Genomic DNA, 72,089 nt, shown 5'->3' with positions numbered 1-72,089 from the left:
ATATATAACAGTGCATATATATATTATATAAGTCGTTTAGCTCTGAATGCAGCAAATTTTTGCAAACGTGATGTATTATTAAAATAAAGTTAGTACTCAGCACTAAATCCAGTTCTTCAGCATCAACCTAATGAACACAAAACATGGACATGAGCAAACATGTAATGTGAAGAATGAGATTTTCACTCTGCAGCGGAGTGTGCGCTGATGTGAAACTTCATGGAAGATTAAAACTATGTGCCGGACCAGGACTCGAAGTCAGGACTATTGCCTTTTGCGGGCAAGTGCTCTACCAACTGAGCTATTCAAGCACGACTCACGACCCGTCCTCACAGCTTTACTTCCGTCAGTACCTCGTCTCCTACCTTCGAAACTTCACAGATGCTCTTCTGCGAAACTTGCAGAACAAGCCTTCCTGGAAGAAAGCATATTGCGGAGACAACTTTCATATCAGGGCACACTCCGCTGCAGAGTGATAATCTCATTCTGAAAACATCCCCCAGGCTGTGGCAAAGCCGTGTCTACGCAGTATCCTTTCTTCCAGGAGTGCTAGTTCTTCAAGTTTCGCAGGAGAGCTCCTGTGAAGTTTCGAAGGTGTGAGTTGTACTGGCGGAAGTAAAGCTGTGTGGACGGGTCTTGAGTCGTGCTTGAATAGCTCAGTTGGTCCTCTTCATGGCGGCGACACGTATGGGGTTACCATTACTTTTAGTCGATGCAATTCGCCGCGTACTACTTCCCGCGGTCTCAGTGGTAGATGTCAATAGGAGGCTTGTAGGACTGATTCCTATACGCCGCTCTGTGCGTCAAGGATGGACAATGTCTACTTTACTATATGCCATTGCACTTGAGCCTCTCATCACTGGTCTTACCTCTAGACTGCCGTGTCTCATTGTACGTGATTGCACCATTTACTGCAGGGCTTATGAGGACGACCTCCCCTTTCTCACCTGCTCCTCCACGGAACTCAACGACGCCATCCGATGGATCCACCAGTATGGACGTCTTTCTGGTAGCATTTTAATGTCCGTAAATCGACTATTGGGCGCGGCGTCCCGGCTATAGTGCCGATCCCACTCTCAGTCAGCACCACCCTTCGTTACTTAGGGATCGAGTTTACGAGCTCCACACACAGCACAGTGGCCCTCGCTATGCGGCGGCTTTTGCAGTCAATTCAGCACCATGTCCGCGGTCAAGTGCACCATGACTTAAACCAACTCCAACGTGTGTCCTATGTCAATATACACTCCTGGAAATTGAAATAAGAACACCGTGAATTCATTGTCCCAGGAAGGGGAAACTTTATTGACACATTCCTGAGGTCAGATACATCACATGATCACACTGACAGAACGACAGGCACATTGACACAGGCAACAGAGCATGCACAATGTCGGCACTAGTACAGTGTATGTCCACCTTTCGCAGCAATGCAGGCTGCTATTCTCCCATGGAGACGATCGTAGAGATGCTGGATGTAGTCCTGTGGAACGGCTTGCCATGCCATTTCCACCTGGCGCCTCAGTTGGACCAGCGTTCGTGCTGGACGTGCAGACCGCGTGAGACGACGCTTCATCCAGTCCCAAACATGTTCAATGGGGGACAGATCCGGAGATCTTGCTGGCCAGGGTAGTTGACTTACACCTTCTAGAGCGCGTTGGGTGGCTCGGGATACATGCGGACGTGCATTGTCCTGTTGGAACAGCAAGTTCCCTTGCCGGTCTAGGAATGGTAGAACGATGGGTTCGATGACGGTTTGGATGTACCGTGCACTATTCAGTGTCCCCTCGACGATCACCAGTGGTGTACGGCCAGTGTAGGAGATCGCTCCCCACACCATGATGCCGGGTGTTGGCCCTGTGTGCCTCGGTCGTATGCAGTCCTGATTGTGGCGCTCACCTGCACGGCGCCAAACACGCATACGACCATCATTGGCACCAAGGCAGAAGCGACTGTCATCGCTGAAGACGACACGTCTCCATTCGTCCCTCCATTCACGCCTGTCGCGACACCACTGGAGGCGGGCTGCACGATGTTGGGGCGTGAGCGGAAGACGGCCTAACGGTGTGCGGGACCGTAGCCCAGCTTCATGGAGACGGTTGCGAATGGTCCTCGCCGATACCCCAGGAGCAACAGTGTCCCTAATTTGCTGGGAAGTGGCGGTGCGGTCCCCTACGGCACTGCGTAGGATCCTACGGTCTTGGCGTGCATCCGTGCGTCGCTGCGGTCCGGTCCCAGGTCAACGGGCACGTGCACCTTCCGCCGACCACTGGCGACAACATTGATGTACTGTGGAGACCTCACGCACCACGTGTTGAGCAATTCGGCGGTACGTCCACCCGGCCTCCCGCATGCCCACTATACGCCCTCGCTCAAAGTCCGTCAACTGCACATGCGGTTCACGTCCACGCTGTCGCGGCATGCTACCAGTGTTAAAGACTGCGATGGAGCTCCGTATGCCACAGCGAACTGGCTGACACTGACGGCGGCGGTGCACAAATGCTGCGCAGCTAGCGCCATTCGACGGCCAACACCGCGGTTCCTGGTGTGTCCACTGTGCCGTGCGTGTGATCATTGCTTGTACAGCCCTCTCGCAGTGTCCGGAGCAAGTATGGTGGGTCTGACACACCGGTGTCAATGTGTTCTTTTTTCCATTTCCAGGAGTGTATATATGTACCGTTAGTTTGTTCGATTAAGATTATTGCACGGGAAAAAAAGGTGGTAGAACACTTGCTTGCAAAAGGCAAAGGTCCCGAATTCGAGTCCCGGTCCGGCACATAGTTTTAATCGGCCACGAAGTTTCATGTAATGTGAAAGTTTTTCCACTGTGCAACAACGTTTTTCTAAACGTACAGCTATAATGTTAACCACAGTTTTCAACTTAGTCTGCGTTCGTTGCGACGGCCGTACAGTAGGTTACTGGGAGGGCATGTACGACCGCGTGGTACCACTGTACTAGCCGACTTCGATACCAACGTCTTGCTGCATCAATGCATCAAACCTTCCCCATCATCTACGTATTGCTTTCCACGGAGCCATGACATTACCGACCAAGGGAGAGCGAGGGTATGTCTTTGAACTTTTCTCCGCAGGAGACGTGTTGTGATGTCACTCCATGGATTGCCATCTTGTGTCCCATTAGAAGTGATGAACCTATGTTTCATCGCCTTTGACGATTCCGAAAAAAAAACTGTCACGATTAGCCCCGCAATACGCAAGAGTTACGCACAGATGGCCCCTCGTTACTTTTTATGGACTTTAGTCAGGCGCGAGGAACTCAGCTGCGACAGACTCTGAGTACCCCAACTGGTAGACGAGTGGGTCAACACTGAAAAACGAGACATCCAGTTCCACACAGAGATGACTGATTGTGATCCGTCGATAACCTCGAAAGAGAGTGTCCGCTCGTTCGAACATTTCGAGAGTTACAGCAGTGTGTGGCTGGCCGACGCGTTAGAGATCGGACAGGTATGCCCTACCTTGTAGCGATGATAACAGACACCTCACCCTACGACACATTGCGCTTTTGTTCACTGCGAAGTCTCCAAAGACATTCTGCAAGCATCTATGAATATCTGTTTTCCGCTAAAACAAACTCAATGTCATCTCTGGTTGGAACGCACATCCGTTACAGGCGTTGAAGGCTACGCATGAAATATTCCACGGTGCACCAAAACAAATTCTGGCTTTCCTTTCAACCGAAATTCCGAGCGAAAAAAAAAGTGTTACTTTACTGAAAATGCGGGTGGCCACTCTATCGTATCATGTAAGTGCAACGTCATCCGTACAGAATGATTGTGTAAGCTAAGCAATTTCAATATTTAATACGAAGTCAAGGGCCTTCAGCCCAGTACTTGTTGACACTGAATGTGAGCCGTACTATTTAATGTTAAGGATTCCTGCTCTCACCCGGTATTTTTTAAAATCTAATTTGGTAATTGCGCGAATTATTTGGAAGAGCAGACATTTGTTACAGGTTTTGTAAAGGGCCTATTCCGTGTATTGTTATCCATGGCGCCGCTTCATTCCGCAGTTTCACAAAGTTAGAGAGGCAATAAAAGATTTCGATTACAGGCTTTGAAAGAGACTAAGCATATTACGATTTGATCAATTTTCGCTGCCATTTGATATAACTAACTCCCGCAAGATGCGTATTGTAATAACATTACGATGAATAAAATACCGTGAGACGGTTCAAAGGAAGAATTAATAATTTTCATTCAATTATTAAATTACTAACTACTGATTTTCTGTTTGATAATTGCTATGGTTCTGGTTTGTTCGCCAGCTGATGGTCAAACGCAACTACAATTGTAATCTCCTGCCTTGTAATGAAAATTTCCATTCGTGAAGTAAAAATACAATTCAATTTATCGTTGACTATTAGATCCGCAAAAATATATCGCATTTTACTTGCGCGATATGTTTCAAGTCAACAGTTAAAGAGATAAGTGAGAGAACTGTCGCAGAATCATCGTAATATTTCACGCTTACAAATTGCTGGCAAAAATAAGTTGCTGTTAGTTGCACTCAAAATACAAACTTTATTCAGCAACACACAGTATTACAACAAGGACGCAAAACACTTCAAACCTTAATCGACCTCCTTTGATCATCTTTAGATCTGCTGAAGACCACACTCAAAATTCAGGACACAAGGCCTAAGCAAGAAATTGAAATCCAAGTTTCTTCTGGAGGTTTTACCCAAGAATGTGTTCTAAATCTTCAATCTAAACAGGATGAAGGCCTTAGCAATTGAATTTTAATGGAACTTTGCTGTAGGCCGCATATTAAGCAATAAGAAGAGTTTCAATCAAAAGGCAGAAGGCCTTATATTAAAACATTTCATGCAAAATTCGGCTGAAAGCCCCTCAAAAGAATAACAGTCTCATGCCTTAAGGGCAAGACAAGAACATTAATTTAAGAGATATTGATATTCGGCTGAAAGCCACACATCAATCAAATAACTAAAACCCAAACAGTGAGATTACTGTAACACACAAGGAACGGCGCTCAGAAGTTTGCAAGGGTCGGCCTGGGATTGTAACACTCACGCCCGTTTAGGTGAGACAAGCAGCAGCCTGTCCAACGACTTCTTAATCTGAAGGCAATCCAACCGACAGACAGCCGACCGACCAATCAACAAAATCAGTTCCACTCCACGCAACCAGCAAAACGACCACAAGATTTCAATACAACGACACACAGAATATTGGCGCCTACAACGACCAACAACAACTGAGCTGTCGAACTACACTCCGCGCTGGACAGCAAAAATACGAGGAAAATACACTGCCGAAAATTACGTCAACGACCAGGGCAGGTAACCGCAACGTCAACCGCCACAAGACAGAAGATACCGCTGGTCAACATCAATAATAAACAGTTGCCACTCGATAGTAGGTTAAGTGAGGACTCAACTTTCATGTCGAAGATCGGTGGGCGACGAACTTCGTAGCACTCGCAAGCAGCACCTCACATTCCAACCGAGCGTGCACACTGCCAGCGGCTCCGGCCAGAGTACGCGCGTCGGAGACTTCCTTGCTGCTCCACGCCAACCGACCGACTAGTCACACTTCCCCCAGCCGGAAACAATATCCGCCACACCAAAGATACCACAGCAGTATCAGTATCGATACACGCTGCTGCTGCCACTCACGGAGAGGACAGCAACTTTATAGCGATAACCGCAGAAGAAATAAAACCACAGGACTGCAACCAAGGCTTAACCCAAGACAAGCATGACTCGAGCCAGCCACGGCTCAGACACCATTGCGAGGTTTCGCATATTGAGCTTTGTAATGGAGGCAGCACTCAAGCAAATTCAAAAGACGTAGAGACATTCACAGTGCTGTATGTCTCAGCCGAGGACAAGCACCTGTCAATGTGAAATAGTGCATGATGTTTGTAACCCACAGAGAATAGGTAATGCTATAGGAAAATACGAGTGATCTGAAAAAGTGGAAGACTTAAGGGGAACATGAAGAATGAAAGACGGAAAGGTAAGGGCTTGGACTCAAAAATAAGGCCTGGAGCAGGGTTGTAAAGTTTCTTCTCTACTGTGAAATCGGTACATCGAATTGACGTAGTTAAGTGGCACAGTGGTAAGATGTTGGACTTATATTCTGCACAATGGCGATTCAAATTTTCCACGCACAGGTTTTCCTTTATTTACCTACCTCGCTCAAGGTGAATTCTTCGATTATTGCTATGAAGAGATATCGACAATTTTCTTACCTCCCCCCCTCCCCCCCTCCCACCATGCAGGAATATATGTTACCACGTCTTCGCCGGGACGTTGAACTCCAACTTACTCTTTTTGCAAATGTGAGAAGAAATGAAGAAGGAAATAAAACAACATCTCAGTAATGAATTGGAATAAAATTCAGGCTGCGGTGGTATATAGAGCAGGATTAGTTGATGACAGTGCTACACCCAGCGAAAGCGAGCGAGCAAGAATTACGGGAACTTCAGAATGAAATGAAGTCTAATGAGCACAGTAGATAGTCTGAGAGGAAACCAGGGAAATGGGGACTCACCTGGGAGCAGCACAAATAATGTTAGCTGTAACTTAAGATCAAAATTTAGGACCAAGTGACCGGATTTGTCTATCTTGGAAGAAAACAACAAACACAAACGGAAAAAGAAGATTAAAATTAGACTAGGACAGGCAGATAGGGCATTACTCATTGCAAGCAGCCTGCTAGATCCTGGAGCCTGATATATGGCTGAATAAGCCATAAATATTACGTAATACAACCATATGCCTTAATCTAGGAAAATTCGTCTACAACACAGATATATGGAAGTGAGTCAGCGACTACAGGAAAACAGAAAAAGATGAGTATAAACTCTTTAAGAAGTGGAATTATAGAAGAACGCTGAAAATCGGCTGAACTCGTAAGAAAGGCTGAGGTCCTTCAAAGAATAATCGAATAAAATGGGAGAAGATTATAGGGCAACATCCAGGAATAGTTTCTATTGTGCGACAGGTTGCCATAGAGAGAGAAACTGTAGGGGACGTCACAGATAGGCGCATTTCCGTCAAATTAATCACGACTCTTGGTTTAAATGCTACTCTGATACGAAGAAGTTGGTACCGCAAAGGAAATTACAGGACTACTGATTTCGAAAAGAACTGGAGAAGCCTCAGCTCAGCTAGAAGGGAGACAGACGTCACATTGACTACAGATTTATTTGTAAGTAACTCTGGGGTTTCCGACGACGGCTGCACGAAAACTACAAGACATACATAGAAATACGTATCAATGGTTAGAAAACATCTCTCTACGTTTTAACTAACATTACAGTTGCTCAATTTGGGCATCGTTTGTGGTGACATGGGAGACTAGTTACATAAGAAGACACGGCAGTCCCCTGCGTTGTAAGTCTGTTCATTAGGTTGCCTACGTGCAGGCACGAACTAATTCGATCTGACGATATAGAAAGGGTGTTTTGTCTGTACATTCTAACACACCTACCATCTAGAGCAACTACGCCATGGTGAATATTACGAATCGAAACTTGGAGAAAGTACCATTTCTCTTCATCCTTCGTAGTTTTCGCGCTATCGTCTTCTGAAAGCCCGGAGGTAGTTGTGAACAGCTTACCCAAATTTTACTTAGTGCAGACACTGTATTAACAGCCGTTGTGTGTGATCGCGCTAGGACCTCCCGTCGGGTAGGCCGGTAACCTGAAGCCTATCTTTTTAGTTAATGCCACTTTGGTGACTTACGTGTCCATGAGGATAACACGATGATCAAAACAACACCACGCCCACTCCCCGAGCAGCCAAAAATCTCCGCCCTAGCCGCGAATCGAACCGGGGACCCCTGCACGGCGTTCTGCCCAGCTGACCACTTTTTTCCCGTTGTATTTCGTCGTAGCGGATGTCACATGATATCCGTTGAAGTTCGTTGTTCATCCCTTCCATCAGTTTTTTAGGTCAGCGACCAGCCAGCTCTCTGACCGAACACACTGAGCTACCGTGCCGGGGACCACTCTTCTATGGAGGCGGACAAACGACGGAGGGTACGTGCAGCTGCGAAAAGTGCCCTGTTTGCGTATATACTCCTATACACTGTAATAACGCCAGTGGTAAGTAAATAACTAAAATAATTTTTATAGAGAGTAGCTTGGACATGGTGATAACTCCACTAGGTAACAGCGACATATGATAATAAAGAAACTTTCACTCAGTGATAGTAGTAGATTATGGTCACAACATGTTAACGGCTGAAGCACCTAGGTTGAGAAGAATAGCATTGTTATATTGCGAATATCCCCTCGCAATGAAGACGATCATTTTCCTTTTGAATTATGGGATTTCAATAATTTGTTTATATTTCTTGTTCTTATAACAAAGCTAAAATATAGAAGATGAATCGTTTCGTGACTATTTAGAACTTTCCCCTGGGCCAGTGTTGAAGACATGGATATAACAATAACAAAACCATAGTAATCTCCAACGTATCCTTAATTAATTTTTTATGCTTGTTGAAAATTCAAATCGATGCTGCAGTTTGTCGAGAGGGGATTGCAGTTCTACTTTAAGCTTGCCTTTTATTTACAAAGGAACATTAAAATTAAGACGAGATACAGATAAAAAGCAGGGTTCCGGAATTACGAACGAGGCATTCCTTCTTTAAAAATAATTTTTTGCTACGTTGTCGGTATTTGCTCAGTTTTCTCATTGGTATTCTCAGAATTTCCTCTCGGAAAGAGATTTTCTACATCGCTTTTTGTAGGAAAGTCAAGGGCTGTTTACATGCAGCATCTTTTGTTTTAAGGTACAAAGGGCACCGTCGCAATATCATAAATCCAATAAATCTGTAATTACGTGGAACGACAAGCTGCCTGATATTAAATTTCGATATCCTGAGAACATATAAACTTACAAATTTAAATTTGGTTAATGATCCCAATTCCAGTGCTTTTAGCATCAATTTTTACTGTTACGTCTCGCTCTACAAAGAATTAATCTGATACTAAAGACACATAAAATCCTTAATTACACTGAATACATTTGATTTATTCAATTTTCGTACGTGAATAACAATTTCTTGGTGTCATACTAAGAGATACAGGTGAAGCTACGTCGTTTCCAATTTCGATGAACGATCGCAGCACCACATGTGTTCATTCACACAAATGTGTTACGTACTGAAAGACAGTGTCCTAGTTTCATATACTGTTGTGAATATATTAAACTGGCTTCATTCCAGGCAAAATCGTGGGGAATGTGACTATTACATAAATGAATGGGACATACTGCTGAAGCCTTCACAAGGTGACTTAATTTTAGAAAGATATTTCATTTTTAATTTAGATAATAATGTCTTCACTCAAAAAACTATGACATGTTTATAGCTCACATTAGCGTTTGTAGTAGTGATTATTAGAAGTAAGAAAGAACTACAATAAGAAAGTGAATCGGATGACTTAAAAAGAGATACATACATTTCTTACATGATCTTATCACACATAAGGTGAGTGAAACACGTAACACTTTAAAAAAATTGTTGAGTGATAACAACAGCACACTTTAAGACTTTTGTCAATTATGTAGCACGCAAATTATCAGTAGCTTTATAATAGCTATGTTTCATTAGTTGCGTTCTATAGTGCTTAAGAACTACAGTGCTCTGAACTGCTGCTATTTATCATCAAATGAATACTTCTCAAGAAGGTGAACTCAGTCGGTCACAAACCTGTAAGCTTAATATTAGTGCAATATCAATCAATTTAAACAGGAAGCGAAAGAAAGTACTTAAGAGATACTACTTAACACAATACAATTATTTCGTTGTCTGTCCTGTTGCAAGAACAATTCACAACAGCTGTAGTAAATGCCGAGTTATAGCTTCTTCGGGTCTACTTTTTTTTTATAGTGCCCTCTAGATTCTTGGCAAATACCTCTGCATTCTCCTCGTTATCGACAGGACCATACTTACTCAATCATCTGTCGGAGCGAACGTGACAGCTATTTCTACAGCTAGATGCTCCTCCTAACAACACAGTTTTTTTAAGCGAGTTACTCGCGGAGGGGAAGCGAGATATTGACATAAGGGGAGCGGTAGTGAATGACAACTGCCGTGATCTTTGTTTTAACGTTTTCGTATTTCCAATGGTTTCGCGCATCAGAGATGTAAATTCGTATCTTCCATGGAAATCACCTACCAAGTGTCACTCCTTACCATTCAGCCACACATTCGTCTTGCTCCTCCACTCTCTTCTTCTACTCTTTCGAGTTTCAAAAGGATTAAATGAAATTTAAAGGAAATGGAGATCAGAATTAATTTGTCTATCGATTGCAGTGACATGTTGTTGTTGTAAGACACGCTTTAAAATAACGGGCTGCAGCATATGCAAGCAGAACTCTCCATTTTCGCCACATGTTTATCACATTCTCTGCCTGACGCCAGAATAAAACTGGAATTATCCTCCTAGTTAACCTACCATAGATGGTAAAGAACATGATGTCACTGATACCAATATCAACAGTGGAAAGACAATGAAAAGTGCTTCGAAGCTAACACTGTGGAAACAACGTTAGAGATTAATGGCTGTACGGGTTCAGAACGTTACCTGAAATGCTAGTGCAGATATGTCAATTTCCAATTCATAGAACCCGTTGCCGTTTCCAATTTGACTGGCCACCAACAAACACATCTCGCACTAAATAGCTTTGGCTTTTATTTTGAACTAAGGATGACTTCTGAGTAAAGTATGGAAGTAAAATCATTCAAGTAATGCTCTGTAAGTAACTCTGTGACAAAGATGTAGAGCATCTAGGGTAGCCGTGCTGTCTACGGCGTCTTGTCACGGTTCGCACGGCTCCCACCGTCGGAGGTTCGAGTCCTCCCTCGGGCATGGGTGTGTATGTTGTCCTTATCGTAAGTTAGTTTAAGTTAGATTAAGCAGTGCGTAAGCCTAGGGACCTTTGACCTCAGCAGTTCGGTCCCACAGTCCTTACCACAAATTAAAAAAAATTAAGAAAGACATAGAAATTAATTACAGTTCGATGTCTAGCGCTCAGACAAACAGTACACCCTGGCCTGCCACAACAACTGAGTACTTTCTGACAGTAATGTACTGTAAGAAGTGAGAAAAAGAGATTTGCGGTAATGCTGTGGCCGATATCTCCATTAGAGCAAAATCATTAAATTGCGACTTTAGCTATAACAGTGCGCTGTGCTTTTACGAGGTCGCGGTGCAAATTAATGCGTCCCGTTGTTTATTTATATGAAAAGTCTTAAAGTTCATTGAAGAAAAACGATCATTATTAACATGATACATATTTATTGTTTATGTCTACATATTTATTTCCGAACACCGTAACCCCGACGACGAATACATTTCTCTCAACGAGAGACCAGTTTGTTGATACGTCTTTGTAGAATGTTTAAATTTGTGGACGGAGGCACGACCTCGTCGCTGCTTGCACCGCTTCATCACTATCCATGTGGACTCCTCAAGAGAGTTCCTTGAGTTTAGGAAACAGATGAAAATCGGATGGGGTGAAGCCGGGAATGTATGGAGGATGACTGATGACAGGGAACCCAAGGCATCGGATTGTTGCAGACATCGCAGCGACCGTCCGTGGTCTGGCATTGTCAAGCTGACGGAGAGGTTTTCCATGTATGGACCTACTCTTCGAATTCGAAACTCGAATCCAAAATGCTGTTATTTAAAAAGTCCTAAGAGTTTTCAAATAAGAAAATTCGAAGGCACTGCTTTTCAGCATGCCCTCGTAGTTACAATTTGTCCTTGTAAACAGTTTTTCTTGTTATCATGACTTCCACCTACTCTATATGTAGTGCACTAAGTTTTGTTGTAGACACTGTTGGAAAAATGCACGCCCTCAGATTCTCGGTTCACTCGCGTTTTTCCTGGATTCTGAAAATAACAGGCATTTCTTTACGCAGGGCTATAAGGAAAGCGCTTGAGGGGTACCCTCAGTCTGTGAGTTGTATAAATTTTGTTCTATGTTTTTCCATGTTAGTTTGTCGTTTCAGAAACAGTACAGTAACGTATTATCATGTATATACTGTAGATTCCCAACAACGAAATTTTGCCAAAAAATAAGATTCATGTGAAACAGGCTGCACTTTTTCATAGAGACTGGAATTGGCATCAGTTGAAGTTGATGCAGAAACTTAAAAAAAGAAAAACTATCAACAGCCAATGTCGCATTAGTATTTCCATAACCGGTTTCCATAGGCTTTGTTATCATTTTCGTGTCCGTAACGCAATGCATGTACATATAAATTATCTCCTATCATGATTTATGACGTAACATTTGAGAAAAAAGTATGGCTCACAGAACAGGCAACAACGTAAGCTTAGACATTTAACACTTCACATAATACATCCATGTTTACATTTATGTTCCAAGTCACTTCAAAAGGTGTAACATATGTATATAATAAGTAATACTTCTCGTGATTCTTTTATAAACATTACATCTTGAATTCAGCTATCTAACCGGACACAACTGCCATATAATCTTATTACTGTGGGAACTGGTGGGAAGTACGATCTCTAAAAGACAGAGTAATTTGACTTACCGACAGTATCTTTATCCTTGCAAAACCCCATGTCACAAGGATTGCCGTAATAGAATATGGCGTTATAATTGTATATTCTTCATTAAATGTCAGAAGATCCCAACTCATTATCATGATGTGAGCAGTGTGTGTTCGTCTTCTCAATTTTGTTTCGTCCACTCAATTTGTTTATGTTAGGTTTTGCCATACGAACCTCCACAAGTGATGTGTTGTTGTAAATGCATTGGTTTTTGTTTTTTACCATGTTATATTTCATAAACTTCGTGCAGTGTCCAACTCCTTGCCTTCTACGTTAACACATAGTTTGCACTTGTGCTTTTAGCGTTTTACTTCATGATAATCTACTTATGTCGTTCTCATTTGAGCATGAAGTTACCTTATTTGTATTGCGATATAATAAGTACTTAACAGAGCTTTCTATTGAAAGGTATGTTTATATACTTGTGTGATTTTATAATTTCTTTCAGACGCTACTATGCCATGTCATAAAATTTTTTATTCACATATATGTAGACGAGCCATGTCATCATGTTCTGTCATACTCCACCCGACTGTGTTCTATACTATTGTTATGGCTGTTATAATATTACAGTTAGCCCACATATTTCCAACTGTAAGGACCTGCTGCGATTTGTTGTCTCAAATAACTGCACTTTTGTGTTTTTAATATGTCAAGACATTTTGGTATTGAATTATGCCCCTCGTAGACTGGTACTTTTAATTGCTCTCCAACAGTTACCTGTTGGAAAAATAATATGCATTCCAAGTTGTCACTTTGCTGAGATTTTTATCCCCTACCTGGGATACCCGGTTTTGTTCATCGAGTTGATCTGAGATTTTGTGGTAGTTGGAATAAAAACTGTCAAAATATTTTTATTGAAAACATAATCCAATTGTATACAGTACATGTTCTGGTGTAGGAGGTAGAAAGTTTTTATTGAAAAAATATTCTACTTATTTACAATACCTGTCGATAAAAGAAATTTTCCATTTTGTTTTCCGGCGTATAGAAAGTTTTAGAATTTCTTGCTCGAGAGCAAACTACGTTTAGTTGGCCGTGAGGGAAGCAGGTGCTTTTGAGGCTGATACCGCAGTAATTTAAAGATAGTCCTTGCCGTTTGTTAACGGTAAACCTGTAATCTCATTGATTGGAAATTTCCGTCTTTTAAATTTGAATGGCAGTTCATTAGAGATCAGTGGTATTCTGGGGACAAATAGGGTGACTCCTTTGTACTTTTTCAGTCTTAATTTCGGCTTCAATTATGTTATTCGAAAACTGTTTGATGATCATCATTGTTCCATTGCTTAGGTTTGGTGAGTTGAGATTCCTGAGTAGTATGATCGGAGATCCAGGCAGCGTGCAAACATTCTTCGCTACTTGCAAGGAGTTTATAAATTCTGTAAGGAAGTTGACACTTTCTTCAACGTTTACCATTGCGTCGATCGATTTGTGCATTCTCTCTTCACCGGGAATTTTCTTTTTATTATTAAATTTGATATCGTCGCTAACAATACTTTTAGTTCCCGGAATTGCCCTTTCAAATAGCTAGTCCGGATCGGTATAGTTGTGAACAATGTTTGAAATAAGTTTGGTCATGACTTTGTTTTCAGCAGTGGCTATGTTTCAGAAAACAGTGTTGAGTTTAATGATGCTGGTCGTCTGGTCAATAGGTTATGTGCCTTCGCCTACTCGTAAAATTTGTTGAACAAAATGTGCTGTTGCGTTTTCTTTCGATAATTCAACTCTCACATTTTTTTGTTAGTCGCAGTATCTGATAGCATCTTTTTGTGGTGTTTGTTTCCCAAACTGTACAGGGTGTGATTGTTTATTGCTATACATTAAGTTCTAGACGAATCAGTGTTTCATTGAAGATGTCGTCGTTGAATTCGATGGTCAGTTCAGGATGAGTTTGTCAGACTTGGTACAGTATGTCATAACTCATACTCTCTTTGAAGGAGTCCCATAGCTGTTTTGGAATTCTATGGGTTACATGATGTAAAAACTATGGCAAATAAATCTCTCGTTTGTTCAGCTGAGGTTCTAAGGAAGGCTTCTTGTAGTGTTAATACCCAGAGGTTTTAGTTTTCCCGTGGACCTAAGCGCTGGCATGCTTACCTGTACATCTGGCATAGGTAACCGTCAACGGCCTTGAGATCTGTGAGAAGTTGAGTGTATGTTTGATTATCTTTGATCAATAAGCGGTAAGCATAGAATTCCTTCTAACGGACTTTTTTGTTTGTTTCTACGCCTGTTTCAGGTTGGATTTTATCCACATTAAAATGATATCCGTCCTCAGCGTGGAGAAATATGAATCGATATTCGAGGGTATCACATGAACTGTGTGCCTCTGAAATGCGTTGTAGTCCTTCTCTTTTTCGTTGTACAATTATGTCACGGCTTATGTTTTCACTGTCCCCAAAACGGACGGCCACTTAGTCTGTCTGAGGTGTGTTAAATCGACGTTCGTGTTCTCAATGTGGTGTTTTGTTGGTTAGAATTATAACTTTATAGTCATCAGAAATCATTCGGTGTAATGCTGTTTTGAATATTTGAAGCACCTGATTATATTCGTGTAAGGTGCTCTGTATGTCTCGGACTACTACTCGCCTCAACCCACTGATATTTGTGCATTTTTGATCAATTTCTGTATCTTCATTTGCAATGAAATATGCTTACGGAAACTTACTGTCTTTGTTGGGTAGTGGTAGTAACGATCCCATATTTTGATAGCTTAGTCTTTGGATAGAAGAAAAATAATCGATTTCTTCTCTGTCAGTGTCGATCGCATTGACACCAAAAGAAGTCATTTGTAAGCAGGCGCTGTACGCTTTTATATTTTGAAGAAAGTGTTTTGATTCTGAAGCTCTTCCTGGTCCTCTAATGTAAGAATTTCTGCGGAGGTGCTTCCATTGGTGATAATCGAGTTTTTCTATCTCTGCAACAGAATCCTGCTGATTCTCTACTGAATTTCTTCGCATTGCAGAATTGGCAGATGTTATCCATTTTCCAATTATGGTTCGGTTTGCTATATTATTTTGTCAGCTCTTAGCGGAATGTTTCATTTGGTTAGGTGGTACTATTTACTTGTCCTCGTCCGCGCTTCTTTCGTGGCTGGTTTGAGTTCACAGTCTTTTATTATAAGATTATGTCGCAATTCTTGATTTTCATTCGGTTCATTTCGTTTGCTTTCTCTGTTTCGCATTCTCATTCGTTGGGAACTTAAAGAGCTTCGGGCTCTTCGCCTGTTTCGATTTTTCGCTATTCTTTTTGTTTTCACCGTTTTGCTTCAGATTTGGCCGGACCTCCTCCTCTTTTACAATCTCCTCCTCTTTTACGTTTGGACATTGTCTAAAATAAACACATAAAAAAGATATCCATCACCTCAGTTCCGAGACTTCCGGAACCTGTACAGAAAATTGGAATAGAGATAAACATATCATTTGCGCCCTTTTTTATTGCGCATGAAAACCACACATTGCATTTCGTGCCACCATACAGCGAGACTTTCAGAGGTGGTGGTCGCGATTGATGTACACACCGGTACCTCCAATACTCACTGGTACGTCCTCTGGCATTGATGCATTCCTGTATTCGTCGTGGCATACTATCTACAAGTTCATTAAGGCGCTGTTGGTCCAGATTGTCACACTCCTTCGGCGTGGATCCCTCAGAGTGGTTGGTGGGTCACGTCGTCCATAAACAGCCCTTTTCGGTCTATCCCAGGCATGTTGGATAGGGTTCTTGTCTGGAGAACATGCTGGCCACTCTAGGCGAGCGATGTCATTACCCTGAAGGAAGCCATTCACAAGATGTGCACGATGGGGCGCTAATTGCCGTCCATCAAGACGCGTGCCTCGCCAGTATGCTGCCAATATGGTTGCACTATAGGACGGAGAACAGCATTCACGTGTCGCACAGCCTTTACGGCGCCTTCCATGACCACCAGCGGCGTACGTCGGCCCAACATAATGCCACCTCAAAACAGCACGGAACCTCCACCTTGCTACACTCGCTGCACAGTGTGTCTAAAGCATTCAGCCTGACCGGGTTGCCCCCAAACACGTCTCCGACAATTGTCTGGTTGAAGGCATACGCGACACATAAAGGTGAAGAGAACGTGATGCCAATCCTGAGCGGTCCATTCAACATGTTGCTGAGCCCATCTGTACCGCGCTGCATGGTGTCGGGGTTGCAAAGATGAACCTCGCCATGGACGTCGGGAGTAAAGTTGCGCATCATGCAGCCTATTTCGCTCAGTTTGAGTCGCAACACGACGTCCCATGGCTGCACGAAAAGCATCATTCAACATGGTGGCGTTGCTGTCAAGGATCCTGGTAGCCATAATCCGTAGGTAGCGGTCATTCACTGCAATAGTAGCCCTTGCGCGGCCTGAGCGAGGCATGTCATCGATAGTTCCTGTCTCTCTGTATCTCCTTCATATCCGAACAACATCGCCTTGTTCACTCCGATACACCTGGACACTTCCCTTGTTGAGAGCCCTTCCTGGTACAAAGTAACAAAGCGTACGCGATCGAACCGCGGTATTGACCGTCTAGGCATGGCTGAACTACATACAACACGATCTGCGTACCTCCTTCCTGGTGCATTGACTGGAACTGATTGACTGTCGGACCCCCTTCGTCCAATAGTCGCTGCTAATGCATGGTTGTTTACATCTTGGGGAGGGTTTAGTGACATCTCTGAACAGTCAAAAGGACTGTGTCTGTGATACAATATCCACAGTCAATACCGATCTTCAGGAGTTCTGGACATTGGGGTGGTCAAAACTTTTTTTGATGTATGTATAAATCAGATCAATTTTTTACTACCAAACACACTAATTACACTTGACACACTTTATTTTCGATTCACATTTGATCACTGTGTCACTTGGACCACTCACATTTCACTGTTTGTCTTTATTCAGTCACTGTACTACTTTTTCGGTTTCTCTAGTTGTCACTGATAAGAAACTGACATTCTAACCCAAGAGGGGTCTTGCTTTATATGCCACTACCAATTGGTAGCCCCACCACTGGCGAGTTTCCGCGCATACCAAAAGGGCTTCGAGTGGTCCACGATGTTTCAGAATATTCCATAACATTCTAGAGTGTTCAGCACTATGTTCCATAGTGATCTAGGATATTCCGGGATGTTCCCGAACATTCTGGAATCATTCCGAATGTTCCAGACTACTCAAGGACATTCCACAACATCCTGGATCATTGTGGAACCGGAACACCCGGGACTGCTATTGAATGCTCTCGAATACGCTCGAATGTTCTGGAATGTTCTCAAATACTCTAGAATGTTCTGGATTGTTCTAGAAATCTCCAGACGGTGTAACTTCCCAGCCCTTATATCTTCAAAAGCACACCCTTCAGGTGCAAACGGGAACCTTCTTCATGGATGTGGGACACGGGGATACCACAGCATATAACTCCCTTGATCGTACCGGGACTCGTGTCTGAGTTCTAGCTGCAAGAACATTGTACACTTAATTTTATAATATATATTGAGTTCTGCGCCTACATATTCTTACCCTAAAAAGCAGCGCAGCTGCCACCTGCATTACATAAAGTCGTCACCTTGCTGAGACCCTTATTCTTACATTTTTGTTCCTATATGCTCGTAGCTTAAAAAGCAGCTCTCCAGCCACTTACATTAAATAAGTGATATGTACTCATTGTCTTTTTGTTATAGGTCACATATTCCTACTTAAGTGGTAATTACTGTGATATGCTTGTGTATATATTATACCAAAAACAGTCTTCATCACAATTTATTTATTACGGTGACCGGTTTCGACCAGTACTGTAATCATCTTCAGACCAATGAGTAAGAACTTCCTTCTGCAGGAGAATCACTACTCCACTTTGAATAGTGATTCTCCAGCAGAAGTAGGTTCTTACTCATTGGTCTCAAGATGATCACAATTGTGGTCGAAACAGGTCACCGTAATAAATAAATTGTGATCAACCCTGATTTCGATGGTAACTATTTGTAATGCATTGATCACTGTCACTTCCATAATTTATTCAAAAGTAATTGTGTATACAGGGTGTTACAAAAAGGTACCGCCAAACTTTCAGGAAACATTCCTCACACACAAATAAAGAAAAGATGTTATGTGGACATGTGTCCAGAAACGCTTAATTTCCATGCTAGAGCTCATTTTAGTTTCGTCAGTATGTACTGTACTTCCTCGATCCACCGCCATGATTTCATACGGGATACTCAACCTGTGCTGCTAGAACATGTGCCTTTACAAATACGACACAACATGTGGTTCATCCACGTTGGAGCTCCTGCACATTTCAGTCGAAGTGTTCGTACGCTTCTCAACAACAGATTCGGTGACCGACGGTTTGGTAGAGGCAGACCAATTCCATGGCCTCCACGCTCTCCTGACCTCAACCCTCTTGACTTTCATTTATGGGGGCATTTGAAAGCTCTTGTCTACGCAACCCCGGTACCAAATGTAGAGACTCTTCGTGCTCGTATTGTGGACGGCTGTGATACAATACGCCATTCTCCAGGGCTGCATCAGCGCATCAGGGATTCCATGCGACGGTGGGTGGATGCATGTATCCTCGCTAACAGAGGACATTTTGAACATTTCCTGTAACAAAGTGTTTGAAGTCACGCTAGTACGTTCTGTTGCTGTGTGTTTCCATTGCATGATTAATGTGATTTGAAGAGAAGTAATAAAATGAGCTCTAACATGGAAAGTAAGCGTTTCGGGACACATGTCCACGTAACACATTTTCTTTCTTTGTGTGTGAGGAATGTTTCCTGAAAGTTTGGCCGTACCTTTTTGTAACACCCTGTATATGTTCATACGATGAGGTCCAACTTGCTTAACACCTATGTATGCACAGCAGAAAAGAAACTGCATCTTTCTGTAGCAATTTTTTTTGACTTCATATCTGTCCAAGGAAGGGGCACATTTTACTTCCAATGTTGAAATGCACGTCTTTGCAGCTTCACCACGATCGCTATGTAATGTATTCGTTCTGAGCTATTGTTCATTACCTTCGTGAATACTTATACCTCAATGCTTTAATATTCTATGAAGGATGGAATAGACTTACTATGCAGATTGTTGGTACCTACCGAATATACGCACTGCAAGTTCTTCACTGTCTATGGTATAACTACACAAGGTGCATTATGACTGTAAATGTTTTATTTCCGATAAACCTTTGGATAAATTGCTACATTTTACCAGCTAATAAGACAACTTGGCGTGAAACTTCAACACGTTTCCTAACAAGGGTTTTTGGAGGTATGTAAACGTACCGTTTACTTTTCCGTTTCTTGTAGCGTAGAAAAAAAAATTTTTTCTCAGATATTACGTCACGTATCATGATAGCAGATAATTTCCTAGTACACGCACTACGTTGCAGAGTAAAAAATGACAGCGAAGCCTGTCGAAACTGGCTGTAGATAACAAATAAGTATATATGTGATCTTGGCTATAGAAAGCATTTTACCAAGTAAAGCAAATCGCTCCTTCTCTCTTCTCAACATGAGAAATATCAATCTCAATGTAGAAATATTTGTAGATTTTGTTACGGTATCACGAAATATCGAGAATCTGTTTCGAGCCAGAGTTTCGCCTTGTAAATAGATAGTTACTTAGTGATTTTTTTCACGTCTTACTGCCATTCTGTTGTGAAAAATGGTCGATACTGTTCCGTAAGTCCACATCTCAGGATCATGAACATCTGCTTATGCGTACTCATACGATAAAGTACTGTGACCGCTGATGGTGTCTTAAGGAAACAATGACTGGTTGTTTGTTGCTCTCTTTTGTTCTTCGTGACAAAGCTAATATTAATTCTTCAGCTTGCAAAATTTGTGATACGATATCAGAATTAAGTTCAACCCCTGCTCCCCTGGCCACTGAATGCCTTAGGACCACTTTATTCACCATGTGTTTCAAGGTTCCACTCCTAACAAGTTCTTACTCACAACTTTGAGGAGTGTGTAGGTACATATTTTCTCAGCGCCTAAATTTTGAGAAGTATCATTCCTTTATCTGATGCAGTAATGCTACAATTATTGAGAGGAGCAGCTGAACTAATTTTTCGAGTAGGTTACTCTACTTCTATTGAACTAGTCGTTATCCACTTGTATTTATCTGTTGACGTCAAGCTGTCGTGTGACACTATATTATCGTGCATTCTGCCCAGTGAGGTTGTATGTCCCAAGCCTCGTAACTGAAGTGCACCACCCTCCTGCTTGCACGTGCTCAATCTCCTTTATGTAGGTGATATAACGCCCCGTACCCCACGGACAATGAGAAAGGGACTTGCATTGTTCGGGAACAAATAACGGTCTACTGTGCATGTTTGAGGATTAATCATTGCACCACGTTACAATTTACAATGGGCGATACCATGGTAACACGTTAGTACATCGAAGTAGCAATGAATGTCATTTCACTGATGGATACAAAACAAATAATACGTACCAGATGCTATTAAACAGTAACAAGTCAGTATTTCTACGATATCTGTTACACAACCACTTTTTGTCATATGTGCCATGTAACACTTATTAATAAGTCCCAACGGATGCTTGCTTGGACTCTCGTAGCTAAACACGGAAACGAATATGTTAATTATAAATCGTGTCCAATAACTTTTGTTTCCTCTTCGATTTTAGAGAAAGTTTTTGCTATCTTTTCACAAGACTACCGTAACAGAATGACCATGTAAAACAGCGTACCTACCTTTAAAAATTTAGTTTTGCTTATCAAGGAGTTAACCAATATGTTACAGGAAAGTAATTTTGAAAATCAAGTCTCATTACAAGTTAAAAATTACTATTCTTGTGTGTGTGCAGTTTCCTGTTACTTCATTTATGGAACAATTCTTGCGTCATTCTGCTTAAAAAGGAAATTTCTGGCCATTACAGAGGCAGTGATAAGCCAATCAGATACTGGTGCTGTATTTAACTAGGCGCGGCTTTTGTAACGGAAGAATAACAGCATTTCATGAAATGATTTAACCGAAAGATAGAAAAGCAAGTGTCTTAACACCTCGTTATGACCTAACTAGATATTTTTCCTCTGTCTTTGCTACAACATATTCTCCTATCTACAAGCACTATCGAAGAGTGTCATTCATGTGAAAGTGTCGAAGAAGACTTTATCCAGCAGTTCCAGTAAAGCTTACGATGTTTATGCCAAGTTACTCAATGACACGACAAACAGCAACGAAGGCTGCTACACATCATTCTTCTGTGGTAACGGTTGTTTTACTGAAATCGAATCACAATATCCTAGATACTCTGAGATGAAAAAATTCATGGGATAGTGATATACACATATACAGACGGCAATAGCATCACGTACACAAGGCGTAGACGGACAGTGCATTGGCTGGATTGTACCCACGTGATTCACGTGAACAACTTTCCACCGTGAATATGGCCTCACGACGGGAACTAACAGACTTTCAGTGCGGGATGGAAGTGGGAGCTATAAACATGGTACAGTCTGTTTCGGAAAACGTTAGGAAATTCAATATTTCGAGATCCTCAGTTTTAAGATTGTGCAGAGAATTCCAAATTTCAGTCATTACCTCTCACCACGGACAACGCAGTAGCCGACAGAATTCACTCAACGGCCGACAGCAGCGGCGTTTGCACAGAATTGTCATTGTTAACAGACAAGCAGCACTGCGTGAAATAACAGCACAAATCAATGTGGGACGTACGACGAACGTATCCGTTATTGCAGTGCTGCGAAATCTGGCATTAATGGGCTATGGCAGCAGACGACTGACGCGAGTACCTTTCCCTAACAGCGTGACACCATTTGCAGTTTCTTTCCTGGTTCGTGACCATCTCGGTATGATCCCAGACGACTGGAAAACCGTGGCCTGGTCAGATAGGTCCCTATTTAAGTTAGTAAGAGCTGACGGTAGGGTTCGAGTGTGACGCAGACCACACGAAGCTACGGACCCAGGTTGTCAACTTGACTGTGGAAGCTTGTGAGCGGTCCATAATGGCGTGGACTGAGTTTACATTGATTGAACTGGGTCCTCCGGTCTTCCTAAATCGGTAAGCGACTGTCATAGTTTATGTGCAACTACTTGGAGACCATTTGCAACCATTCATTACCAAACGAAGATAGAATTTTTATGGATGACAATGCACCATGGCACCGGGTCATAATTGTTCGCGACTGGTCTGAAGAACGTTCTGGACAATTCGACTGACAGATGTGGCCACCCACATCGCCCGTCATGAAGCTGATCTAACATTTATGGGACGTAATCGAGAGGTCAGCTTGTGCACAAAATCTTGCACCAGCAACACTTTCATAATTATGGACAGCTGTTGAACTTGGTTCCATATTTCTGTAGGGAACTTCCAGTGAATCGTTGAGTCCACGCCACGTCGTGCTGTCGTACTGTGCCAGGCTAAATGAAGGCTGGCACGTTAATATTACTTTTTTCACCTCATGTATATATGGGACAAGTCGAAAGATAAAGAAATTTTTTTGAAAATAAACATTATATTGGGAAGATAACAGTGGAAGTTACATCATTTCTCAACATGGAAAGCTTTGTGGTATCGCGCACAACCGTTCCTACTCCGCTTGCACGACCTTGTTATCCGCTGAAAGCGTAGTTTCATTCAGGCGCCCTTAATTGAGCCTAAAACTTGAAAATTACTTGGAGCTAGGTCTTGACCCTGACATCGTTGCTCAAGCAGCGCAAAACCAATGTTATGAACGCACTGCATTTTCTCCTCAACTGGATGGTTGTGACCATTAGCCTTAAGCAAGTTCACACTCTACGAAAGCTTGTCTCTCGTCATCGTTTTCATTTTGATATTTCTCAATAGCTCACAGTACTTGTCTCGTTTCATTAGATCCTTTAAAGTCTAATGACACATATAAAAAACACTGCCCTCATTGACTTTGTTGCAGAAAGGTCTTAAATTTTTACCGTAGGTGATAATGGATTTTTTCACACAGTGCTCTGTCGCTTACTGTGTGATACTTAGTGACAGTCCCACGCCTGTTGAACATTTACTACGTGACTGAGAATGTCAAATCCTTCCACTTCAGAACTCATTAAACGTGATTCTGATATTTTCAAACGTTTCTGTTCGCGTTCGTTAGTTGACGTGCACACAAGTTTAGAGATTCATGGGTGATTAGATATATTGAAACATTGTAGTGTCTATTGAAGTCATGTGCAATATCACTAATTCTGGTACGATAATGGTCACTAATCATTCGCTTGGCTGTCTCTACGTTCGCCTTCGCTGTCTAAGTGGATTGCCTAACAGAAGGCTTTTATTCCAATCAGATAAACAGTCAGGTGACTATATAAACTTTTCCACAAAATTAATTCATTTTATGCTTCTATGGTCCGCAGACGGATCATACAGTCATCTTGACAATATTTCAGCGGTTCATCGGAGTGCTGTTCTCAGGTGACAACGCTGTTTTTTAACCAATAATTTTTTAACGTAAGGGTAGTATTCGACTTTTAAAGTGACTTATCGGTTCATAAATTTTTCTTTCATTAAGATAACCATCACTGCTGTAGCTACATTCCTCGAATAATCTTCGTATCTTTAGTCTCTTCTGAGTACTGAACACGAATCACTCGCTTCATATCTTCCTTGTGCATGTGGAAAACGAGGTATCACTTTCGAAATGGCGACGAACTTTGCTATTCACTGTATCAACACGGCCACAGCACAAGAACAACAGTGACATTAAAGCTGTCACTGCAGAATCAGTGCTTTCATCCTGTGCAACACAAAATAATTGTCACTTGACTTTTCGTGTACATTGGTGAGGTAATTTCGTTGATAAGATGTCCATCTCCAGGTGTTCGCGGAGCATAACTGATCTACCAAATTTCTGGAGCACAGCAGCATAAAGTTAATTCCGTCTTCTGTTACACCGTATACCATTCACCTTTCGGCGGCCTTCAGAGTAAGCCGACTCAAGCTATTGTACTCATTCTATCCTTTTATTCAACAGATATACAATCATCTGAGATGTTGATCGACGGCAAACAGTTTGCTTAGGTTGTACCTGTGACTAAGTTCTCCTGCCATATGTGAGAAACTGCTCATTAGAAGTACGTCGGGTTCTCACCAAACACAAAGTTAGTGACTTTTCAACCTCTGACATAGACGCCAGCGCTTTTGGATTCCGGCAAAGATTGCTTGGTGTTTTACAAGACTGAGGCTTACTAGTTTCCTGGTGAGCGTGGCTTATCGTACATCGGACAGATGACTCTTGGAGTCAATGAAAGATGCATGGAACATTGCAGGTACACCTGGATCATACAGCATAATAAATCGGCCGTGTATCGGATGTGCATTGACACCTGTTATTCGGCGTGCTACGAAAATGTCGAAGTTCTAGGTTCAACTTCACATTTTTGGAACTAGATGGTGTAACAATGAGTTGAAATTCTAGACCTGAGTTTCTTTCGGCGTACGCAGCGTTCAAATAACTTACGGGAATTCAGTCGGGTAACTTCGCCGATATTTCTATAGGTTTTCAGGCTAAACTGCAGCACGTAAACGCTATGCAAGTGAATTTGAAACCTCTGTTTGCAAGCTTGCAAGCAGTTCCGGAAAGACAAAACACACGCAAGCACACACACACACACACACACACACACACACACACACACACACACACGCGCGCGCGCGCACCGTAAACACTAGCACCACCACAGAACCAAAGATGATCGACGCTTGAAAATAGAGATAGTGAAAACTACTAAACAACGGATGACGTAGCACTAACTCTGACTTCTTTCTTTGACAAGGCAGAGAGCAGGTTACCACAGAGAATTTAAGCAAAGAATAGATCTCGGGCTTTTGCTTAACCTCTGGCTACAATCGTCTACATTAAATATTACTCTGCCCTAGCTACAACAGGTGTATTTTTCCTCAATTGAAACCCGAGGTACACGTTTGCGAATGTTCAACATTTTCATCAAGCACAAGTGCTGCCAACTGTTGGGCATCAGTATGAAAAAATCAACAAATCAAAGCAATAGCAGCAGTGCACAGCAGTTCGTGGCTACCAGTACACAGGGATGTGATTGGTTCGCGATATTCCACTGTATTACTGGATACTGTTATCGTTATTTTACATGATAATTATTGAATGAGCATGTTACCATTCACCACAATAGAGAATTTTCCTTAATCAGTTGTTACAGTCCATAAAATGAAGCCAAATGTACAAACTATATTTTGAAAAAGGGTACAAATTTTTCTATAAATCTTGCATGTAAAGTCATTAAATATCACCTAAGAGTATTACCACATAAACAAAAATTTTCCTTCCTGTAGAAAAAATTTCTGGTCTCAAAGGGTTAAACTCTTCGTGGAATCCTGCTGTCTCCCTTGTCGAAGAACGGAGGGACAGAGCTGTTAGGTAATTTTCACTATTTATTATCTCTGGCGTCGGTCATCTCTGGTTGCGTAGTAGCGCTAATATTTGCAGTGTGTGTGTGTGTGTGTGTGTGTGTGTGTGTGTGTTTTATCTTCCTGGAATTGCTTGCAAACTGAAATTCTGTATTCACTTGCACAGCGCTTAGTTGTTGCAGCGTTGCCTTGGATGTAACTGAGGGTCACCTGTCGAAATATCGGCGGTTGTCGACGTCGTCACCCCGCTTCATTCCCGTAAGTTATTTGAACCCTTCATGAAGAATTTAATTAACAGATGCAGCGCTTTCTCAATTGGACAAAGTAAGAAATGCGGCGCTTTCTTTGATAAACTGTCAAAGACGTCGTAGTACAGCTATTAATGATATTTCGATATCCCAGCATGGGTCGACCGGGAAGCCAAAGATTCGACGTTATTTGTCTGTTTTCCATCTTTCAGTGTCTTTGGCGCTTGTGTATATGAGGTTAAAACAGGGAAATGAATGCTGTAGCTACAGCTTGTCGAGTCACACTGAAGCTGGCGGGAAGGCATATAGCCGAAACTTTAGTAGTAGAAGAAATAGAGCCTATGCGGCTTCATTCCTGATATTTACTAGATCATCAGCAGTTTAAGTTTGAAAACAAATAGGTCTTCACATATTTTTATATTTACTGCTATCGTGCTCAGAACGAACGATAACGGAAGCAAACCGCGCTTAGCGAAACCAGTCTTATCTCACAGGGCCTTGTGAACTGATCCTAGACAACTATTGTACTTCCGTTTGATTTCCCCTAGACAGGTGTAAAATACGTATCCTCCACAAGTACGCATTAGTTCATCACACCAACTGGTGACTTCCGCTGCCGCATCAGATTATCTGAGACGAGTGGAACCGCGGCCACTGGATGCGACTGCAGCGGTGTGCGATTAGGCGCGGGGTGGTGGTGGCGAGGACAGCCGAGCAACGCCGGCCGGAGCGTGGCCTCCGCCGTAGCAGTGGACCTAAGCCGGCTCCCCCGTGTTTCCGTAAACCACATAATCGGATGCCGAAGCCCTACCGGACCCTGGGCCTAGAGCGCGGCTCGCTTCCACTAACAGTTCCAGTCCTGTCTTAAGGCGGCCCATAAAATGTGTCAAGGGATTATGTAACCTGTTGAGTTACTGACGATGACATAACACAAAAACGCGTAGTCACATACAAAATATTCCATTGAAGTAACACAAAAATGCATAGCCAGATACAAAATAACCCGAATAGTTGTTGAAAATACTATAGACGGCAGAATACATTCACGTAACAAATACTCAAATACGAGAAGTTTGTGAAAACAGGACTAACTCACGTGCAGTTATCTTCAGACACTGTGCTAAATTATTCCGTGTAACGATGTTCATCTGCCACTGATGTCCTCGAAAGAAAATAAGGGCATGTTTGGCTGTAAAAATGCAGCTGGTGCTGTGGAAGAAGATATTTGGAATAATCATAGGGGAATGGACGCATGACATGAGTTCCTGTGTGAACTAGCCCTGCCAATGGCCCTTAGATTACGGTTCCTAATTAGAGGTAATCGGGTTCCACGCAATGGAAAATATAGAACAGCGAACCCACCCCAACTGCCCTGAGCGCAAGCAACAGAATTATAATATCATCGAGTATAGTGGGATACAGGTTTTCGTACAGCTAACTGGGATCGACCACTTGCGAGATTTAAGGAGACAATTTCGGTGTCCATGTCAACACAAGGCCGTACATGACTGAACGACCTTCGAACGAAATACACTATGTGTGTGTGTGTGTGTGTGTTTGTGTTTGGTGGAGGGGAAAGGGTGTTATTTGATTCTCTGGGTTATGGCGCTAGAGTTGTCGATGTGGAACGTCAAAATCTTATCTGATATCCGACTTGTCTACAGAGTGGTATTATTTCCTCCCTTCTCAGAGTCCGGGGAGCTTAGGCAGCAGCCGGATTGTCGGCTTGACCGGCAGGAGATTGTTGTCCCTTAGTTCCATGTGGATTCCTCTCAGTGACACATAACTGGGCTTCGTAGGTTTCTGTAGGTTCCTGTAGGTCATTTTCGGTGATCTGTACTTACTTCTAAGCTAGCTCCGAATAGAGCGAAGGACGCTTAGAGAGTCAGAGCATCTCCTAGTGGTGAAATAAATGAAGACTACGCTGACCCCTAAAATGCGTAGTTAGATCACACAGGAGGCAAGAAACCTGCTGAAAAGAAATTCGGTGTACAATATCTTGTGCAACACCACATCTTATCATCGACTACATGAACCGTCCACAGATCCCGCTAACAAATGGAAATCCAGTGAAGATCATGCTACACTATATGTCGTTGGAAACATCTGATCAAATACTACTTGCAGTTGTGGATCGAGTAGTCACGTTCAACATCGATTAATCAAAGATGATCATAGAGATGTTGACGAGCCGGAAGAGTAGAACGAAAGGAGTCTGTTATAGCAATTATCATGTCTTGCTGTCTTATTAATATGTATTATTGATGCTGTTACGTTGTATTTGTAGAAAGAATACATTGGAGCGGCAATTTTTTTTATTTCATCTTGATACCATAAATCTCTTTCATTTCTTCCAGTTCCTTGAATAATTTGTTTAATGTGTGGAGGCGTAGATGAGAGAATTTGAATGCACGGCCAGTGGCCAGAATAGTTTCGCTACCTCAAACTCACCTTTCGCCAAGGAGTGTTTCTGATGGAGAGAATTTACATTCGATACAAAAACTGTATGTCTGTTGGTATTTACAATGATCTGAATCTAACTACTTCAATGAATTTTCGAAAGACGACTCTGGACCTAACTTCCATCTGCTTTAGCTTTCTACTTCCACATAGTGAGGATCTATTACCCTCGGGTTGTGAATATAAGTTTCAACTAATTATTTTCGTAGCCCTCTTTTCGTACATCGTGAAAGAGCTTTGGTCCTCTTACAGAAGTTCCTGGAGCATGAGTTTCATTAATTTTGTTTATAAATAGATTTAGTCTTAGATCAACGAAAGTTACGCACGAACTATATCACTCACGAAAAGATCATGCACAGGAAGGAACTGATGAACGGAAAGGAGTAAGGCCGTGAAAAACCAGTATTTGGATATGTGGGAGATGCCCTCCAAGTTGCTTGTAGACAAAACGTACACTTCCACAATGCTCAATATTTTTCCCGTATGTGTTACGAGTTAAATGGAGCGAGAAAGCATAATTGCAACGTATCCCGACTGTACATCAGTGTAGGTTCGTATATTTTTTTAAATCTTGTTTACTTTTTTACTGCAGGCTGCAGAGACTTCATAATCTCATGTTGGTTATGTATCTGCTAGCATACAACCCTGTTTATAATACGAACCATATTTTTGTCAACTTACTTTGTGTTCCCTGACTGTGTATTGTAACAGTAGATTTCCCAAGGTTATCCTCTAATACCTGCCTTAATTTCCTTCATCTGCACCCACCAGTACAAACGTAAAGTGACGATCTTTTTCTTTTTCTTCCCGTGGTATCTATATGTTAGAGATAAGAACTTTCGATATCATAAACTTGTTGCTATTATTAGGTTTCAAAATTTGTCAGTGTTTTTGGGTTCTGCACTTAAATTGGTGAAATCGAGACCATTATAGGCGCACGTTGTTGTGTTCGTGAATCTGTTGACAACCCCTTTTCTTAAGAACGGATAGAGGTAAAAAAAAAAATATATATATATATATATATATATATATATATATATATGTGCGAAATCTTATGGGACTTAACTGCTAAGGTCATCAGTCCCTAGGCTTACACACTACTGAACCTAAATTATCCTAAGGACAAACACACACACCCATGCCCGAGGGAGGACTCGAACCTCAGCCGGGACACGGGTAGATGTATTGAGTAAAATTTTACATCACATAACAAGGCCTACGGTCCCTCGGCAGTGTACACAACCGAAGCTTTAAGTCGCTGCAGTCAAAAGATACGGTCATTTATGTCACATATTTTGATAACGGCAAACTCACTCATTAAAGCCCGCATCTCGTGGTCGTGCGGTAGCGTTCTCGCTTCCCACGCCCAGATTCCCGGGTTCGATTCCCGGCGGGGTCAGGGATTTTCTGTGCCTCGTGATGGCTGGGTGTTTTGTGCTGTCCTTAGGTTAGTTAGGTTTAAGTAGTTCTAAGTTCTAGGGGACTGATGTCCATAGATGTTATGTCCCATAGTGCTCAGAGCCATTTGAACCAATCACTCATTAAAACCTACGGGGTACTTCCCTTTGTCATAGAATCATGACATTTGGCAAGAAGAAAGCCTCCACCATACAAACAAAGGGAAAAATCCTAAAATTGACAATATTTTATTTTATCACACGACTTTGTTTCATTTGTTATCCGATTGTCTGTATCTTCTGCCTGTTCAGACCCCTTTTCCTCAGGAGAGGGTACGCGTAAGAAGTTGATGTGACATACTAAATTCCGTGGTTACTTGGCAATGAAAGAACATAAGATTCTAAGATAATGCAGTCAAAAGATACGTCAGTTTGTGTCAAATATTTCGATACTCGTAAACTCGTTTAAAACTGCAGGGTACTTCTCGTTGACATAAAATCATAAAATGTGCCAGTAATGAAGATTCCAGAACAGGGGTAATTGGTAATTGTATAACTTGAAAAACATATATCCTTTGTCATTTGTTACCCTACGTCTACCTTAAAACTGAAACGTTCTTGACAGTTTTGTAATTCCCGGGCACACCACCCTGGAAGTCATTGTCCATAACAGTCAAATATCGTCGAGATTCTCGATTCCTGGGAGGAATAACCAATCTTTATACCCTCACAGCACACGTCCTACTCCTACCTAGCAAGTATTCCTTAATATTTCTTGATACAGTAGTTTTTGTATTAGAAAAAAATGTTCCGCTTACATTATCTGATTTTTGGAATTTAAGCAATACAGTTTGAAAGATGCTACCTCGAGCTGCATAGCTATTGCTCATATTTGTGATCTGCTAAAGGTGAATCAATCGATTGACAGATCGCTCGACATGAATCCCAATGCGTATCGGAAACTGTCACACTACATAACGCATGAGAAGGAAAGAGTGGCCCACGCAAATGAATGATGGGTTGCAGCTCTTACATAGATCAGTGATAATTCATCCTGGGCGGAGGTAATGTAACTACCAAACTCATGGTCCAGATTAACCCCTATTTTATTACTCTTTGGGAGCAAACACGTAAAAAGACATTCATTATTGCATATTAGCTAAAAAAACACTTAAGCACAAGATATCTCTGATCACATACACTGATATCACTCAGTTGAAACTGAATGAGCTTGAAACGTCTGTAGGAATGCTTTAGCCCAGAAAGACAAATTCCTCTGAGATATATAAATCGTTGGGTGTAAATGAGTGCTCAGATCATGTGTGTGAAGTAAGTAAAGTCCCCCATGCTAAATATACTAGTGATCAGAAATATGTGAGCCCACGCTCACAAACCCTAACATTCAATTTTATGAATCAGTAAGTTCTTAATCTCCTTCCTGTCATGATACCCGAAGCTGAAGCTTATATAGAAATCTGCAGTACACTTAATTACAGGAAGAATGCAGCTAGATAGAAACCAGTATCAACGGGGCGGCTCGACAAATCTTTACTTGCAACAGCATGGTGGCAGCCGCCGCCCATCAGAGGATGGGGATGTTGTTTCCCAAAACGCAAGTCTGTGATCATTGTCGCCATCTCGGCACAAATATTAAATTCCTCTTCACCTAATTTTACTTATGACCCTGCCTGAATGTCCTCAAAACAATCCCTCTATTCCTCTCTGCTCCAGCACTTCCAGAGGAAAATTTTGCAGCAAGTGGGAAGGCTCACTTAAAGGTGGCGAATCAAATTTTTGAAGCAATGCTTCATCCTCCCAGCTAGTAGATGAGGTACTTAAATGTTCTGGCGTAACCACAAGACCCGGAACGGAGAACGCAAGAGAAGAGAAGGCGGTGAAACGACGTCGGCCAATGGTGCGCTGATTAGGACCGCACCACGACAGGAGCGGCCTCTACAAGAGGAGAATATAAGCGCCGCTCCTGCCAGCCTCGGCTGCTCGGTATTCGGACAGTATTAGCACGGCCTAGCAGAGAGTGCTATGATAGCAGTAACGTGTGATCCATATGAACTGCTTGCATGGACATTGTATATAGTAAAGGACACTTATTTGCATGTCGCCCATCGCTTGCGACCACTTGTTGCAAATACAAGTTAAGTATCGTCAGTCTTCTTGTTTGTAATAAGAACTATTAATGTGAGTTTGCTTGAATTATTGTATAGCATTCCGAGAACGCAACATCCTTTAGTCACCCTGTACGGGACGAGTGGGCAGGGCCCCACATTTAAAATGTAGCTTGAGAAGGAATTTGTTGTTTTGAATGTTTTCGTATCTGGATGACACCAGAGCAGTGGCAACTTGGGGGATGGGGAGTGTTTGTCCTACCACCCTGACATGACGCAGATGTATTGTTCCCTACCTGAGCTTGTTTGGAGAGCCATCGCCCGGGCCAATGCGGACCAACTATCCAATCTGTCTATGCCGAGGGTCACGTAAATCTTATATAGAAACGTGCAGTACACCTAATTACAGGAAGAATGCAGCTAGATAGAAACGAATCTATATAAGGCGTGCGTCATTGGCGTGATCCATGCAGTGATTAAAATTCTCACGATATTAGGACTCATATCTCGATTAATAAAATGGGCCCATTAATAGAGATCTCCACAAATCATGTAGAAGGAATAAAAATATGGAATGTGTCAGCCCACCCCGAGGCTGACACCTTTTATCAGCTCCGAACCAGGTTGAAAAAAACTGTGCAGGTGATGGGAGGTAGACTGTACTTTAACGTCATTTGGAAAACGATTACACCTCTTCAATTTTGCTCTCGGTACTGAACATATACTTTCTGAGACTTCAACAGCATTTCCCATTTCCTGCACGGTTATTTCAAGGTTACTAATCTATATTTTAACCATACCATAAAGGAAATTTTTATATCGGGATCAGCGCTTGTCGAAGTATCATTCCCCAAGCTAAATTTCACTCAATGAACTGTCGAACCACCAATACACATTCATGCTCTATGCTGGTTTGTGTCCGTAGCAACTTCATTTGCGTCGAATGAGGAAAGCAGTTGGGCCATCATGAATGCGTATCGAAGAGTGACTGTGGATTATTATACAAGACTGTAAAAAAGAAAAATACTTTCAATAGTGACTGTGAGTGCAAAACAACAACTTTTGTAACGTCTTTAAAATGAGATAATTTACAAAAGTAGTTTCTTTACACTCACAGTCACTCTTGAAAGCTTTTTTTTTCTTTTTACGATATTGTATAACGTTCCTGTACAGTCCTTTGTGTGTAAGGAACTCCCGTTATACCTGAAGACTGGGAATTACTACTTGGAGAGAAAGTGTAGTCGATGGAATCATCTTCATGTGGCCTTGTTCGAGAGTCGGATGTTAAACGCTGCACCTCTCCAGTCTTGTGCGAGGCAGAATGAAAGCCCCGTTCACAGTTCATTTCCAGACTAGTATATCCTGCATCATGCACACACTCATCGAAGATCCACATGCAGTTACATGTCCCACTTGCAAACTCTTGCTAGCCTAATACCGGTGTAACCTTCTCCTCGAAAACACCACAATCGTTCAACAGAGCCTCACCCCTCTGGAGATATCTTTTACCTCTTCTTGGTTGGGAGACACGATTGCACCTCTGTTATTTTGCTCTCAGTACTGACCATATACTGTCTGACACTTACGGCCAATAAGGAAGAATGAATTGATTGTTGGTGTTAATAACGATCATCCCCCTCTACCTCCTCTGCATTACTGCAAATGACGTGCCACTGAGCACATTTATTCTGTGCATGCAGTACACGTGAGGCGCCTAGTTATTTCCACTGCACTGTGTGGAATACGAAGGTTCTGTTACAGTTCACTAACCTGCTGTCTTCAAGTTGATGTCCCAGCGCAGAAAACAGCACGCAGGTCGTCGGTTCTGTATCTTGAGGCTGAAACTGACTTTTAGTGAGGTTCTATTCTGAAATAATGTATCACTTCTTTGGGATGCCACTCGCATATTTTAATATAGCTTCACGAGAAGACTACACGATCTTTATACAACACCTTCTGATACAGCAAAGTACATGATCAAACACAATGCTTACGGAAATGTATCTTTACACTATTTGTGGCACGTGTCTGTACCTCATGATTACCGGAGTGAATCTTTTAAAACTGAATACTGGCAATCACATCCTGCCACAAACAACATGACTGTACATCTCGACTGCCTAATCCAGAGTGACGAACAGCCCGAAACACTTCGAGCGCCATACCAGAAAAGGCGTGATCCGAATGCTTCCGAAGTGCTTCGTCTGCAATTTCGTCAGTCTTTTGTTGTTGATTTAAATTGTTTTTAATTATTCTAAAATGACTGATTAATAGTCAGCTGTTGAGAGATATTTATATTAAAAGGTGAAGTCATTCTAATGAGTAGTATAACTAATAATAATAACTATAGTTTAACGTTTTGGCGCCCTTGCTCCGAACACAGCAGCCAATCACAGAGCAGTAGCATTATGCAGGCGGTCTTTCTCACGGGAATGGTACTGAATCTAACATCTGTCACAGGTACCTCAGACCACATTTCGTAACTATACTTTGTGCATCTCCAGTGCTCTGGGAACAGCTTCTTGGAGCCTAATATGATGGCTGACTAAGCAAGAAATATTACATACTTCAACAGCATTTCTCATATCCTGTACGTTTATTTCAAGGTTACTAATCCTTAGATGTTCTGTGGCCTCACATAGCTTATTCTTAATCTGCCTTGATCTCACTTATCCTATTTCTTTACTACCTCAACACAACTCTGTTGTTCCCGTTACTGATTTTCTACTCCACTGCCCTGCTGCTGCATTATCAAAATCATTACCAGTTGAAACACAGTTTCTACCAACCGTGCCAACTGGCTGGCCAACATCCCTTTTGTCTCTTCCCTCTGCACCTCCACCTTACCCAACAGCTCATTATTCTACTTTATAACTTCTTGACTAATTTTTAAAGTAGTATTGAGGAATACATCGAACTTAAATCGCCCCCCTCCCCTCCACTCAAATGGTTTTGCTGATGACACAATAGACTGGCTGAGTACAGCATCTGAAGTAACGTCATGACACTCACTGAAAAACTGAGCAATGACATGGGTGTCTACACTCAGTGGCCCCACCACGTTTTCATTCTCGTAGTCCTTGGATCTCCTTTCTGCAACTTCCCATACGAGAAGCATCCTCTTGCTCGCTCACGTCTACACATTCTACAACACAGTATCGTTGATCCTTGGCCATCACCATTTCTTTTATGCCTTATGCTTCCATATATCTCAAATGAATATTACTCTAGAGCGATCATTCGGCTATGTTTTGACTGCTTGTTTTCATCTGATGACAAACTGAGCACTAGAAAATATTCGTTTCCGCAGATCTAACGAAACATGATGTAACAGTCCTGAATTGTTACTGCATCAGACACTGAAAATCATAATTTTCAGTGCTGAAACTACAAGAAGAAAGGAGAAAAAAGGAACAGCCCACACAGTGCGTGAGAAAAAAGTTGAAAAATAAAACAGTTTAAATGAATTGGGCCAGCAAATTAAACTGTACTTTTCCCCTTTATTTCAACTAAAGAGAGCATATTTTTAAGTTTTGCATTTCTTATTGAAACTTCCACAAAAGTTATATCATGGCAATGAATTTATAGACGTGACCTTCTATGAAAAGTTTCCGATGAAACTGGAAGTCCTGACAGCGGATCAGAATGTCACAAGCAGACGAATCCTGGCACGAGAAAGCCATTGTTATGCAAGATTCCAGTACGAGCTGTACACACTCCCCATAAACCCAACTGCGTATCGGAAGTTGTCATGTAGTGGAACGCGTGAGAATGTAAGAATGGAAGTCTGCCACCATCTCAGTTGAGCCACCCAATTATTTCTGTCACGACCTCTACCCGAATGCTCTCAAAAATCTCTCCTTATCACTCTGCTCCAACGCTCCCAGATGAAAATTTTCCATTCAGTGGGAAGGATCTCTTAAGTATCGCACAATCAAATTTTGGTGCAGCGTTCCTGAGGTAGTAGATAATTTTTAAGTCCCACAATGAAGTACTTTCTCATGTTATGCACGAGAAATAATGTTTTTTCACGTTTCCTGCATCTGGGTGACATCATTCCGCCCCCACAAAGAGATGGAGAGTGGCTGAAGCTGCTGCGTGGCACTCGCACATGAACGGCTGAGAATGCTGTCTTTTGCACGAATGCCTCCCTACAGTTATTCCCAGAAGGACTATCCCCAATTGGAGAAAAACTTCATCTCAAGCTGTAGCGAATCGTTGCTACGTGGACGACTATGTTTGCCGTCTTTTTTACAGACGCAACGTATTGTTCCCCACTGAGCTTTTTCCGAAAGTCGTCGCTGACGACACAGATCTCCAGACAATTGGCCTAGAGCGGCGTGTGCCAGCTAAGTGACTTTACCGGACAATACAGAGTTATCGACGGAGACTACTTCTCGCAGTGACCATGACATTGCCTGCTGCGGGCCTTAACCTATTTCGCGCTGATAAGATAGAAACGTATTGTTCTCCAGAGCACTAAGTGGTTCAAATGGCTCTGAGCACTATGGGACTTAACATCTATGGTCATCAGTCCCCTAGAACTTAGAACTACTTAAACCTAACTAACCTAAGGACAGCACACAACACCCAGCCATCACGAGGCAGAGAAAATCCCTGACCCCGCCGGGAATCGAACCCGGGAACCCGAGCGTGGGAAGCGAGAACGCTACCGCACGACCACGAGATGCGGGAGAGCACTAAGTACTAGCATAATATAGACACCCTTACGGTGTAATACTAGTAGCTTAAAATACAGTACGAATAAAACTCCTGTTCTAGGAAAGTAGCCCATTTTATTATCTCAACATGTATCAAAATATGTACGCAGAATGCCTTTCGAATATGGTTCAAATGACTCTGCGCACTATAAGACTTAACGTCTGAGGTTATCAGTCCCCTAGAACGCAGAACTACTTAAACCTATCTAAGCTAAGGACATCACACACTCCAAGCCCGAGGCAGGATTCGAACCCGCGACCGGAGCGGTCGCGCGGTTCCAGACTGAAGCGCCTAGAACCGCTCGGCCACACCTTTCGAATATGGTGAAGCAGGACAAACGTAAATTAGCTTCTGCATCATTGATACCTAGTACTCTGTAGATAACTGTTACTAATGGTTTTCTTTACATTGTCTTAGAATTTCTCGTTTGAAAACCAGAAAACAGAGAATTCCGCAATTTTATTGACGTTGTGCTTAGGGATAGTTTCACGGGGAGGTCACAGGCAATTCGCAGCAAATCAACCAGAGAAGTGCCATAGAACAGTTCTGCCAGTGTAGTCACATGGTTGAGTTGCCCCATCACCCTGTTGTCCACCTGTTGCTACCTCTGTGTACGAAGCCGTACAGAACACATACGGCAGTAACTGGCCACTCTTTGCACTGCTGTGTCCGGAAGCAACATCTAGCCGTTGCAGATAACCTGCCAATTACAGCCGACATAGAAAACCTCAGATGCGTACCTTTACACGATGTATAGTCTCGGCTGAAATCCCCATAAAATATTATCGAAATCTTAATTTGTTAACCATTACATGTAACAGAAGGCGCACGTTAAACAGTCATTGGGCACTGTTGTCTGGGAAGTCAGCGCAACCTGATATCTTCATACAGATTTTTGTAGCCACGTGTTTCCTATAACATACGCTGTGAGGATGATACACCCAAACCAAATTCTCGTCGACACTTAACGTCGTGGTACAATAATTCTGTTACCAACGCAGTGAAACGAAGATGGGTTTACTGACTTCCGCTCCATAATTCATATTGCTAATTACATGTCGTCACCTCATAAGCAGCTTAGTTTGCTTCACTGAACCTAAGCATCTGAGACAGGCAACTGTATTCGTCCACCGTCTTTGCTGTGAGTACTCAACGATATGCAAACATTAGCAGCGTTTTGTATGAGAGTGTCTCATACGAAATGATTACACTATTACTAGATTGGCATGTCTTCCAAAGCACCAGTCAAAGTAGTGCGTATTTTGAATACTATGGGGACGTTTCATTCAGCAAAGGATCGGATATGAAATGAAGACTCGATTAGAAATTTGTGTATCTAGATTCAAAATGAGAAAAGAAGGATAACTGATGTCATTCTACGACATCACAACGCGCTCTCGAGCTACTCATTACAAGAGAAGATACGGAGAGCGACAGTTGTATATCGCTTGCAATTGTTTTGCTGCTCTTGCCAGCAGGTAAATAATAGAAATGTAAACAGCCTCTGGTCAGGTAATACTAAGTCGCTAGTGTGTCACAATAGCGTGAAATATCGATAAAGTTTTGCAGGGAATTTATTATTGATCACAGCCCAAGTTTCAGCTAAAAATACTCCTTGGACGGTAAAGTTGTCAAATGCCGTGCAAAATTTTCCACTTGGGAAATTTTCAAGTTTCATTATGATGAGCGTCGATGAAGCTGACGCAGAAACAAAGGATTTTCTTATAAAACGAAATTAATCAGAATATTGGGCTCTTTAACAATTACAAAGGTTTACTGTGCCTGTATGAAGTTCGCTAATGGGACATAAAACGATGTATTTGGGACGAAATGTATTTTTCGACATTACGAAATATGTAGTTAATTTTCTGGCGTTGACAATTCCAGCGCATATGCCTTTTTTTCGTCCTTTGTTCACTTTGCTCCTAAGCTTTTGTGGGAAGTTACCCGTTTCACCGCTGTTCATTAAGCCTAATGAAGCGACCAGAATAACGGCGAGAGGCCACTTTTTGTCTGAGAATACAACAGCCATTTGACGCACCGGTTTCGACTGGATTAACAACAAAGAAACGACAAACTCTTTTGCTGCCATTTAAGACAATTAACTCAGTGAAGCGATATGAATAGCTGCTTCATCAAACAGAAATAACTTCTTCCTCCCGTGCTATTAGTGTAACGACTCAGGCCCTAGGCGCACAATGCAGCTGTTACTGTTGCTCTAAGCACAGCGATTCCTATTCAAGGTATTTCATTTTTTTCTCTTTAGTCCTCTCTTGAAAGATAAGCCCCTTCCTTACTGCGTGCACAATTCCATGCCGTCTACTTCTTCTCATTTCCTCGGCTGTGGCCGAGATGTTGATCGACTGAAAATCCTCAACCCAACAACCACGAAAGTCTTCACTATAATTTCGAATCCCGTTGTTGGCATTTGTTAATTGTAAAGTAAAATATTACCCAGATATTTTCAGTAAGTAAATGTCACTTAACACTGCATAACGGAAGTGCTGTATCACGATTTACTTCCGTGTCATCGACTGATTGGTTACCGGCCTTACAAAAATTTCTACATCCTGTTCACTTATCAGTGACATTGTTTTAAGTAAAGATTATCACAGAGTGTGAAGAGTTATAGAATTAAGCAGCACTAGGCAGCTCTAATACTTCATTATAAAGAAACGTACTCATTTTACCCTTCCGATCAACGAATACACGAGATTAGTTCCATTCATTATTTCTCTCTGTCTCTATTACTTTCAATTTGAGCAGTAACAGCAACTTGGAATCACAGTTTGACTAACTTTTCGCAGTGGACCGTGGTAATCATGTAGAAAAAAGTAGATTGTCAGTGTGTATTGCACCTCCAGTGTCATGGTATACACTTCTGCGACTTATATTCAGGGTCAACTCCCTCCACTCCCCTATCCTTGTACAGCCACTGGGGATACATGAAAGTCACCCAGAGAGAAACCCTACCCCTCGTCTCGTCTCGTCTCGTCTCGTCTCCTCTCCTCTCCTCTCCTCTCCTCTCCATCCCCCTCCTCCCGAGCCAATGATGATCGAGCACCCCTTCCTGACACTCATGTTTCATAACTGGGGCACTTGCGTGGGTGGGGTTCACTCTGGAGTTAACCAGCTCACGGAGAGGATGTGGCTGTTCTAATCTGTAATAACAAGTTACGTTGAACCATGTCAGTTAAGGTCTATTTCTTAATTACAATTTAACATTACGTGATTTTCGTCATTCGAGGCACCAGCAAGTGACTGCTCCCTGGCAGATACGTAAGTATTCTCATTTTTCCCAAATTAAACGTATTTTTTCAGTCATTTTCGTATTTTTCCATATTTCGGACGATTTATTTATATTTTCACAATTTGCAGTATTTGTCAAAACGGTTCTTACACGACTTCTGTTCTGCTGCTTTCAACATCATGTCAACTTAGAGTCATGTCACATAGCATTGCTTCGACATCATCATGCCGTCAACCAATCATAATGCATCCTGTACGGGGATTATTTATCGTTCCTAGCCTACCACTTCATTACGAATGTGTATGGCGTCGTAGTATATGAGTTAGAAACAAACACGTAGGTGGAAAGACATCATTTCGAATTCTATAAGCACTGCAGATTTACTGATTTCCAACGAAAGACACATTATGTGTAGGGAATATCACACCATGACAGGTACACCCCTAATACACCACTACATTAGTACATTGTGTGATGCCATTGCGACATCTCTTCCCTCCAACCAACAATGCTATGTGTGTGTACACAGCACTACAAAATATGCTTCTAGAGAGGATGATTTTGTTTCTGAATTTCATTGCTGTGAGTTCGCACGTTATTTGCAAAATGTTAGTCTATCAAAACATATAGGTGAATTGTGCACGGCCATCACCACAGTGAGCCTAGCCTGATGGAAATAGCTAACATACCCCAGCGCGACATACAAACCCATGGAAGCCCACCCCAACAGCACTGGGGTGTGTTAAAGCGAGCTCTTTCTCTTACTGGTGGAAATAATGATGTCATAACCAAACTATGATGCCTCCATCCAGAGATACTATGTATATAAGAACAGCACAGTGCTACAGAAAACACACACCTAGACACGTGAACAATGTCTCGAACAACACCCTTCGAACTTCGACATGTAGCATATAGCTGCGAACGGTGCTACAACCTAGCAACGGCCGAGAAAGTGATGTTGTCATAGATGTAATCTCTAACGTGGCTTCAGCATAAAAGGCACTGCCACAGAATATGGAATTCAAGGAGGGAGTATCCCACCACAGCAACCCAGTCGTAACTTACTGATACCTACATGTATGAAGCCCTATATCTCCTTTGGTATGTCCATTTTAATTTATGTTGTTCTAAACCAGTATCAGTTTTTCACTTTGTTAATTACTTCAGAAAAATCTTTGTTCCTCATGACTTTTGTAACCTAGGAACCCAAAACGTGTCGTGTAGTTGAGTTTATGAACGTCAAGTGACCATACCATCATTGTATAAAATAAACTCAATGTCTAGAAAAAGTTCGCATGCCTCTTGTGACTATATGTTACACTTCAAATGCCTACACGTTCTCCATGTCTTTGCGGATAAGCGTTTCCGACAATTTAACTTCCAAACACTCCCTCCTCAAAAACCTTCTAACCCCTCCTCTCCCAATTCCTTTCTGGACTAGTCAGAATGAAGCTTCCACTACTAGCTATTATACATACGTGGCGTCAGTCTCGCTCAGCCATTGTTCCCAGGTGGAATGCACACATATAAAACGATGTAAATTATGGCGTAACTACTAGAGAGTGTGTGACATTGCTTTAACAGGCGTAAAAAGTGTAAGAAGAGAGCCACCAATCCTTCTGTCAGCATTTGTAAGTTTAGTCTGGAGTTTCCTTCAAATGCTATATTCCCCAGCGCTACATGCGAAACATACTGGAAACATCGGGAATTATTTAGCGAGAAAATACGATTCCTTGAAGAGCACTGTTGAAGGAATAGATACACTCCTGGAAATGGAAAAAAGAACACATTGACACCGGTGTGTCAGACCCACCATACTTGCTCCGGACACTGCGAGAGGGCTGTACAAGCAATGATCACACGCACGGCACAGCGGACACACCAGGAACCGCGGTGTTGGCCGTCGAATGGCGCTAGCTGCGCAGCATTTGTGCACCGCCGCCGTCAGTGTCAGCCAGTTTGCCGTGGCATAAGAGATCCATCGCAGTCTTTAACACTGGTAGCATGCCGCGACAGCGTGGACGTGAACCGTATGTGCAGTTGACGGACTTTGAGCGAGGGCGTATAGTGGGCATGCGGGAGGCCGGGTGGACGTACCGCCGAATTGCTCAACACGTGGTGCGTGAGGTCTCCACAGTACATCAATGTTGTCGCCAGTGGTCGGCGGAAGGTGCACGTGCCCGTCGACCTGGGACCGGACCGCAGCGACGCACGGATGCACGCCAAGACCGTAGGATCCTAGGCAGTGCCGTAGGGGACCGCACCGCCACTTCCCAGCAAATTAGGGACACTGTTGCTCCTGGGGTATCGGCGAGGACCATTCGCAACCGTCTCCATGAAGCTGGGCTACGGTCCCGCACACCGTTAGGCCGTCTTCCGCTCACGCCCCAACATCGTGCAACCCGCCTCCAGCGGTGTCGCGACCGGCGTGAATGGAGGGACGAATGGAGACGTGTCGTCTTCAGCGATGAGAGTCGCTTCTGCCTTGGTGCCAATCATGGTCGTATGCGTGTTTGGCGCCGTGCAGGTGAGCGCCACAATCAGGACTGCATACGACCGAGGCACACAGGGCCAACACCCGGCATCATGGTGTAGGGAGCAATCTCCTACACTGGCCGTACACCACTGGTGATCGTCGAGGGGACACTGAATAGTGCACGGTACATCCAAACCGTCATCGAACCCATCTTTCTACCATTCCTAGACCGGCAAGGGAACTTGCTGTTCCAACAGGACAATGCACGTCCGCATGTATCCCGTGCCACCCAACGTGCTCTAGAAGGTGTAAGTCAACTACCCTGGCCAGCAAGATCTCCGGATCTGTCCCCCATTGAGCATGTTTGGGACTGGATGAAGCGTCGTCTCACGCGGTCTGCACGTCCAGCACGAACGCTGGTCCAACTGAGGCGCCAGGTGGAAATGGCATGGCAAGCCGTTCCACAGGACTACATCCAGCATCGCTACGATCGTCTCCATGGGAGAATAGCAGCCTGCATTGCTGCGAAAGGTGGATATACACTGTACTAGTGCCGACATTGTGCATGCTCTGTTGCCTGTGTCTATGTGCCTGTGGTTCTGTCAGTGTGATCATGTGATGTATCTGACCCCAGGAATGTGTCAATAAAGTTTCCCCTTCCTGGGACAATGAATTCACGGTGTTCTTATTTCAATTTCCAGGAGTGTATTTGCCAGCTCTCCCAGGCAGAATGAAAAGGCATGTGACTCTCGCAGTATTAGTGTGCGATGTCACCATTACACTTGTAAATAGATATGCATTACATATACACGTCACCACCACCAAAATGACACTAAGCAATTGGCACAGTGCAGCAAAATAATGAACTATTTCCATTTAGCTAGCCTTCGACTCACAGGGATGACACTACAGCCGCTATAACTTAAAATGCAGTCATAGAGACGTGCAGTGAACACCCGCAGTCTATCGATGTCTCCGAATAAGGTCTTATATTTTTCCGAGTATGCATACATGTTGCAGAAGACCTTAGTTTTAATGTATTATTCAGTAATGGCAGGATCCAATATCATACGTCGTTTTACTACTTCAGAAAAATGACAGTCATGACCTGTAATTGTTTATAAGGCTATGCACTGTATACCTATAGTTTTAACGAGTGAACTAGTTGAACAAAACAGCGGTACTGGCAGGTGTTCTGTAGACAATCTGATGGTGGAACTCAAAGTCACTGCAGCTGGTAATCGGAATCTGTTCGCACGTCTCATTATTTCCCTTAGAATGAAGACAGGAAAACATTCCAGATTCGTTATGCATCCGCCACGCATCGCTTATGTCAGTATGTTGTATATAAATACCTGCGATTTTCTATCGATATGTAAGTAATTTTGACATGAACAACATGTTGAGGATTTTTGTGGTGTGCTACGATGAAATATGAGGCAGGCAGCAGTATCCGACCGAGACACAAGCAGAAACAGGGAAGAAACCGATATTGTGACTTTTATGAGTTCTTAACCAGGAGCGAATTTTACAATATCATCTGTGTGCTTTAATAGTTAAGTTTCTTGAGTTTCTGCGCGTTTATTTAATATCTAATAGCCACAGTTCTAGCGGTTTCGCTTGCTTCGGAAAGTAAACCGATTTTGTGACATATTACAAGTTCCTAATCAGGGGCAAATTATTTAGTTTCACCTGAGTGCTTCGGTAGTTAGGTTTCTGAATCTTTGCGTATCACTCTAATTTATTAGACACAGTTTCTGCGTTTTTGGTCAGGGTCTATAGTAGAGCTGCGCAGCACGTGCCGATAGTCCGCTTATCTGCATAGTTTAGTTTTCCACGGCCTTTAGTACGGACAGGGACTGCGGACGCTTTGTGGGATGCGAGCCGAGTTGGTGACCCTCCGCTCTCAGCTTCAGGCTGTGATGGCTTCGGTTACACAGCTTGAGGCTGCAGTGGATGGGAACCACTGTTGTAGCCCGGCCGTGGGGATCCAACAGACGTCCAGCACGTCCAAGTCCTCCGATCGGTCCTCACTGGTGGTCAGCCCAGTTACTACTCGCACTGAGGTTGACCCCTCACATGTGGTAGAGTGAGAGGTCGCCCCAGGGCGTAGCAGGCGGCGAAAGACTTGCCAGGCGGCCGCAAGTAAGGTTCAAATGGTTCAAATGGCTCTGACCACTATGGGACTTAACATCTGAGTTCATCAGTGCCCTAGAACTTAGAACTACTTTAATCTAACTAACCTAAGGACATCACACACATCCATGCCCGAGGCAGGATTCGAACCTGCGACCGTAGTAGCAACGCCGTTCCGTACTGAAGCGTCTAGAACCGCACGACCACCGCGGCCGGCCACACGTAAGGCCTCCCCAGTTTGCTGTCTGTGGCTGACACTGTCGCTGAGCCAGATGCTGTCGCCTGTCCAGTTTCAGAGGAAACCTATCAGCCTGCAAGATCTGGATAATCTCAGAGGGTGGTACTATTGATCCTTTGGGCCCCTTCGCAACATGGCTGCCAAGAAGGAAAAGATAACCAATGCGCACTCCGTGTGCATGCTGGGTGGATCATTCCAGATTTGGAACGGGTCCTAACAGATGTTGTGAAGAGCACAGGGTGCAGCCAACTGCAGATGGTTGCTCACGTCAGTACCAATGATGTGTGTCGCTCTGGATTAGAAGAGATTCTCTCTGGTTTCGAGCGACTAACAAAAGTGATAAAGGCTGCCAGTCTTGCTTGCAACTTGCAAGATGAAAGCAGAGCTTACCATTTGCAGCATAGTCGATTGCCGGCCTTTGGTTCAGAGCCGCTTGGAGGGTCTGAATCAGAGGGTCAGACGGTTCTGCCACCGTGTAGGCTGCAAATTCCTCGACTTGGGCCAAAGGGTGGTTGGGTTTCGGGTTCCGCTGGATAGGTCAGGTGTCCACTATGCGCAGGAGGCGGCTACACGGGTTGCAGGGGCTGCTTTTAGGCTAGAGGGTCTCGGGAAAACACAAGAAGGGCTTCAGTCACAAAGGGTGCTGGCCAAACACAGGAAGAACGTAGGCACAGGAACCATCGGTATAACAGTTGTAAATTGTCGTAGCTGTATCGGGAAACCACCAGAGCTTCAAGCGCTAATAGAAACCACTGATGCTCAAATAGTCATAGGCACTGAAAGCTGGCAAAGCTGGATATAAGCTCATCCGAAATTTTTGCGAAGAACCTGACGGTGTTCCGAAAGGCTAAATACGGTTGGCGGTAGCATGTTTGTTGCTGCTAGAATTAGTTTATCTTCTTGTGAAATTGAAGTAGTTGCTGCAGGTTAGTATCGGTAGAGGCAACCGGAAAAAATAATAATTGGATCCTTTTACCGACCTCCCAATTCAGATGATACAGTTGTTGAAAGTGAGGAAACTTGAGTTTCATTTCAAACACGTGCATGACTTATACGATTATTGTTGGTGGTGACTTAATTTACCCTCGATATGTTGGCGAAAATACATGTTTAATTCAGGAGGTACGCATAACACATCATTCGAAATTGTCCTAAACGCATTCTCCGAAAATTATCTCGAGCAGTTAGTTCATGCGCCCAAGCGAATACTAAACATTTGTGAAAACACACTTGACCTCTTAGCAAACTAATAATACACAGTCATTAACGAGCATCAAAACAGATACACGGATTAGTGAACACAGGGTTGTTGTAGCGAGGTTGAATGTTGTTACCCCCAAATCCTCCAAAAGTAAACGAAAAATATACTTATTCACAAAAGCATACAAAAATTCGCTTGACGCCTTCCTGAGAGACAATCTCCACTGCTTCAAAACTAAAAATATAAGTGTAGACCAGATGTGGTTTGAATTCGAAGAAATAGTATCTGCAGCAATTGAGAGATTTACACCAAGTAAATTAACAAACGACGGAGCTGATCCTCGTTGGTACAGAAAACGTTTCAGAACACTGTTGCAGGAACTACGAAACAAACATGCCAAATTTAAACAGACGCAAAGATACTAGTCGTATGTAAAGTATGTTAGAGGCAAGAAACAGTCGATGCCTTCTCTGCGCGATAGCAATGGAGATACTATCGAAGACAATGCTGCCAAAGCAGAGTTACTAAACACAGCCTTCCGAAATGCCTTCACAAAAGAAGACGTAGTAAATGCTCCAGAATTCGAATCAAGAGTAGCTGCCAACATGAGTAACGTAGAAGTAAATATCATCGGAGTAGTGAAGCAACTTTAATCACTTAATAAAAGGAAGTCTTCTGGTCTGTACTGTATAGTAATTAGGTTCCTTTCAGAGTATGTTCATGCATTAACTCGATACTTAACAATCATAAACAACCGTTCGCTCGACGAAAGATCCGTACCAAAACACTGGAAAGCTGTACAGATCACACCAATATTCAAGAAGGGTTGTAGGAGTAATCTACTTAATTAGAGGCCCATATCATTAACGTCGATATGCAGCAGGATTTTGGAACATATACTGTGTTCGAACATTGTGAATTATCTCGAAGAAAACGGTCTGTTGACACAGTCAACATGGGTTTACAAAACATCGTTCTTATTAAACAGAACTAGCTCTTTATTCGCATGAAGTGTTGAGTGCTATTAACAAGGGATTTCTGATCGATTCCGTATTTCAGGATTTCCGGAAGGCTTTTGACACTGTACCATACAATCGGCTTGTAGTGAAATTGCGTGCTTATGGCATATCGTCTCTGTTATGTGACTGGATTTGTTATTTCCTGTTAGAGATATCACAGTTCGTAGCAATTGACGGAAAGTCATGGAGTAAAATGGAAGTGATTTCAGGCATTCCTGAAGGTAGTGTTACTGGCCCTTGGCTGTTCCTTATCTATACAAACGATTCTGGAGACAAACTGAGCAGCTGTCTTAGGTTGTTTGCAGATGACGCTGTCGTTCATCGACTAATAAACTCATCCGAAGATCAAAACAAATTTCGAAACGATTTAGAAAAGGTATCTGAATGATGCGAAAATTGGCAGTTGACTCCAAATAACGAAAAGTGTGAGGTCATCCACATGAATGCTAAAAAGAATTCGTTAAACTTCTGTTACACGGCAAATCAGTCAAATCCAAAGGCCGTAAATTCAACCAAATACCTAGGAATTACAATTACGAACAATTTCAATTGGAAGGAACACACAGAAAATGTTGTGGGGAAGGCTAACAAATGTTGTGGGGAAGGCTAACCAAGGACTGCGTTTTATTGCCAGGACAGTTAGAAAATGTAACAGATCTACTAAGTAGACTGGCTACACTACACTTGTCCGTCCTCTTTTAAAATACTGCTGCGCGGTGTGGGATCCTAACCATATAGAACTGATGGAGTATATCGAAAGTTCAAAGAAGGGCACCACGTTCTGTATTATCGCAATATATGGGAGAGAGTGTCACTGAAATGATAGAGGATTTGGGCTGGAAATCATTAAAAGGAAGGCATATTTCGTTGCGACGCAATCTCCTCACGAAATTCCAGTCACCAACTTTCTCCTCCAAATGCAAAAATATTTTGTTGACAGCAAACTACCCCAAAAAATAAGGAAAATCGGAGCTCGTAGGGAAATATCTAGGCACGCTATACGTGATTCGACTGGTAGAGAAGTGTGAAGGTGGTTCGATGAACCCTCTGTCAGGCAGATGGGATTTGTTCGTCATTCTAAGACACTTACCACGTTGGCTTAATAGGTACGCGATATAACTGCCTCCAGAACTGCACACATAAAAAAAAAGTTTTGCATTACTTCGGTTCCCAGAAGTCCTGAAGATAGATGTTGACTGTGAATATTGTGTCACAGACACAGTCCCTTTGACTGTTCAGAGATGTCACTAAACCCTCCCAAAGATGTAAACAACCACGCATGAGCAGCGTCTATTAGACGGAGGGGTTCCGATCAGTTCCAAGCATTTCACCAGGAAGGAAGTACACTGCTCGGGTTGTCCGTTGTTCAACCATGCCTTGACGGTCAATGCCACGATTCGATGGCGTCCGCATTGTTATTTTGTGCCAGGAAGGGGTCTCAACAAGGGAAATGTCCAGGGGTCTTGGAGTGAACCAAAGCTATGTTGTTCGGACATGGAGGAGATACAGAGAGACAGGAACTGTCGATGACACACCTCGCTCAGGCCTCTCGAGGGCTACTACTGCAGTGCATGATCGCTACCTACGGATTATGGCTCGGAGGAACCCTGACAGCAGTGCCACCATGCTGAATAATGCTTTTCGTGCAGCCACAGGACGTCGTGTTACGACTCAAAATGTGCGCAGTAGGCTACACGCTGCAGCAAGGTGAAGGTTCCCTCCTGTTCTGGGGTGGCATTATGGAAGGCCAACGTATGCCGCTGGTAGTCAAGGAAGGCGCCGTAACGGCTGTATGATACGTGAATACCAACCTCCCACCGATAGTGCAACCATATCGGCAGCATATTGGCGAGGCATTCGTCTTCATGGACGACAATTTGCGCCCCAATCGGGCACATGTTGCGAATTTCCTTCAGGGTAACGACGCTGCTCGACTGGAGTGGCCAGCATGTTCTCCAGTCATGATCCCCAGCGAACATGCCTGGAATAGACTGAAAAGGGCTGTTGATGAACCACGTGTCCCACCAACCGCTCTGAGGGATTCACAAGGAATCGCCGTTGAGGAGGGAGACAATCTGGACCAACAGTGCCTTTATGAACTTGGGCATAGTATGCTACGACGAATACAGCCATGCACCAATCTAAGACGACGTGCCACTGGGTATTAGAGTTACCAGTTGGTACAGCAATCTGGACCACCATCTCTGAAGGTCTCGCTGTATGGTGGTACGACATGGAATGTGAGGTTATCATGAGCAATAAAAAGGCGGAAATAATACTTATATTTATCTCTATTCCAATTTTTTCTACAGGTTCCGGAGTTCTCGGAACCGAGGAGATGCAAAACTTTTTTGATGTGTGTGTATTGTAGCCTATATTACTGTCAGTCCAGTGCCTACATATGCATTTTTTTGAACAAGAAATAGACGTATGGTTGAGCACATATTCATAGTGTTTGTAATGCTTGTCCAAGCAATAGGTCGCTTGTAAAAGAATTAAGTGATCATGACATATGTTATACTAAACTTTTGTGGAACACACACGTACACATATTCCGTATGATAAAATGTGCCTCTGTCAAAACGAAGCTAGAGAGGAAGAGAGAGGAAAGAGAGAGAAGATAGAAAGAGAAGCGTCTATCTCTATGAGTTCAAATTCATCTTATCTTACATATCCTTCTAACATGGGTTCTCATTTGTGTTATAACAAGAAGAATGTATCGACTGGACCTACCAGTAACAATTCCAGAATAACTTCTTTGGTTTGGGGAAATGTCTTTTACTTAGTAAGAGGTATGTTACAGAACATCTACAAGCAGCAACAGATTCTCTGCTACGAAGTGTGGTCAGCAACCTTATGAAACACGTGGACTGATCATAGCTCGTTTTCTCTTCTTTGCTGCAAGCACTGTGTGGGCCTGTAATTTACCAAGCCATATATACAAAATTTAATGACACAACTTACTGTGTATTTGTGTAAGAGAGTATTTTTAGTGGAATCTACTTAATAAATGCTAGCCGGGCACGTAAACTCCGCTACAATTAGTAAGACGTCACTACTGGATTTCTCGTCAGTACTTAGAGAGATGTAAATTAAGAAAATTATTTACAATGTTTTTATTAACACACAATCGGCTCTCTGGAGAGCGTAGTGTGTTAGGTAGGCTGTGCAAAGCTTCTGTGGGAGTTTACCAGTCGCCGAGTTAATGGACGCTTAACGCTAGTGACACACACACACACACACACACACACACACACACATACAGAACAGGGATTCTCTGAAGTGTAGAGAACAGAGATTCTCTGAAGAGTAGGATGTTTTCCCACAGGTACATGGACCAAATGACATGTGGTACTAGCCTCGGCTAGCGGCTGCCTGTGTGGGGCTGTACTGGACGGTCGTATTAAGCGAGTATCCCCGGGGCTGGCTGCGCCAGAATTCGCCCCTAGGTTCACTGCTGTGGTGATGGCATCGGCAGCTCCTAGAAGGAGACGCACGGAATCTTGTCCAAACATTTTTCGGAGGCCTGTTAACATACGGCACATAAACGGCGCTGCTCTATACGAGTGCACATTATCGTATAGAGGCAGTGGTGACGTGACCTCTGCGGTCCTTGGTATGTAGAAATAGTGTTTTTTTTTCTTTTTTTTGTGCACTGTTACAATTACTCAGTCTGATTTTGTTGGCATATACCACGAATCTGCTTGTGAATCTTACAATGACATGACATACTAATACTGCAAGAGTTATATGTATTTTTATTTTTCCTGGTGGCCCAGGCAGATCTCTTGACATCGTTATTGTGCTTGCAGGAGTTGCTTTTTGTCACAATATTTATTTCCTCTATACCTAGTATGGTTAACGTGTAGCGTTAGTAAATAAAGCAGTTGTGCCAGTCATTTCCAGACTAATCGTACCAATGGTGTAGTAAAAGAAAGGTTTTTGGTGAATCGCCTAATCGAATTTTTTATGTGTTTCTAGAAATAACACATACTCTCTGACATTTAAGCAATAGTCTATATCGTGTTACGTGTCGTCATTCCACGTGTGAACTCTAGCTAATCCACTCTGGCACCACCCATGCGTAATTGATACTTCAGAAAGCTTCATTCTAATTCGACGAGAAGAGAAGGGAATTATTCCGGCTTAAACTGAAGCCAACGCTTGTCTTCAAAGGCATTTTTAGATTTTTGCTAGTGAACTTGTAGGCATCTGTACGTTGTGAATGAGTTGTTGTGGAGGGATGCATCGGCCCTGAATGCCAGATGTTGTATCAGTGCCTTTGGTCCAGCCATCAGCATGTTCGCGTCGGCGATAATTGCACGTATTTGTTATATATATTCCTGGGGAGATGGTGTGTCTTGGGATTCGGCAAATATTTGGACCTCCCTCGTTTGCGAGGAGGGATTTTGTAGCGGACTGCGGCCATTTGAGGAGTTCCGTACCCTAACGGCTTCTTACTTGGCTTGTTGGACAAGCATTACCCCGCGAATGCAGGGGGGAGAGTTCCTCCTAATCTAGGTGCGTATTTGTAGCAGACTTTGATATTTCCGCGGATTTGTTGGGTGTCTTGGCCGTTATTATCGTAGGCGGAAGGCCCCACAGCCAGAACTGGTGTAGCAGCTACTGCTTTTCTACCAGCTACCAGGTTAGAGAGGTTAGACCCATAATAACGTATCTTTCTCGACCATTGCTGGGTTGGAGCAATGTTCCCCGCAGCTGTACACCAAACGTCCAAGTTTGAAAGTTGTCCTTTCCAGTAGTACACTCGGGGTGTTGTTTGCGATCCAGCTCTCCTAACTAGGTCCGTATTTTTTGTAGCACTTGCTATGGCGCGGTCCAACAGTAAACAATTCCGCTCACCTTTCTGTGATCTCTACTTCTACAGTACGGTCCAAACACTTCCCGTGTTAAAACGAAAGATGTTCTTGTGCTGGAAAAACTGTAGTAGAACCAATAGCATTATACGAGTCCAGCTTGTGCAACAGATGTTTTTCAGTATCAGGTTAACGAGAGATTAATTGAAAGGTAGTCTGTGAGTGAACGTTTCGATATATTGGCACTTGGTTGATACGAAAACACTGCGAAGCCTGTGATAAGCTTAAGGTCTAGTTTCAAGACTCACACGCAAACATAGTCACTAGTTATAGCGAGCTGATGGTAATCAACCAAACCCGTAACCAGTGACAGAATGCTCTCTCAAATACAACAGTGTGACCACTGCAAATGCTTAGTTTGCCATCACACCTGCACGAAGCAGTTCTCTTTCCCCACAAAATACGCGCGAATGTACTGTCCTCTGATCAGTCCAAGATTACTGTAAAACCAGGCAATCCCGTGTCTTTTACTTTTGACCAATCACAAGTTAATAGCTTTTATTAACAGTTTATCAAAAGAACAAGTTTATAAAATCCAAGTATATCAAAATAAATCCCTAATTAAACAACAGAATTATCAATAAATGTATCTTGGTCTCTCAGACTCGTAAAATCGCTTGTTGCACTTCACAATTTTCCCTGAATACGATTTACTCTGTTAGTACAGAATTCTCACACTAACGTTTATTCAGGTACAGTAATAGATATAAAAATATTCATTTATTGCCTTATTTTCCATTCACACGATCATTAACACTAATAAACAAATTAAATTACAATGAAAGTCGTAATAGTCACAGTACGTCAGTTTTGTTTCCAAATTATGTTTTACTACGTAAGATGCTGACATCTTTCAGCCACAGTCGTAACGTTTTGCCGATAGCCAATAAATCAGACTGTCATGCGATAACCATTACGCGTTGTATCTACAGGTATCCGCTCACTTCCGTCTCTTACGTAGGCGCGATGCAAGGCGCTACGCCTCACACTCCGACATTTTTTTATACACATTGTATCTTTGATAGGAGCATCAGAATTTTAATAAGACTGTATTATTTCTACCAGTATGAGGCAAAGCTAGTTTAAACATATCCTAGCACTGTGTATATGGCTTTACATGAATTTATACCGGGCGGTCAAAATGTCAGTATAAATTTGAAAACCACGGAATAATGTAGATAGAGAGGTAAAAATTGACACACATGCTTGGAATGACATGGGGTTGTATCCCCAGAATTATCAGATTTGGCATCTCCTTCTGACTTGAATCTATATCAAAATATCAAGAAATCTGTATAAAAAGTTCTGAGTCCCATGTACACCCTTGCAGCTGGAAAATCTTAAACAAACGAACTTAGGCGATGGAATTAACTCATTGCGAAAATGCTGGGCTAACTTAAAAGGTACAGCATCGAGAAAAAAAGTGCAACTTTTGACCGTGGCAGTGGAATCATTGATTACGCTCGTGCTGAAATCACACCACCAACTGGAGAACATTTCTATTCACGAGCATTGGAATCACCTGCGTGCAGCTGATTCCACAAAAAAAAATTGTCTCACTCCATTTCCATTTCTAATTTTTTGCATGAACTTCCGGAATTTTAGCACGAATGAATACTGTAATGGTGACTTACGCTTCAGTTTCGATGTGATTTCTACAGCTCGGGCACCAGAGGCCGGTTTGCGGCCACCCACTCCATGGGGCAAAATAAAACCAGAGAGAGGAAAAACGTGAAGTAAAACCCTGGCGAGTTGCCGTGCCGCAAATGGGCGCAGTTTCCGGTGCGGCTGTCAAAGCGCTGAGCGCCGTGGGTGGTACAGCGGCAGCCGCCAGGTTCCCACTTTGTTTATCTGCGCACCGCGCCGCGCGCCGCGCACCGCGCGCCGCGCGCCACCCCAAGAGGGAGAGGTCGCGCAGCGCTATTCTCTCAGGGCAGCATGCATGTGCTAAACTCGCTACCCTTTTGCACTGCCCCGTTCCATTCAAATGTTTCCCCTCTTCCGTATTTTCTCAGGCGTTGCCTTGATCTTTCCTTGTCGTAAAAATCTCGCTTGTTTCACAAAAGACGTGTTCGAGGTGGATAAGTAGGCGACATTGTTACAGAGCTACGTTTCTTTGCACCACGACGTAACGACAATGAGTCTTTTAATTTAGTTGCTCCACATTACATGCGTTATCATGGTTTGATGGAGGAATTCCTGTGACATAGTGGATAAGTTTTGAAACTCTATGCATCGACCTTTCCAAGTCAGTGTCATATCTCAATCAATAATTTAGGACGTTAAGGGGCATGTTGGTCAAACAACAATATTAATCCCGTGCCCGCCATCTTGTTCACCGCATTACCTAATCCGTTGAGCCTCCTATTTCATCACGAAGATTATTAATGGCCGTACCTTTACGATCGCATTAGGAACATAGGTCATATGGATGCTGTTTTCGTCACCGTTCTCTTCGTCTCCCTTCGTGGATTAGGTGATTTAACCTGTTGTGGTCAACAAAGTCGAGCCATCTGTTTCATTGTCTGCACCTGTGTTTTGTCGCTCTAGATTTGTAGTCAAAATTTTGTTTTGAAATCGTATTTTCATGCAGTCTATCTACGTGATCCCATCATTTGTTTCTGCTTAGATGTACTTTCTTGCATATTGAATCAACTTGCTACTGAATTCTGATGCATCAATTTCTGAAGCGATCTTCTCTGCCACAATCTTGAGGACAACAGAGTTGGGTTATTTGGGGCGAAGAGACCAAACAGCGAGGTCATCGGTCTCGTCGTACTTGGGAAGGATGGGGAAGGAAGTCAGCCGTGCCCTTGCAAAGGAACCATCCTGGCATTTGCCTGGAGCGATTTAGGAAAATAACGGAAAACCTAAATCAGGATGGCCGGACGCGGGATTGAACCGTCGTCCTCCCGAATACGAGTCCACTGGGCACAAATGACGTAGTCTGTATCCTCCTCAAATCCGTTTAAATGGGAGAGAGGTGGTGCAGTGGTTAGCACACTGGACTCGCATTCGGGAGGACGACGGTTTAAAGCCGTGTCCGTCCATCTTGATTTAGGTTTTTCTTGATTTCCCTAAATCGTTTCAGGCAAATGCCAGGATGGTTCCTTTGAAAGGACACGGTCGATTTCCTTCACCATCCCTCCCTAATCCCATGGGACCAATGACTTTTCTGTTTGGTCCCCTCCCCCAAACCAACCAAACAACCAACCACCCGTTTCAATGGAAACTCAGCTTTCAAATCCGTGGAGCATACCATGTATTGCCTTAACAATACGTAACTCCAACTTATAATTGTTCGAAAGATCCACCAAAACGCAACGAGACTGAGTCTAGTACTGGTTACATTCCATCAATGCTTGTCCGCTACAGCAGTCACTCATAACATTTCCTGAATAAAGGCAGTCCCCGCTCAAAAACTGTTTTTATTGTGTTTCACGTTTGTCAGTCATCATCAGACTTTCTGAAAAGAATATAACAAAAAAAAAATTCATTTAATGAACGGTAACGTAATGAAGCATGATTCTGAAGTGTATAACCAGGCATACTAGGTTATACTCATAGCAAAACGCAGTTTACTTTAAATAAGCCAACTCTTTGTGTATGGATAACTGGCTTAACGGAAGTTCGCATATACGTTGTCTGATGGATTTAAGGAAGACAATTTTACGTCGGTAAGGGTGACAGGAGGAAGAGTGTGTGATCGAACCATCAGTGCTGAATTTGCGGGAAATGTGAAATTGAATTCTACCCCTTCAATGTGCAATTTTAGGACCAAATAATTAAGACTTTTGTTCTTGTTCATTACTTCAAGAGTGAAAGTCATACTTAGGTGTAACGACTTAAAGTCATCCATCGACAGAGGAATGTCGCCTGCAGAACTGTTGAAGACAACGTGACGCCTATAGGAAGTATTGCTACGACCGGTTTAGGTTTTGCTGAAACAACTTCCCCTAGCCTAACCCATCAGTTTGCTTGTAATATTAAATGAAAATTAATGATAAAAAGTTATCGATCTAAAATGGAAATGGTTTCATTTTCATCTATAGTTAATCAACTATGAAGAAGGAGATATAGACATATGACAAGATACTGACAGGTGGGAAGCTTACGGCAATAAGCTGATGGACCAGTTCTTTCCTGTTGAGGAACATTAAATTTTCTTCAAATACAAATACTTGCTGCAGAAGTTCCAGTAAATATCTGTAAAGCAGTTCCCTCGGATTATTTATTCTTTTAGTGACTGGGAGTACTAGGTGGTATGGCTTGTGTGTCTTGATCTGGGCACATGGTGCTGGGTAATGAGGGTTCATAACTTTCACCTTGTTGGCGAGTTCTGGGCTTAAAGTACTGTTCAGTCTTCAATACGAACTTTCAGTTCTCTATTGTTTGTTTCAGAAGGGTCGGAATCCATCCTCAATTGTTTACTGAACTTGTTCCAATATCTGTCATCCTCCACAGTTTTTTTTTCCTTCTACGGCTCCCCCTAGTACCATGGAAGTCATTTCCAGATGTTTTAACAGATGTCCTATCATCTTAACCCTTCTTCTCACTAGCCCATCTAATTTCAACGTTCGACTGTAGCGCACATTTCAAATGTTCCGTTTCTCTATTGTTCCGGTTTCCCCACAGTCCATGTTTCTCTACTATACAACGATGTGCTCCAGAAGTACATTCTCAGAAATTTCTTCCTCAAATTAAGGCCTAGGATTGATATTAGCAGACTTCTCTTGGCCAGCAGTGCCCTATCTGCCTGTGCTTGTCTGCTTATTATGTCCTCCTTTCTCCGTCCGTCAATGATTATTTTGCCGACTAGGTAGTAGAATTCTTTAACTTCATTTGCTTCGTAACCGTCAAACCTGATGTTAATTTTCTTGCTGTTCCGATTTCTGCTACTTCTCATTACTTCCGTTTCCCTTCGATTTAATCTCACTCCATATCCTGTAATCATTAGACTGTTCATTCCATTCAGCACTCACGTAATGCTTCTTCGCTTTCACTCAGGATCGCAATGATATCAGCGAATCTATCAATGATATCTTTTCACGTCGTATTTTAATCCCACTACTGAACCTTTCTTTTATTTCCATCATTGCTTCTTCGTTGTACAGTTTGAACAGTAGGAGCGAAAGGCTACATCCCTGTCTTATATCATTTTTAATCCCAGCGCTTTGTTCTTGGTCGGTCACTCTTATTATTCTCTGTTGGCTCTTGTGCATGTTGTGTATCACCAGTCTCTCCTAATAGCGCACCCCTACTTTTCTCAGAATTTCAAACGTCTTAAACCATTTTACATTGTCGAACGCTTTTTCCAGATCGGAGTATCCAATTTTTCTTCGGTTTAGCTTCCATTATCAACCGCAACGTCGGAATTCTCTCTCTGGTGCCTTTACCTTTCCTAAAGCTAAACTGATCATCATGTAACACATCCTAAATTTTGTTTTCATTCTCCGGTATATTATTCTTCAAAGTAACTTGGATACATGAGCTGATAAGATGAGACGGAAGGCAATTTTTATCCCTATTCCTCCAACACTATTTTACCCTTTGAATATGTACGCTATTCAAAAGAACTACAAGTGATAAAACAATGAAATTTTTACCGAATGTATGTAACATATACGCCTCAATTACAAGTAAAATGAACGTTATACCTCTTATCGTTTTGAATAAAAAAAGGTTACTCTTTCACTAGTGAAATTTAACTTTTTTTCTGCATTAATTGTTATAAAACAGTTTCTGATTGTTTGATGGTTCTCAATTTGTTTGTAATAACTTATTACCATCTGCAGTACAAATTGACCAAATTTCATGGTATCTGAAATAGAAAAGAATTTAAACTTTAATATTGCAATTCTTGTATAGTTATTGATGAGAATTACTTACCACTAATATTTTCCTGCACCATACTGAGCATCATCTGAATCGTACTGATCTTTTCTTCTCTTGGTCCCTCTTCGTTTACAAACTTCAGCAACAGCAGTTCCAGTAACATTATTTTAAGTAATAAATTTTGCAGGAGGATTTGGAATGGCAAGTAATGCACATAAGAGATTGCCTGTCTCCATGCCATTACCAATAGATTTGAGACCATAAACTAGCCTTCTGTTGTTCTCATATAAATTATTATTTGCCATTTCTGATGTCATTGTTGTAGCAACTGCACCACATTTTGTACAACTCAGGTTTGACACAAACCCTTTACGAAGACGCTGATTCTCACCCAAAGATACGTCACCACCACATGTTCTGAACACAGTATGTATGCTAAGGTTCACCGTAATATTTCCAAAAGAATGTTCATCTCCACAAGCTGACTGGGAGGAAAAGCCTTGAAGACACGGCAGTTTCTTTCTTGATGTGCTGTTTTTCTTTATGCCTAACATTCTTGGATCCGTTGAGCCACTAGCCTCATTTACCTTAACGTATTTATTTGCTCTGAATTTTAATTTAGGCGAGAATTTCTATATTCGCCGCATTTTCCTGAAAGCACGTCGAACCAAAGAAAATAGAAATCAACAGGTACTTCGCTCACAACAAACTTCACTGAGTAAAACCATTAACGCTCGAAAACAGTAACAAACACGAACGGAAAAATGAGTATCGTTGGCAGATACAGGTTAGGAAATATTGAAGCTATAAAACAATAAAAGCATGAAATACTGTACAAGGAGTAAAAGAATGCTGTGCATTATCTCTGCGTGGCGCATTTAAATGCCAGATTGCACAGAGCGTCAGGAAAACCATAATATCTCACGAAAAAAATGTATTTCTATAAAATAAAAACTGTTTCACGCCGGAAAGACCAGGCATTTCAAATATGCTAAAATCTAAAAGTCAAATTTGTGAAGCCCACTTATCTTCCGTCACCCCTTAAGATGATGGTGCGATAATCATTGCTCTTGTCACCTCTTGCAGTCTTCGGATTTTTGTGGATGACATTTTTTCGAAAGTGAGATTGCATGTCGCCAGACTCATACATCCTACACACCAACGCGATTAGTAGTTTTGTTGCCACTTCCCATAATTATTTTAGAAATTCTCCTGGAATTTTATCTATCCTTTCCACTTTATTTTATCTTAAGTCCTCCAAAGCTCTCTTGAATTGTGATTCCAATACTGGATCTCCTATCTCCTCTAAATCCACTCCTGTTTCATCTTCTATCGCATGATACATATCTTCTTCCTCACAGAGGCCTACAATGTACTCTTTCGACCAAACCTCTCTCTGATCTGCGTTTAACAGTAGAAATCCCGTTACACCCCTAACATTACCACACTTGCTATTAATTTCACCGGAGGTTTTCTGACTTTCCTACATGCTGAGTCAGTACTTCCGATCATCATCCCTTTTTCGTCTCCTTCGAATTCATTTGCATCCATTTCGCCTTAGGTTCCCTACACTTTCCGTTTATTTAATTACTCAGCGACTTGAATTTCTGTATTCCTCAGTTTCCATGGACATTTCATCTATCATGTGAAGTATTTCTTTTGCTACCCGTGGTTTCTTCGCATTTACCTTCTTTCTACCAAAGTTTTCTTTTCAACTTCTGTAATTGCTCTTTTTAGAAATGTCCATTCCTTTTCAACTGTACTGCCTACTGAGGTATTCTTTGTTATTGTACCTACAGCCTTAGAGTTCTTCAAGCTTATCTCCGCATGCCTTAATATTTCCGCCGGCCGAGGTGGCCGTGCGGTTCTACGCGCTACAGTGTTGAACCGCGCGACCGCTACGGTCGCAGGTTCGAATCCTGGCTCGGGTATGGATGTGTGTGATGTCCTTAGGTTAGTTAGATTTAAGTAGTTCTAAGTTCTAGGGGACTGATGACCACAGCAGTTAAGTCCCATAGTGCTCAGAGCCATTTTTGACCCTTAATACTTCCGTATACCACGTCTTTGCGTATTTATTCTTCCTGTCTAATCTCTTAAATTTCAGCCTATTCTTCATCACTGCTACACTGTGATCTGAGTCAATATCTGCTCCTGCGCACGCCTTACAATCGAGTATCTGATTTCGTAATCTTTGCCTTACGATGATTTAATCTAGTTGAAATCTTCCCATATCACCCGGCCTTTTCAAAGTATAGCTCCTCCTTTTGTGATTCTTACTAGCTGAAATTTATTACAGAACTCAATTAGTCTTTCTCCTCCTATCTTATTCCTCGTCCCAAGCCCATATTCTCCTGTAATCTTTTCTTGTACTCCTTCCTCTACCACTAAAGTCCCCCGTGGCTATCAGATTTTCATCTCTTTTCACGTACTGTATTACCTGTTCAGTATCCTCTCATACATTTTCTTTCTCTTCGTATTCAGCTTGCGAAGTCGACATGTATACCAGAGCTATCATTTTCAGTGTTGGGTTGCTGTCGATTCTGATAGAAACAACCCTATCACCGAGCTGTTCACATTAACACACTCTCTGCCTACCTTCTTATTCATAACGAATCCCACTCCTGTTACACCATTTTCTGCTGCTGTTGACATTACTCTATAGTCATCTGACCAGTGGTCCTTTTCTTCAATCCATTTCGCTTTACTGACACCTGCTATATCTAGATTGAGCTTTTACATTTCCATTTTCAGATTTTATGGCTTCCGTACCACATTCAAGCTTCTGAGATTCCACGCCCCGACTTTTAGAACGTTATCCTTTCGTTGGTTATTCAACCTTTTTCATTTTCACCTCTTCCTTTGCAGTCCCCTCCCAGAAATCCGAATGGGGGACTATTCCGGAATCTTTTGCCAATGGAGAGATCATCATGACACTTTTTCAAAGATAGCACAAATGTCCTGTGGATACACGTTATGTGTCTTTAATGCAATGATTTCCATTGCCTTATTAATTCTCACGCCATTGATCATTGCTGATTCTTCCACCTGTGGGCGAAGTTTCCCACGCCTAGGACAAGAGAATGCCCAGAACCTCCATCCGCTTCTCCGCTTCCTTTGACAAGGCGGTTAGCGGAATGAGGGTGACTTTTTATGCCGGAAGTCTTGGGGCGCCAATGCTGATTATCAATCAAAATTCAAGCGGGGTGAGTTCAGAACTCGGTATCAATGTCGTTTTGATTATTAATCAAAGACAATACTCCTAAACCATGGGTGCATCCCAGAATCAAGTAGCACTATATTACTCTCGTTAAAAAAGTGTAGTATCTTACCGATGTAATCTGTTTGGCGCCACGCGGGATTAGCCGAGCGGTCTGAGGCGCTACAGTCATGGACTGTGCGGATGGTCCCGGTGGAAGTTCGAGTCCTCCCTCGGGCATCGGTGTGTGTGTGTTTGTCTTAGGATAATTTAGGTTAAGTAGTGTGTAAGCTTAGGGACTGGTGACCTTAGCAGTTAAGTCCCATAAGGTTTCACACTCATTTGAACATTTTTAAACTGTTTGGAGAGCACTGCCCATGTGCTACTCTTATCTGCTCGGATTTTTCTGACATCTTCCGATCTCAATTTATCGTTGATAATATTTAGGGTCTGGCGGTCTTTGTTTAGGATCCCTAGGAGTAGGTCTTCGTATTATCTCTCACGTTCGCTGCATGTTTTTTGCATTGTTTCGGTTTTAGTATATGAGGCAACCGTGAGTTTATTTTTCAGATCAACGATTTAAAATGTAGTAAAGTCACTACCCAATCTTGGTTTAACGTTGTGTTTAATGCTTTTATTTAGTAGCTGTCTTTCCTTTAGATTAAACTCTATCGTCGTCAGATTCAACAACCGCCCAAGAAATGGCAATGTTCGGCTATGTTCACATCACATTTATTTGGCGGACGGCAGCAAGGTCTCTTCTGTAATTTTAGGTTATTCATTTGTGTTATTTGTCGGCTAGTAGCCCAGGTAACATACTTAATGACTTTTAGTAAATTGAGTAAGAGGTCGCAGGAATGTTGGATGTTTTATAATCAATACTATTATTATTTATTTGTATAACATTTTTTTATCGAACCCCTACTCTGTTTTATCTAAGTAATACTTCAATGTATAAAATGTATTGCATAACAGGTACTTTTTAGCTGCCTTTTTAAATAAGTGTAATTTTGAAATTTCTTTAATCTCTTTTCGTAATTTATTGTACAGTTTTATTCCGTCGTAGGAAATGCTGTTCAGAGTTTTATGATTATTTTTTCTTCGTAAATGTAAGTTCGGTCTGTCTCTTGTTGCATAGTCATGGACAGAGCTGCTTGTGCAGTAGTTACCAATGTTATTCTTGATGTGTAAAACTGATTGGTAAATGTATTCACATGGAGCAGTTAAAATCCCAAGTGTTTTGAACAGATCTTTACAATGAGATCGGCTAGTATTTTAGCTCATTATTCTTATGACTCTTTCCTGGAGTTTGAAAACTGTGTTATTATTTTGTGCATTTGTCCTCCAAAAAGGAATGCCATACCTAAGAAAATAATATGTAACTAAACGACGCTGCATATTACATACTGATGACAGAATTCTAGGGGCATAACATGCTGATGACATTCTGTTGCCCGCATCTCGTGGTCGTGCAGTAGCGTTCTCGCTTCCCACGCCCGGGTTCCCGGGTTCGATTCCCGGCGGGGTCAGGGATTTTCTCTGCCTCGTGATGGCTGGGTGTTGTGTGCTGTCCTTAGGTTAGTTAGGTTTAAGTAGTTCTAAGTTCTAGGGGACTTATGACCACAGCAGTTGAGTCCCATAGTGCTCAGAGCCATTTGAACCATTTGAACATTCTGTTCTCAAGTACTGTTATTTGTTCACACCACTGCAACTGAGAATCAATATTCATTCCTAGAAATTTTACATTTGTTATACAGCCTATAGAGGTGCCGTCTACATTGAATTTAACATTGTCATTTGTCCTCTTCAAACTGAAATTCATGGCATTAGTTTTCTTTATATTCAATGTCACTTTATTGCTTATTGACCAATCATAAACTTCCTTGAGAGTTTCATTAACTTTCTCGGCATGGAGTTCTCTTGTTTTCTCAGTGACTATAATATTGCTGTCATCAGCGAAGAGAATTTTTTCACCATGAATAACACTACTGGGAAAGTTATTGATGTATATCGGGAACACTATTGGTCCTAATATACTACCTTGCGGAACCCCTATATTAATGTATTTTGATTCTTCTAAGTGTTTTACTAAATGTTTAGATCTATTTGAAGTATGTGTTATCTCTATTTCTGTTCTGTATCCAAGATACGCCCAGTCATCAGCAAGACTAAAGATCAGCACGATTTATGCTAGCAATGTTTCATAACGTGCCTAGTTGCCGATACTTGTCCAAATGTGCAATGTGTGAAATAATTCCTGATTGAAATCGACGTCCGACTGTCGGAATGATTGAACATGTTGTTAGGCTGCATAAAACAGCGTGTCGTACTACGGTTGAGAAACTGCAATCGAGAAAAAAATTACTTTATACTTAATCTCGATTTTGAACTATAAGCAAAAGAACATAGTTGTCTCGAATTCATGCGAAACGAGCTACGTGCCAGATGTTAATGTTATTATTCTACACTGAAAGTTACGTATTCGGATACAACATGAAAAGAAATTCAGACAGCCGAATGGTATTCTCCAACTTGAAAATGACACAAAAACATAGCGGCAGAGCATTTAAAGTACAATAAAAAACAGGGCGATGCAAGCAGTAAAAGCGAAATTATAGTCCCATTTAAGATGACCGTTCGAGGAAGAGTTTCATCGCAGAATAATGCACGACCACATCCACAACAGGATCCCTCAGACTCCAGGTACAAAGCAATAGTATTGTTTTTCTCTTATTAAAACTGCTTTGGAAGGTCTTGATTTCGGATCAGCTTATGATACAGTTCTACTTGCCTGTACCTCTCTCCTATTCAACAATGTACACTCTGCTCCAGAGTGAAATGTTCGATATCGGAAACATCAAAAGATTATTTGTTGAAGAATTTCACCGCTGTAATGCAAAATGGTAGAAAAGTCGGACAGCGACTTCAGATTATCAAGAGAATTGCTTTGAAAATTATTAAGTATGTTTGAGCTAGAGCTCATGAAATGTATTATTATCGAAAACATTCCGTCTCACGTATTGCATCACTGTGTGGATAGTGCTTTGACTTCTATTTCAAAATAATGGCGGATTTTTTCTTCTTCGGATACACAAAAGAGAGAATATGTCAACCTGTAATGCGTAACAAGGGGACTAATGTGTTTCGTCGAATCGACCCTATTGTAGCAGCATATTTTTTGTGTATAATGGAATAATATGCTTTCCTGAGCGTTAACAACTAAAAAACTTCAGACGTGCCTCCTAATAACGCTCTCGTAATGAAACTAGATAAGTCCATTAATGATAAAAATAAGTTTAGTTGCTCTAATTGGAGATTAGTTACACGATTATAGCTACCATCAGATGAGAACTTAGTTTTTGAAGGTTAATTATTTTTGCAGAAGCTAGACAAAGTTGCGCCTAATGAACGAGCTCGTAAAACTTTGTAACAGGTTTACGAGAGCAGTTTCTTACGTTTCATTAACGGAAGATGATAGTAGCTCCTAAGAGTTTCACTGTTGCTGTGAGGAAGTTTGTGAGCAATAATACGCTTTCGGTGCTTCCGAGATGGGAAAAAGCATCGAATGGCATGAGACCACGCTTTTGGTACGTGTGTGTGTGTGTGTGAGAGAGAGAGAGAGAAGCCTTAGGACGTTAAGCGACGAAGTAACGTCGTGGAGGCGACATCGATGTGACAATCATGGGTCGGTATGTAAGGTATCGGCCATACTACCTGGAGAAGCTTATTTATTGATTGGAGGAATTTCTAGGCAGATGAGCAGCCTAGATGCAACTTCTGGGTGCTCAACATCAACTGGTTATAATTACAAAACGTGTATCATGAGTGCTAGCTGAAATATGCAGCAAGTTACAAATTATTATAATTACGTTGGCGGAATAAAGAAATGAGAAGCGACGTTTTTGCTGGACTACAAAACGAGAATATAGAGGATCTCAACATGAAGGAAAAACTCCTACCATGAGGAAATTGGCAATGGAGAGTAACTGGAAGAAGACGAAGATCTCATGTACTGCCTTGGTGACGAGTCAGTACCTGTTGTGAGCGAATCAAGCAACGAGAACTGAGGAGTGTCAACAGATCATCAATCCAATTGAAATGTATGATGCAATTACACTAATTTTGACTGACACTGGCCTAGAAATTAATAGAAGCGAGCGTTGTAACTTGGGTCAGTTTTCGAACTTATGTGTTAGCCAGTTCTGTAATTGAAGTTTAGTGTATTTTCTTATTCCATTTTGAGATGATTGCAATTTACTTTATATGGGCTGTTGTCGTTCGATGAAACCACAAAACTCGCTGCGGAAAAGTAAGGTTTTTTACATTTGTGAAAAAATATTCCAAATTACGAAATGGTTATGTATCCAGGAACACTTATACTACCCAAAATTAAAAGTTTTTCAATCGAAGAAACCTTGTAAGTGCTGTATTTAATAGTCTATGAATTACACTACTACTCTACTAAACGCCAGAAATCTGGAACGGAAATGAAATTAAGAGGATGTATTATAAAGAATAGGTAGCGCCTTGAAGAAGACGGAGTAATTGTCAGACTATTGCCAATAAACGTTAATTCAGGGATGTTTCATTAGCGTCTAAGTGCTCCACAAGATCACTCACGCCCGCTATTCGCTGAGCATCAACGTGCTCCAACGCGCTGCTACTGCCCATGTTATGTCACACAGAGAGCTGCGCGATTTTCGCAGAAATATGTGCCCCTTCATGCTGGCTCCACAGTTACCTAGCCTTTCGACAAATGCCCATCGTTTTGCGTATTCACAGTGTGACAGAGAGTACGTTGGGCTCGAAAGAGAAATACACCTCAAATGTATCCAAAGCCAAATTTCCCTTGTTTCATACACTAATAAAAGAGAATACAAAAAGAGGCAAGATTTACATCTTTGCAAAGAGAAATATTATTAGCAGAGCGTACAGTATGTAAACTTACATCATAATTCCACATCTTCTTACTAACTAAGAGCGATCCAGGATACAATAAATTATCAGCCGCTAAATTCATAACATACAGTGACTTAGTGAAGAATAGCTCAAAGTCGACTACGGAAAGCGACAAAAAGTAGACATTTATCTCGATAGCAGTGTTAGAGATACGTGTGTTGTCAGCCCATTCGCCCACAGCAACGTCCATCGAACGTTACCAGATAGAGAACCTGACCATTTCCAGCGTAGCTCCCAGTAAAATGCCTGGAGCTCTGTACACAGAGTACGCTGTGTCTCAGACAAATTCTCGTCCATACTTTTGCATGTACATTTCCCAGGCAATGAACTTTCAGTTCGGGTATCCTCATACACGTCTCTAAATGACTCCTCTCCATTCCATCTGAACTCAAGCGGTCCTCTCAGAAGATGTAGATGGAAATGAATTCAGCTGAGATGTTGTCTAGCATAACGATATTAGCGTACCTTACTGAGACAAATCATACCACTTCTCTTGTCTGAATGCTGGTGGTCAGTGCTACTGCCCAAGGACGGCAGGAGGGCCAGCTGGGGCTGGTTAATGCCAGGTCTGTTGTGAAAGTAATGCCAAAGTACACTCTGTGAGGATAACTATCTTTAATCGGCAATGCCAACCACACAGGAAAAGGCCGGTCTCCGTTGCCAGGAACCACTGAGGAAGCAGCAAGCGTCGACCACAGCTGCAGGAGCAGCCAGTAGGGTGGCCTTGCTCAGGCACGTCGCGACAACACAACCTTGCAGCAAAGAGCCGCCCAAAGCCTGTGTTGCCAGTTGCCTTGGATGTAGCAACGAAACCACATCGAAACTCACTAAAATATCAGAGTCATTCAACCTCAGTCCCTCCAAACGACGTAAAAATCAGTTGAGTTCCTGATATGATGTTCACATCGACCTACTTGTGGACTCAACAGAGAAGCCAGATGCTTTGCTACACGATATGTCGGAGCGCCGATGTTATTCACTATAGGACGGAAAGGAACCCCTTCCTTGTGAACCTTTGGAAGGCCATATTACCTAGGGGGAACAGCACTATAGGTGTTAAGACTCTTGATAGTGTCCTGCGACAAACCACTTTTCTTCAGGAGGCTGTTGGTCTTTCTCTCAACACTTTTTGTGGGGGGGGGGGGGGGGGGGGGGGTAGGTCAGCATCGATTCTGCGATACGCTATCCATAGCTCTGACTTTGGTTATCTTTGGTGGCACTAGTATTCAGTGTGTGTGTTATCTTTCCTGCTTCAGTCCGAGAACCGAGGTTTTAAATTGGCATGTACGCCGCCTGTCCGTTTCAGTTTGCCTTGAAAATGGCGGGGTGTTCTCCCGCCGAAATATCGGCGGTCGCTGAAAGTGTTACCTGGCTGAAATCCCGGAAGTTATTTGAAAGCACTCGTATAAATCACTCGCTATGAACCCACACGGAGAAGCACTTGGCTGTCAGTTCACTCACTCGGTTACCACACGGCTCTCACTTACAGAGTGACAGGCAACAGCTGTGTGGCCTTGCCATGCATGTAAGAAAACATATGCTGTACCTATACAGCTCAGACATAACGTAATGTCACTACCTTTTAGCTGTCGATTTACCATGTTTTCTACAGAGAAGGTGTGTGCTGTATATCCGAGATTCTCCAAGATAACGAAAATTAAAGTGATAGCAGAATATTGATCGTTATTGATGGTATTTGTTTCTGTTGTGAACTGCATAATTCCGCGAAACATTAGCTAATGAATAAATGGTCGCTGTCAGTCAGCTGCTAAAATCACATTGACAATTAGACGTATTTTGGACATAAGAGAAAGGAAGTGTAAGGAGTAGCGGTGAAAGGGATGGTATTATTCGAACAGATTACTATCCGGATAATTATTCGAATAAGTAGGTTGTTTAAACAAATATATTTACTAATATATAATCTGTAATTTAAATACAAAAAGCATATAATGTCAGTGTATTTCCTTTGTTTAGTTGTTGTACAGAATTAGTATTTGTTCCTGTGGCTTAGTTCAGTTTCTGTTTAATAAACAACTTTTTAAGGTTTTATCCAGAAATGTGCCTTTGTGCATCAGTGGCTTACGTTCCAGACTACAAAACTTGGGCTTAGGGTTCGGTCCCCGGTTGGTCCTACGATTTACTCTGTTCTTATCGCTTCATTCGCTTACAACAATTATAATAATATCAAGTCAAGTTACACCATATTTCGGAGTCTGTGTTGAAATGTAGATCACCCTCTAACTTTCTGTACTCTTTCAGATGTGAGAGGAAGTAAAGGGTACACCACCACGCATAGTAAAACACTGTACTGATGAAACTATTCTTGAAGTTGAGCACAGCTTTAGTCAATTTACAGCGGAAGAAGTAAAACAAGAAAGCGGCTATAGCCGGAAGGCCTCAGCAGTTTCGGCTATCAAGGGCCCAGCACTGGCGAGGGACCCTATTCTGTATCGTTCATACCGATCGGTGTAGCAGGTTAGTCTCAGTAGTGACGTCATTTTCGGTTCTTTATCCCAATATCCCATTCAGTAAGCTTCTGAGACCTGTTACCGAACGGACCTCCCACCGATATTACGCCAGTTGTACCAAGAGGTTTTGAATTTGAATTTGAATGTCGATCGCTAAGCTGTGGTTTATACACACCTATAATTTGTTATTTTAAACATATTTAGCGGTTTCAGCTTTGGATTTAGTGATTGTGTTACTAAAGAACCACCAGAGAACACATCCGGTTTGAAAGTGAGTTCATAATAGACTATTTTCCTTTGTTAGAAATATGGTTAGGTTAGGTTGTTACTGTGAAGGATTACATAAAAGAAACATTTTCAGTCAATATTATCTCAAAATACGTGTTATTTTCATACAAATAATAGTTTAAAGCTCATTAAATATCAAGACATCAGCTCTGCCTACCTATATTACATGAGTGTGAACTGACGTTAATAGTGACTTTGTGTACTTCTTCCCACAAATGGTTTAGTTAGTAATCATTGAAACGAATTTGCAACTTTCAGGTAACAATGGAAAGCAATTATGTGAAGCCTGATATTGGAAACCTTCCAAACCATCACGCATTTATGACTTACGCAGTACCGTTTTCCAACGAAGTTAGCCTACGTTCCTCTGTGTAATAGTACAAGAATTGAGCACTGCGTTTCCGTTGTTTGGCGGAGCCCAGTGGTTTACGCGGACGATGTAGGCGTAATCATCAGAGACCAAACAGATGTGACACAACTAGAGACGATACTTGCAAAATACTGTTCCGCATCAGGTGCAAGGGTAAATGAAAACAAAAGTAAATTTTTAAATATAAAGCGGCTTGCTAACTTGCGCATTGAGTGGGCGAACCATGTTAATGAACACAGATGATAGCAATAAATTGGCGGGAGGTGGCAAGAAAAATCAAGGGAGCTTTGATTGAAAACTGTCAACGTAGCATAGACCAGTTCCAGAAAATACTGTTTATCAACACGTATATTTTATCCAAGGCCTACCACATAGCACAGGCTATCCCCATTCCATCAATGGTGGCGAAGACGATCACGTCCACCTTAGCAAAGTTCTTGGGGAAAGGGGAATTGTTTCGAGTGCCGGTGAAGACAGCAGTTTTGGATCCAAGCAATGGAGGAATGGGTCTAACCGACATCAAGTCTAAAGCGATGGCATTGTATGTCAAACGAACATGGAGCATAATGTGTAATGATCCCGATATTGTCAGGCTAGAAAGTGTAGAGCCGCCGATAAATATACAAAAACTAAGTTTTAAGCTGAAACAGATTAGGGAGTATTATCTTGAACTAAGTTATCTCAGAAAAAGGCTTTTAAACTCCAAAAACTTTACAGCAAAGGCAATTTTAGCTGAAAGACGGAAACATGAAAGAAAAAATTACATAGAAACTAAATATGCTGGAATAGCATGGAATAGGGTGTGGAAAAATATCAGTAGTGATGTTCTTTCGTCTGACGTGAGAACAGCGTGGTACAAGGTAGTCAATAACATCATCAGCACTAATGAGCGTCTCTTTGCCATCGGTTTAAGTGACACTGACCTCTGCAGCAAATGCAACCTCGTTGATAGTGTGCCTCATCCTTACACATGTGGAGATCGGATTATCAACTGGAGGTGGACCAGGGAGAAAATTGCTCAAATTACAAAAACATCAGCAAGAAATGTACCGACTAACATTTTCTTAAGACCAGAGGAAAGTTACTACCCTCAGGCAAAAAATAACGCAGTGATTTGGTTAATGGGCAAATATACAAGTTATGTTTTTAACAATATTGGGAGCGATGAACATATTGAATACAAGATTTATGCGGAAAATGAATTCAAGAAAATACTTAAATATCAGAATCACAATAAGAAATATGGTAACATGCTCCGAATTGTCTTCAACAGAATGGGTATAAGTTAGGAACTGGATTCCTAGTAGAGAGGGAATTGGTTGGGTCACGTTCCCGACCCTAACCTCACCTGCAAGTCACACATGAAAAATAAATCAGTAGTACAGCAGATACAAGAATATGGCGACAAACATCTGGTGTCTGATATAAAGGAAGATCTTTAACTCCTTATGGATGCGTTTAGAAGGCTGGAACTGACAAAAATAACAAGGCAGTGAAGTATTTTGCGATGTCGCTGTTCGGGACTGCTTTTCTGCGCACGTAATTTACCCTGGAAGGAACACACATCAAGGATTAACTGAATGATTAATTTGGGTCTGGGAAATGATGATGAGGAACCGGCTGCAGTAGAAGAAAATGTGCATGCTGATCTGCCACCAGTTGAAGGTGACAGGGAAGGTGCTAAATTTTGCTACTGCTAAAGACTCATTTTTTGAATGCTGTAATTTATGACTGCAATTATCTGTCACCTTATTTATGTCATTTCATTGTAGCCATTTTTGTTACTGTTTTTGTGGAATAAACAAAAAAAACTACAAAAAAAGTGGTTAGTGCGCGGGATTGCGATACGCAAAGACACAGGTTCGCTCACGGATGGGTGCAAATGTTTTTTTTTGTTTTTTGTTTTTTTTCCTCTTCATATATGCAACACGTTCTGAGACATTGTTATTCGTATAAGTTAAGATTTTTCTGCAATATTTGTTATTACTTACATGTAAGAGTGCACGTTGTCACTAATGATTTCGTGATTTCTGTGCGTTTAAGAAACGAAATATGAAATCGCTGGAGATGAAATTACTGTGAGTGAAACAATCGAGTCGGCCGGTGCGGCCGAGAGGTTCTAGGCGGTTCAGTCTGGAACCGCGAGATCGCTACGGACGCAGGTTCGAATCCTGCCTCGGGCATGGATGTGTCTGATGCCCTTAGGTTAGTTAGGTTTAAGTAGTTCTAAGTTCTAGGGGACTGATGACCTCAGATGTTAAGTCCCATAGTGCTCAGAGCCTTTTGAACCATTTTGAAACAACCGACAGTTACCTTTATATGTTTTCTTGTCAAAAATTATTCACCATTATTTCCGAATATGTAGCGATTTCCGAGTATGCGGTTGGACAGGAATCTGAGAGCACAACTGAAATTACTGGGAATGTAATTAGGAGCAGTCATCTTCATAATCTTGCTTGTCACAAGTATTTATCTGAGATCGAATCCTCAACAACAGTAGACAGAGATGAAAGATCTCCGCCGTAATATTTTTAGACCGTAGCACCAAATACGAAACAGTTTCGTTCTTGAGATGGATGCTATAAACTTCGAAGAACTGCAGTAGCTCCCGAAAATGCCTTTTTCAATTTTGTTTTTAAGGCCCAAATCGTTGACATATCATATAGGGACGTGGGTTACTTAATCATTTGGATCTCTAGTAGCGAGTTATAACCACATTCTGTTTATCTTCTTCTTCTTTGAAACTCCCAGAATCAATTTTTCGGGTGTTTTTATAGATGTATTAGTACGGTGTGTTACAACACACTATTCCTATCTCATTTACC

The sequence above is a fragment of the Schistocerca americana genome, chromosome 5, assembly GCF_021461395.2.
Source record: "Schistocerca americana isolate TAMUIC-IGC-003095 chromosome 5, iqSchAmer2.1, whole genome shotgun sequence".
NCBI lineage: Eukaryota > Metazoa > Arthropoda > Insecta > Orthoptera > Acrididae > Schistocerca > Schistocerca americana.
The sequence above is the reverse complement of the archived record's forward strand: the minus strand, read 5'-3'. Positions refer to the sequence as shown.